The sequence below is a fragment of the Protobothrops mucrosquamatus genome, unplaced genomic scaffold, assembly GCF_001527695.2.
Source record: "Protobothrops mucrosquamatus isolate PMUCROS unplaced genomic scaffold, P.Mucros_1.0 scaffold1252, whole genome shotgun sequence".
NCBI lineage: Eukaryota > Metazoa > Chordata > Lepidosauria > Squamata > Viperidae > Protobothrops > Protobothrops mucrosquamatus.
The window spans coordinates 175,624-232,335 of record NW_015387458.1 but is presented as its reverse complement, the minus strand read 5'-3'; the positions used below and the strand labels follow the sequence as shown (position 1 = coordinate 232,335).

General features: G+C 44.7%; 3 protein-coding genes across 3 annotated transcripts in view; 2 read left to right on the top strand and 1 right to left on the bottom strand.

Moving 5' to 3' along the window:
* Positions 1-5,910: 5,910 nt before the first annotated feature.
* LOC107292043 (myotubularin-related protein 1) lies at positions 5,911-22,814 on the top strand. Its single transcript, XM_015821104.1, has 13 exons — positions 5,911-5,997; positions 7,462-7,556; positions 8,200-8,307; positions 8,708-8,806; positions 9,826-9,909; positions 11,377-11,526; positions 11,682-11,870; positions 12,451-12,636; positions 12,985-13,191; positions 14,289-14,381; positions 15,479-15,592; positions 17,773-17,949; positions 22,643-22,814. Exons 1-13 carry the CDS (start codon positions 5,952-5,954, stop codon positions 22,799-22,801), a joined length of 1,707 nt encoding a protein of 568 aa, XP_015676590.1. The 5' UTR covers positions 5,911-5,951; the 3' UTR covers positions 22,802-22,814.
* Positions 22,815-24,533: 1,719 nt separating this feature from the next.
* On the top strand, positions 24,534-34,865 carry LOC107292045 (myotubularin-related protein 1-like). Its single transcript, XM_015821106.1, has 4 exons — positions 24,534-24,537; positions 26,550-26,656; positions 29,647-29,823; positions 34,704-34,865. Exons 1-4 carry the CDS (start codon positions 24,534-24,536, stop codon positions 34,860-34,862), a joined length of 447 nt encoding a protein of 148 aa, XP_015676592.1. The 3' UTR covers positions 34,863-34,865.
* Positions 34,866-43,868: 9,003 nt separating this feature from the next.
* The window catches only part of CD99L2 (CD99 molecule like 2), a 19,367-nt gene continuing 6,523 nt past the window's right edge, over positions 43,869-56,712 (bottom strand). The window contains 8 exon segments of the mRNA XM_029285073.1: positions 43,869-44,188; positions 45,578-45,643; positions 48,401-48,520; positions 49,427-49,446; positions 52,338-52,358; positions 52,391-52,460; positions 55,188-55,283; positions 56,556-56,636. Coding sequence (XP_029140906.1) covers positions 44,121-44,188; positions 45,578-45,643; positions 48,401-48,520; positions 49,427-49,446; positions 52,338-52,358; positions 52,391-52,460; positions 55,188-55,283; positions 56,556-56,636 — 542 coding nt within the window. The 3' untranslated portion in view covers positions 43,869-44,120.

Here is a 56,712-nt window from a genome sequence, read left to right as displayed (position 1 = left end):
CCGCGGCCCCGGCCTCGCCCGCGGCCTCGCCCGGCGCCGAGCAGCCAGCCGACAGGTGAGGCGGGCCGGGGAGGCCGGGCCTGCGAGCGCCGGGCCGACTCCAGAGCCCATGGCGCGCGGCCGGGCCTGGCGGGGGTCGCCCTCCTCTGCCGGCCGCCCCCCCCGGGCGGGGCAAGATGGGCTTTGTCGTCGTCCGGGGCTGGCATGAGGGGGAGAAGGGGAAGCGGCTCTGGGGGGGGGAAGGAGGTGCAGAGTGCTGGAGTTGGGCCTATGGGCATGATGAGCTTTGTGGTCCCCCGCCGGCAGTCTGGAGTTGGCATTGCCTTGAGGACGGGGGTTATGGCCCAGAGCAGCTGGTGGGGGGGGTGGGGGGTTGCTGTTTGGGGAAGGTTGATGGGGCTTGTAGTCCAGGTTGGTAGGGGGAGCTCTTTGGGGAAGGTTGATGGGGCTTGTAGTCCAGTTGGGCTGGGAGGGGGGGGCTCTCTGGGGTGGGCATGAGGGAGAGTTGGAGAAAAAGGCTATTTTTCAAAATGCTCCTTTTGAATGCGCCAGGTGGTCCTCGGAGTAGGACCACCATGGAACCCAACATTTCCTTTACTAAACCACAGTTAAGTGAGTTTAGTCCCATTTAGTCCCATTTCCTGCCACCGTTGTTAAGTGAATCACTGCAGTGCACTGCAGCCATTGACGTTGCTGGTGGGAAGGTTGCAAAAAGGGATCGCATGACCTCCGGGACATAAATATGCTGCCACGGTTGTAAGTGTGAAAAACGGTCATAACTCACTTCTTTCAGCGCAGTTGTAACTTCCAACGGTCACAAAACTAAATGGTTGTAGGTCAAGGAGTATGTGTCTAGCTATAAAGCCGCTTTTAGAAAGTCAAAATACCTGTTCTTTCTCCTTTTCTAGCCCTACAGGGTCCCACGTTGAGTGGTGCAAGCAACTCATTGCTGCTACAATTTCTAGCCAAATTTCAGGCTCTGTCCTCTCAGACAACGTATCCAGAGAATACCGGGTGAGTTTTTGTCTTAATGCATCTCGTCAATAGTACAAATCGAGGCCAAAATTTATGTCGCTAAGCGAGACATTTGTTAAATTGTCTCCAGTCTGGGTCAAACTCTGCCATTATAGTTCTGAAAAATTATATTTACTTCTCGTATTTTGTTAGGATGGTACAGTCAAGAACAAATAAATACACAATGATGAAATAGTATTGAGACCATAAATGGTCCTACCTTTGGGTCTTGTTAAATTAATTACCTGACTGAAGGGATCAGGGCTTAAAGAGTTGCCTAAATTTATTCAGGAGTCTACCCAGTAGTGGTAGATTATTATTTAATTATGCAGAATAAATCTGAATATTTCAATGCTACTTGTTTCCTGAGAATAACAAGTGTGGAAGGAATGAAAGTATTTGTGCATCCATGTTAAAATCTGCACCTTACCTTTGTTTTTCTTTTAATGACAGTTTTTTTAAAAAAAAAATCAGTGAAATAATTGCACTTTTTAAATACTATTATCCCAATTATGCTGACTAGATATTTCACTTTCTGGTCTTGTTTATGCTTCTGATTCTGTTGATATTTTTGTCAACACCTTCAAAAAAATTAAGGGATGAGATTCCACAATTTTGGGGATAAAAGGGAAGGACAGTTGGTTATTTGAAGATCCTTGATTCGTTCATCTTGTAATTCATCAATCTTGTAATAAGTGGTTGTGTAGATACAGGGTCCTGACTGGGCTTCTGAAAACATCTGAATGAAGGTGGCTTTGCCTAAAATCAGTATTTCAATCTATGATTTGTTGGATAATATCTGTATTTTAACTAACAGGTGTACAGGAAGCCCACCATAAGGGTAAGAATATATGTGGCTATCAGCAAGTTAGACTCTTACCTGTTTGTGTATTTTTTTTTTCCTGTTGTGTTCAGAACTTGATGTGCCTTGGTGTTTGTTCTTCTTGACTTCATTAATGATCGTTTTTCAAGCTGCTGGGCCATCTCGCTATGCAGCATAACAGCTTGTTGGCCATAGAAGTGTTACGTATACATTCCAGGTTTTTTTTGTGAACGATAAAAATCAGACTAGGAGTGTGCATCTCTTTCACTTACATTGGAAAGGCAAGGAAAGGCAACGTACGTTTTATCCTATTAATTCTGACAAAATGGATCCTCCCAGCTGACACTTACATGCTGTAGACTGCAGAGGATAATATTAGCAGCCGTAAGGCATGCAGCGTGCTCAAGTGGTTGGAAAGAAAAGTCTAAGGGAAACCTTAATTTAGTCTGTGTGTCAACAAAGAGGCCAATTCATGCCTCCGTTTACACAAGCTTGATTGCCAAACTCTTCGGAGAGGGAGTCTAACTCAAAGATCTGAGGTGGTTACCACTGCAGTGGCTCCCAGATAGTTAAAACAGATTCCTTTGGTGTCCCTAAGGTGCTTTTCAAAAGGCAACTGGACTTTTGTTTTTCCTTGAAAAGGTTTCACTTCTTACCCAAGAAGCTTCTTCGGTTCTGATGAAGCTAGTTGGACGAGAAGCGAAGCCTTTTCAAGGAAAAACAAACTCCAGTTGCCCTGGGGATAACCATGACCTGGATGACTGAGAATCTCCATAGGGATTCATTCGGTGGCTTGTTGTTTTTTTCTTTCTTTTTTGCTTTGCTTTGCTTTCCCAGAAAGTGCTCCTCTTTCAAATTATCAAATAGACAAGCAAGAAATGCATAAAAAGAAGGAGAAAAAAACTTGGACTACTTACTATCTGCTTCCCTAATTTATAAGGAGACTTTTAACCACACAATAAGTACGATTCATATAGGGAACCTTAAAATAAAGTATCAAGGTGGAAACCATTGCCACAAAAACATTGCTCTAAGTTTTTATTTGTAAAAGGCAAGGTTTTTATTTCAGTTACATATTGCGCAGTGTTCACATTTTTTTTTCCTCGTCTCCCTATTTGATTGTTAAGCCTTCAGCCAACTCTTTCTAGCTTCTTTTTTCTTGCCAGATCTTCTGCTAAATCCCAGGCACTTCGTCTCTGACAGACGAGACTTAAACACAGCAGCTCAATTCTGCTTTTTTAAATATTATTTTAAAAACGCAATCTACCTTAACCTTCTGGAGGTTGGCCGCTGACTGTTTGAAGGTCAAATGAATACTGCTTTCCGAATGAAAGAGACCTAGATGAGACTAGCTATGGAATTTATCCAGGTTTTTTTTTTTTAGTTCCCTAACGAAACGTGGACATTTAGGTGGACAGAATAAGGAGACATTCAAAGCCGGGGAAAGAGAGAGGTCTGGTCAAAAGGACCACCCTTTCTGCAACTCTAGAGCAGGCGTCTCCAACTTTGACAACTTTAGGACTTGTGGACTTCAACTCCCAGAATTCCTCAGCCAGCCATGTTTGGAGTTTGCGACCCCTACTCTAGAGGAAGCCCTTCAAAGCTCTCTGCACTATGTTTGCTTTCAAGGTCTCCAACCTTGATAAATTTAAGACTTGTGGACTTTAATTCCCAGAATAAATTAATTCCCAAATTCTGGAAGTTGAAACCCACCAGTCTTAAAAGCTGCCAAGATTGGAGATCCCTGCTCTGAGACATCAGTTGACCTGGAAGTAAGTTCTCAAAGGTGTTTGAGGAACAGCGATATAGCATCACTCATGGATTGTCACAGCTCTGGGAGGTGTGCAGAACCATTTCAAACTGACATTTTAATTAGGCAATCGGAACCGGTTGCCGCCAAAGCCTGGCACGTTGCCCTGAACATCTGCACAAAATCTCTGTATTAATCAGACGGTTGCACTGCATTCTTAGCAAAATTGCTTCAATGGAACCAAGCGAGGGAAACATCATTGTTTAATCTTCAGATATTTGCATGGTTTCTGTTTCTGCTACCGAGTTGTGCTGTAATCCGTTTTCTTCTGTTGTTTTAAGCATGCGGGCTACTTTTTCCTCTGCATTTTGCCTTTTTTTCCTGTTTGAAAGAGTAAAGATTTCTCGTGTCAAAAGGACAGGACATACTTGGGGTCGAGGCTCTCTCTTAGAAGGACAGAAATGCATGCGTTCCTGTTCATTCCTTTTTTTGTTTGTTGTTTTGTTTTAACCAAAGTAACCAATTTCGTAGGTGCCAATATATATATAGGCTTTACTGCGTTAGATTTAGGAAGGTGTGAGAAAGCTGGCCAAGTGCATTGATGTGAAAGTATCTACTGTCTCTTTTTTGCAAAAAAAACCACAACATTCTGTCCTTTCACCTGTTCTGTGCATGTTTTTCCTTCCTCTCACTTCTCTGCTTGCCACTGCTGCAACCTTGCAATTCAGGAGATTCAGGATGGACGCAATGGTTATCCTTCTGACGCAGAAGTCGATCAGGTTTATATTTATACTCCTATTTCATTCCCTAACTTAACAGACGGTCTTTTCCTGGGGGCGTTGGAAAAGGGCAAACGTTCGGGGGTTTTGTCAACCTGTTGCTCAAGAGCTTGACAACCGAACAGAGAAGTTGAAACACGGAAACACAACGGGGGCTGCAAATTTGAAGAACCTAGCTAATAAATTCCTGCCAAGGATATAATTGCTACACTGGGAGGGGGGGTTAACAAGGGCTAGCTAGCCTGACTCCCCAAGGGACTTTGAACTTTTGAGTACATCTAGTCCTCGACTTATAACTATTTGTTTAGTGACCAAAGTTACAACGCCACCGAACAAAGTGAGTTATGACCGTTTTTCACAGTTATGACCGTTGCAGCATCCCCAGGGTCATGGGATCAGAATTCAGACACTTGGCAGCTGGCTCAGATTTATGACGGTTGCGCAGTGTCCCAGAGTCGCGTGATCCCCTTTTTGCGACCTCCTGACGAGCAAAGTCAATGGGGGAAAGCCAGATTCACTTAACAGCAATGTTATTAACAACTGCAACGACCCACTGAACAACTGTGGCAAAAATGGTCATAAAACGGGGCGAACGTCCCATAACTGTCTCGCTTAGCGATGGACAATTTTGGGCTCAACGATAGTCGTAAGTCGAGGACTCCCTGTAGCCATGAGACAGAGAAGAGAGCCGCAGGTGCTTGAATTTTGCCATAAGGCCCCGGAAACCTTCTTTCCTCCATTATCAATTCCACACAATGCTGGTAAGAGGGTATCCTGGCATCTCAGGATGAAAGAGGGGACCGTCTTCCAGTACACATTTGATCTCTTAAGACTTCTAGCAGGTGAGGAGCCCTTATGAAGCTTGACTTACAACACCGCCTCCGTTTCCCGAAGCCTTTTAGATCCGTAGGAGCTTACAACCTTTGTACACGCTTCTGGGATAATCAGTCTGACTTTTGTGTGTAAATGTTTTGCCACTCAACCCTTGTTGCTTCGTCAACGTGTCATCAAGAGCAAAGCCGTCTGGGCTCGTGAATGCTCCGTACAACCTGGACAGATTTAATCTGCCTTGATGAAGGCCCAGAGAGATCTAAGATCGGCCACCGTGTCACCATCTCCTCACCTACCCCTGCTTGGGAATCCATTCCCCTTCCGAAATCTTACATCCAGAAATCTTACATTCCTTTGCAATGAGGTGTTACCACGTGTGTAACTTCAGCATAACCCCTTCCCCGTCCCGCTCAACGAAAAGCCCGCTTAGCCAGATCGGCCGTAGCTGACCCATCACAGGACCAGAGTAGTGGTGGTGAACTGGTACCCAAGTGGCAGGATCCTGTGATCTCCTGGCTCCTTGTCTGTGCAAACAAGTGTCTCCCCCACCCACCCCCGTCCCCCCGCAGTGTTGACGTGATCTGCTTGGAGAAAGAAAGAAAAAAAAGCTGTAATTTGTGTGGCTTCTGTAACGTCCTAGTCCAAGCAACTTGCAGTGGGTTTTCCACTGAAAGCTGTGCAGATGAGACCTGAAATTTAATTTCTACCTTTGGATCTCTGCCAGGCACTGAGGGATGGGAACAAGCTGGCCCAGATGGAAGAAGCGCCGCTCTTTCCGGGAGAGTCCATCAAAGCCATCGGTAAGTTGGGACCCTTAAAAGATGGCCCCAGCGTCCTAGTTGGCGGCTCAGTGTCACAGGCCGGCATCTCCCTGGTGGTTTGATACCTTCCAGAACGCAGTTCGACTCGGCTGCAAGATTTCATCTTGAATCCTTAATCCCTTCAGCCCAAGCGGGCTTGCCGTCGCTGAACACAAAAGGCGGCTCCGCCTGAAAAGAATTTTAATTACAAATTAACATAGAATTAAGCAAGCCCTGAGATGGATGTCTGGAGTATAATCCCAGAGATACTTAACTGCTCAGCAATTTCATCTCCCATGTTTTGTTGTAGGTTTTCTTTTTTAAAAAAAATAATAATAATATTGCGATAACGTTCCGATACTTTGAAATGAAATGCTGGCCATCGTGTCTTTTCCTGTCTGAAAGTCCACTGAAACATTAAAGGTAAAGCTGAATGTCTGAGGTGATCCTCCATCTTCCAGGTCAGGGTTGTCCCAGAAGTGCTTTTTCCCGAAAGGCAACTGGACTTCCTTTGTTTATTTTTTTCTCTTTTGAAAACGTTTCATTTCTCATGCAAGAAGCTGAACTGAAGAAGCTTCCTTGCATGAGAAGGGAAACGTTTTCAAAAGAAAATCCAGTTGCCTTTTGGAAAAACACCTTTGGGATAAAGGTGAGCTAGTTGTAATGCATTTGCTATTTCCCCAGACTGACTGGCTGGGGAATTCTGGGAGTTGAAGTCCACAGGTCTTCAAGTTTTCCCTGGCTGGATGGTAGAACAACATAATGCTTGCTATAATACTGTACTTGCTCTGTAGTAATACCAGGAAGACTTTTATATATATACATCAATCTTTTCTTTGGATATGAGAACAGGTGATAAAAGCTATTAGAAAGCCACTTATGTGGAAGGAAATAAAAAAATATTTGAGGACCGTACCAGGCTCTTTCATTCCATCCATATTTTGCATGGATCTTGTATACAATTAATGTATATTTTTATAGAAAATTAAAATTTAAGACATTATCTGTGCTTTAATATTTAATTGTTTGAAATGGGAATCTCTGTGCCTTTAGCGCAGTGTTTCTCAACCTTGACCATTTTAAGGCATGTGGACTTCAACTCCCAGAATTCCACAGCCAGCATTGCTGGCTGTGGAATTCTGGGAGTTGAAGTCCACATGCCTTAAAATGGTCAAGGTTGAGAAACACTGCTTTAGCGTTTTCTAAAATTGGCATAGCTTGGTCTTTCTTTTTTTTAACTTTCCTACTGTAAAAATACGAAACTGTAAAAGGAAGGACCATGGAAGATATTTTTTTAAAAAAAAGAAATTCCTTTATTGTACCTTGCTGTGCAAAAGGACTTTATTCCACCCGTTAACGCCATATTCAAATTGGGATTTGAAAGCTGAGGTCATGCCTTGCGTGAAAGAGTTTTCAATAAAGGGATGTAAGCACTGATAAAAGCTCGCCTTTTTTTTTTCTCAGCTAAAGATGTGGTCTATATCTGTCCATTCATCGGAGCCATCAGTGGCACGTTGACAGTGACGGATTACAAAATGTATTTCAAGAACGTTGAGAGGGTGAGTCTTTGTTCCGTTATTGCCCATTTTGCATTTTCTTTCAAGCTTGGCGATTTCAAGAGGCATAAACTTCAACTGCCACGTTAAGATGCCACGTTTGAGAAACATCATTCTAGAGCCTTTTTGCTCTTAACACTTTTTGCCACCCAAAATTTATGAACATATAAACTAAGCATAGAGGCCCGCAGTGAGCTGACATGTCCTGCCACCATTATTTTTTTAGAATTAGAATAGAATAGAGCTGGAAGGGACCTTGGAGGTCTTCTAGTCCAGCCCCCTGCTCAAGCAGAAGAACCTATATAAGTCACTATCTAGTCTCTTTTTAAAAACCTTAAAAACAAGAGCTTAGGAAAGAGTGGACCTTGTGATGGGATAGCACAAGACCTCTCTAATTATTTCAGTCTTGTCTACCCTTTTGCTCTTTCTCTCTTGCTTTTTAATCCTTATAAACTGTGAAAACAATCATTTCTAGATGCGTGAAAAAACCACAAGGGAAGCAAAATAATATTGGTTTTCAATGTTACATGATGAATCCATCCAATGTTACACCATGAATCTAGCTGATAGAATGTTAAATATTTACCCGTAGTGCATTTTTAAAAAAAATAATTTATTTTTATTTCTTTTTCACTCGAAATTTCAGGATCCACATTTTGTGCTTGACGTTCCCCTCGGAGTAATAAGTAGAGTTGAAAAGATTGGAGTCCAGAGCCACGGAGACAACTCTTGCGGTATAGAGATTGTTTGCAAGGTACAGGTTGGATATTGAGGAAGTATTGTTCAGCATGGCTGGCTCAGGAATTCTGGGAGTTGAAGTCCACGAGTCGTAAAAGAGCCAAGGTTGCCTTCCCCTGACCTAGACCATCTCAGACAAGTGATTTCATGTGCTTCTTTTTCCATCTTAGAAGAACAGGCCAGAAAGGATCTCATTTTGTCAGGGAGATGTCTGTTCCTTATTTTGGGATGGTCCGATCAACTTATCAGTTTGTTTGTTGCGATCCATTTGAGGACCAACTTCCCCAGGCTGCTCCATAACTATTGGCCTAGAAATCAAAAGTTTAGGGTGGAATTCTACTGTGCCCACAGCATAAATTAAACATGATTTTCTCCAGCAAGAATAACAAGTCGGACCTAAAGATATCTTTTGACAGGATATGAGAAACCTGCGGCTCGCTTACAAACAGGAAGAGCATAGACTGGAGATCCTTCAGAACCTGGTCACCCGAGCGTTTCCTCTTTCTCACGGGCTGGTAAGCATCAACGAAAAGTTCTTAGCCCTGGCGAAACAGACGAGGAAGAGCGAGGGAATCTAAATATACTGGGGGGTTTTTTTCATAATCACAAAGCTTAAAAATATTACGGATGTCAGTACAGTAGATTAATTTTGCACATAACAGCTGCGGGGAGAATAGAGAGAGAGGTTACGGCAGTTAATGATTTCTGCAAAAAGGAATACAGGTAGTCCTCGACTTAACGACCACAGTGGAACCCAAAATTTCTGCTGCTAAGGGAGACAGATGTTAAGTGAGTCTTGCCCCATTTTACAACCTTTCTTGCCACAATTGTTAAATGAATCACTGCAGTTAAGTGAATAATAATGATGATGATGATGATGTTGGAAGGGACCTTAGAGGTCATCTAGTCCAACCCCCTGCTCAAGCAGGAAACCCTATACCATTTCAGACAAATGGCTGTCCAGTCTCTTCTTAAAAACTTCCAGTGTGGAGCAGTGTGCCATCCGCTTCTGGAGGCAGGTTGTTCCACTGGTTAATTGTTCTAATTGTTAGGAAGTTTCTCCTTAGTTCCTGGTTGCTTCTCTCCTTGATTAGTTTCCATCTATTACTTCTTGTCCTGGCGTCAGGTGCTCTTGAGTACAGCTTGACTCCCTCTTTTGGGGGGCAGCCCCTGAGATATTGGAACTTGTAACACGGTTGTTAAGTGAATCGGCCTCCCCCATGGAGTTTGCTTATCAGAAGGTGGCAAAGGGGCCTTCTGCAACTGTCATAAATATGAGTCAGTTACCAAGCCTCTGAATTTTGATCACGTGACCATAGGGGTGCTGCTATAGTCGTCAATGCGAAAAACAGTCATCAGTTACGAATGGTTGTAAGCCAAGGGTTACTTGCGAAGTTAAAAATGAGTTTGAGTAGTTCAGTTTGCTGGCAGGTAGCACCATTCCTAATTCTCAGAATTAAATCCCTGTAGGGGGATCCAAAAAGGAACTTCAGCGACTCCCTAACCTCTTGTGCGTTTCTTTCCTTGCATCCAGCCATTCTTCGCATTCAGTTACAAAGAGAAATTTCCTACAAATGGTTGGAAGGTTTACGATCCGGTGGCGGAGTATAAAAGACAGGTAAGTCCAGTAGGTTTTTCATGTTTTGAATATCACCCAGCATCGAGCGTTCTGCATAGAGACACATGCACCCCTAACACATTTGCAATAAAAACGATGCCCTCCCCGTTGTATTCTTTGGCTACGTAGATAAAAGTTCTTCATCCCAGGTAGGATGTGGAACTCTTGAACCGAAGTCTAGAAATGACGGGTTGATGAATGAAAGCTCATAAATTGTAGCCGAAGTTTTTGAAGAGACTGGGTGGAAGGTCTATCCTGCTTCAGATGGACTCTTTTTGAACATATTGGTCCTTACTTTCAGATCCTTCTGGCCTCTGGTCCCTTTGTGAAGGTACAACTACAAGTAGCAAGAAGAAGAATCGCAGTAGCTCAGGGTCAAAATGAGGGGTCCTTGGTGCTCTCTTCCAGATGTTTCATGACCAAACTAGGTAACATTGCCACATTAAGTAACTTGGTAATTAGGTGACTAGCATTGATGATGATGCCTGGTTTGGTCATGAAACATCTTCAAGAAGAAAACCAAGCTCAGATGCCTATGGAGATTCTCCATCATCCAGGTCCTGGTTGTCCCAAAGGTGCTTTTTCAAGAGGCAACTGGACTCTCTTGCTTTTTTTTTTTGAAGACCTTTCGCTTCTCATCCAAGGAGCGACTTCAGCTCTGAACTGAAGAAGATTCTTGGATGAGAAGCAAAACCAAGGAAAAATAAGAAAGTCCTGTTGCCTCTTGAAAAAGCACCTTTGGGACGACCAAGCTCCAAGAGCACCAAGACCTTCTCAACTACAAGTATACTTTATCAACTTAGAGTGGTAAAATTTATCTAGTAAGTTCTAGGTACTTCAAGTTAAAAACAGCATGAAAGCTAATCCCGTTTCTTCCTACGAAGTAGAAACCATGTGGATGGGTTGATCAGTGGATCCCTATTTATTTCATTTATTTATTTATTAAATTTATAGGCCTCCCATCTCACCATCAAGCAACTCTGGACTTATGTGAATTGCATAACCTTTTATTACAAGAGGTGCATATACATGTTCTAGTTTGAAGGCTAAGTACATATAGGCGATAAGTACAGGCCCAAGGAACATACTGTCTCTCTGACTATAGGAAAACGATCATAATAAATACCTACATTTGAGTGTCAATTCTCTGCCAAAATACTCAAGATTGTTTGCAGTGTACAATAGAGCCAAATGGATACAATACATTAACATGATGCCTTAAGAAAAGGGAAAATAACAGGTGTAAACATATTTAATATACGCAACAGAAATTTCAAACTTTAAGCTACATGCCCGCTGTGTTCCCAAACATTGTTGCATTTGTGTCATTTTAATCCAGAAAAATAAATAAGCACTGTACTTAATTATTTATCACAATTGGGCTATGATTCATTCCTCGGGGATTCCACAGTCAGTATGTCATATCAGAATTTGACGTATATATACAAATGTTTTGTTTCAATGCAGGGCTTACCCAACGAGAGCTGGAAAATATCCAAAATTAACAGCATGTATGAATTTTGTGACACATATCCTGCCGTTCTTGTTGTGCCAACCAGCGTCAAAGACGAAGATCTCTCCCGCGTGGCTGCCTTTAGAGCGAAAGGCAGAGTTCCAGTAAGTAAGATTCAGACCCAAAACTGAAATGTTGATGTCACCTTCTTAATATATCCCATTTAATGGAATGAATTTCAGCAAGGGCTTTATTTATAAGTTAGTTAGTTAGTTTCTTTCTCTTCTCCCCCACCCTCCACTCTCCGCTCTTAATCTAGGTGTTGTCCTGGATTCACCCGGAGAGCCAGGCAACCCTCACCAGATGCAGCCAGCCTCTCGTTGGGGCGAACGACAAGCAGTGCAAAGAAGACGAGAAGTACTTACAGACCATCATGGATGCCAACGCTCAGTCTCACAAGCTATTCATCTTTGACGCCAGGCAAAACAGCGTTGCAGATGCCAACAAGGTAGGAGTCACACCAGAGGAGGAGGTTAAAGGAGCTTCAACAAGCCAAAAAAAAAAAGCAAGCTGGTTTAAAAGTAAAAGGTCAAATTGTCAAACGCTTTCTATCATATATTTATTTTTATCCCACTGTATTATTTTTCTCAATAACTCAAGGTAGTCAACGTACTTAAATACTCCTCCTATTCGCCCCACAACAACCTGTGAGGTGTTTAGGAGAAGAGAGAGTGTGTCCCTGGCTCAAAATCACCTAGCTGGTTTTCATGCCTAAGGCGGGACTAGAACTCACCGTCTCCTGGTGATTGGCCCAAAGTCACCCAGCCAGCTTTCATGCCTACAGCGGGACTAGAACTCTCCATCTCCTGGTGATTGGCCAAAGTCACCTAGCTGGCTTTCATGCCTAAGGTGGGACTAGAACTCTCGGTCTCCTCGTGATTGGCCCAATGTCACCTAGCTGGCTTTCATGCCTAAAGCGGGACTAGAACTCACCATCTCCTGGTTTCTAGCCTGGCGCCTTAGCCACTAGACCAAACTGCTTCTCAACGTAACGCAGAGGAATGACGGGAACCCATTGTTATTTTCAGACCAAAGGCGGCGGGTACGAAAGCGAAAGTGCCTATCCCAACGTGGAGTTGATCTTCTTGGAAATCCCGAATATCCACGTGATGAGGGAATCGCTGCGCAAACTGAAAGAAATTGTTTACCCCGCCATTGATGAAACCCGGTGGCTGTCCAACGTGGAGAGTACACACTGGCTGGAATACATACGGGTAATTGATGAAAAGTGGGGCCACATTGTGCTTATGCTTCCCTTTAGGCTGCCTCATATCTCCATCGGGAAAGATTTTTATATCTTGTCGAAGTAATTATTTTAGAGCAGAGGGGTCCAACCTCGGCCACTTTAAGACTTGGGGACTTCGATTCCCAGAAGCCCCTAGTCAGAACGGCTGGATGGGGAATTCTGGGAGTTGAAGTCCACAAGTCTTAAAAGTGGCCAAGGTTGGACACCCCAGTTTTTAGAGGGTTGAGCATCACCAAGATGCCTTCTTCTGACAGAACGTCCTGCACCGGAAGATTTTTAACCTGGGTGGGTTTTTCTTCTTCTTTTTTTCTAAAAGATGCTTCTTGCCGGAGCTGTGAGAATAGCTGACAAAATTGAGTCGGGCAAAACCTCGGTGGTGGTCCATTGCAGCGACGGTTGGGACCGTACCGCTCAGTTGACTTCCTTGGCGATGCTCATGCTGGACAGCTATTACCGGACCATCAAAGGCTTTGAGGTCCTCTTGGAGAAGGAATGGATGAGCTTTGGCCATCGCTTCGCCATGGTGAGTGTCACGCAAGCCGGAGAAGAAATCTTGCAAGGATTTATTCTGGGAATTCAAAAGGGTAGCCGTCACTCCAAAGATCCAGTGAAAACGTTTCACTAAAGGCTGATATCCATCCTGATTTTGGTTTAGCACCGTGAAACTTCCTCTTCAGTTGTCTGTGGAGATTCTCCATCATCCAGGTCATGGTTGTCCCTTTTTCAAAAAAAACAACTGGAACTTTCTTGGGTGTTTTTTTTTCCTTGAAAAGGTTTTGCTTCTGATCCAAGAAGCTTCTTCGGTTGAAGTTCTTCAATCTCTTCTGTTCAGTTCTTCAACTGAAGAAGTGAAACATTTTCAAGAAAACTTGCAGGACTGGCCTAGGGGAAAATTTTTAATGGGGGTTTTAAAGTAATTTTTAACTACTAGACCAATTATTAATATTTGTTTTTAATTATGTTTTTAATTTGTAGTTTTTTGTGATTAGTATTTTATCTGGTTGTTAGCCGCCCTGAGTCCGCAAGGAGAAGGGCGGGATATAAATCAAATAAATAAATAAATAAATAAAAGAAAAAAAACAAAGAAAGGCCAGCTGCCTTTTGAAAAAGCAGCTTTGGGTTCCTCTTGGGTTGGATTCTGATGCTTCCCAATTGCAGTTATGAACGCTGCTCCCTTTTTGCAAGTGTTTTCCATCCACTGCTAACATGATACACCAGACCTGAGCATTTTATGGTTCCCAGGCTACATCCAGCCCTTTGACTGTCGCTGTCCAGCCAGCATGGATTGCTTTTATTTTGAAGATGACTGCTATTTTTTTTTTCAATTTACTTGCGTGCATGCACGCATGCCTATGCACCTTCACAGCCCTGTTGGTTCAGCCTTCCACAAAAATTCCAGTTTCTCATGTGGCCCCTTGGGAAAATTAACTGCCCACCTCTGTTCTACATCAACGGAAGTTGACTGTGTCCATCATTTGCAGGCTAGGTTCCTACATCACAGCAACTTAATGTGGTGTTTTTCAGCCTTGGCAACATTCAGATGGGTGGACTTCAACTCCCAGAATTCCCCAGCTTTCTAAGTTCCTTTTTTGTTTGTTTGTTTGTTTCCCTCTGCTACAGCGAGTCGGTCAAGGGGATGACGATCATGCAGATGCTGACAGATCTCCTGTCTTCCTGCAGTTCATAGATTGTGTCTGGCAAATGACAAAGCAGGTGAGAACTTACATATTTATTCATTTATTTTCTACTTTTTTAACATATTTCTGCTGCCATGCTCAGAACAGCTCTTGGAAGTAACACAGAGATGGTTCGAGTTAGACTATTTTTCAAACAGAAAATCTAGAGTGATTTTGTGGTCTTTTGTGCTTATGATGAGCTTATGATAAACTTGTTCCTGAATCTATAAACTCATTTTTCTTCTCAATAGCCGCCATCCTTTGTAGCTCTGTCGTCCAGTAGCCAGTTTACATATCAAAAGCATCTAATTTGATGTGTGCAAACTCTTGAGATGTGCAGATTCAGAACCAATTAATAACAAAGCTTCTTTTTCTTAAGGCTCTGAGGATATCGTTTACTATAGAAGCGATAGTACTTGAGCTCCTGGGTAACTTTGTGGAAAAATTCTAATCTTTGTCCTTCAATTCAGCTCATTCCTAAATAAAAGTAATTCTTGGAATTACTAATCAAACGTTCTTAGTTGTGTTTTTACAGTAAGATGCTCAGACAGGTACCATATGGGAGTTATAAAGGAGGCTTTATTTAAAAAGGGATCTGCCTTTCCAGCATCCTTGTGGCTGCCCTCCCATCTCCACCTCACCTCCGGCGATACCTGTCTTCCTGAGATAGGGAAGGTCCCTAACCTCTTGACCTCTAAGAAGATTTTGAGGCCCTGTTACTTTTCTGCTGGATGTTTGGGCTCAGAGGACAACATTTTGCTTTTATCTGATCGTCCACCTTGTCTAAATTAAGGAACAATCAACACGATGCCACAGAGCAATAGAGTTGCAACTCATCAAGGATGGATGATAGAGAACGTGCCTGAATTGCTCAGCACCTTCAAATCAAAAGAGATATGTTGTTGGTAGGGGGGGGAAGGGTTGGACTAGGTGACCTCCAAGATCCCTTCCAACTCTGTGACTGTTAACCGTAACCAAACGGCGCTAGCCTGGTTGAGCATGTTGTAACACCCCTGACCCCTGTGTCTTTTTAACTCCATGAAAATCTGTTTGCTTAAATGAAAAGTGGATTTGCCTTCTACTAATGGGGGGGGGGGGAGGAGAAAAACAAAATTAAATGTGTTCCCGCTTTAGTTTCCAGCAGCGTTCGAATTCAACGAGCTGTTTTTGATCAGCATTTTGGATCATCTTTATAGCTGTCTCTTTGGCACCTTTTTGTACAACTCGGAACATCAGCGAATAAAAGAGGTAAATAGTCGGTGAACGTGATGGTTTGATAAAAGGCGAAAGAAATTCCAGGTAATTTTTTTCCTTTTGCTGTAGACCAGGGATATCCAAGCTTGGCCCCTTGAAGGCCTGTGGACTACAACTCCCAGAATTCCCCAGCCAGCCAAGCTGGCTGGGGAATTCTGGGAATTGAAGTCCACAGGTCTTCACGTCGCCAGGCTCGGACACTCCTCCCGTAGACTTTGAAAGGATTTAAATGTTCACCTCTCACTTGGCAGCACCAAATGCCACAAACCCAGCATTGAAGTCTTTGATGACAACACAATTTCTGCCCTTAAGAGCAATTAACATGTCTAGCTGAAATTACAAGCTTAAGCGCATAATTTGCGCACTAAAGGGTTTGGGTTTGGGACGTCTACATTTGGGTCAGAAATGTGCCTCCTTTTGCTCTCAGGAAATCCATAAGGAGACTTCAAGTGAGAAATGAACACTTAAATCTTTTCAAGCTCTACAGGAGGAGTATCCAAAGCCCTCCCAAAGCTCCTGCCAGATAGCATTTCTCCTCTCAATTTTTGAGAGGAGGCAGGGGTCTGGCTGAAATACCTCTGCTTTAGATTGTCTTCGAATGAACACAATCAAATTGCGTAGCTGCACCACAAGATGGAGCTGAGTTACACAGCCCCACCAAAACCCGCCCGCCTGCCTGTCAGCCAGCTCCCTCTCATGAATGGATAATCTAATGCAGTTTCCTCTTTTTAAAAAAAAAAAAAAGAAGGAAAGAAAGAAGAAAAAAGAAAATGCAATTTAAGAGGCAACTGTAGTGCAAACAGATGCTTGATAGCACCGGAGGAATATAAAATCGCGAGAAGAATCCGATAACGGATTCCGATTCTGAACCCTTGATTTAATAATGGCTGTAAAGGGAAGATTGGGCTTGATTTAGAATTTTAATAACCCTGTTAAACGTAGCCATTTAATTGCAGCCACAATATTTAGATAGGTATACGGATTATATCTTTTTTTTTTTTCTTCCCTACACTTCATTGATTCTAAATTCTGGTATTTGCTGACATCCAGACAATTTCTTTCTTTTTTTTTTTTTTTTTTTTGCTTTTGATCTTATTTGACAACCACCCTGCCCGCAAACTGACATTCATTCACTGCGACATCGTGGCTACCCCAAGCTCGTCATTTACCAGACATGCCTAAATATTAGTAGATGAATTTCCCAAGAAACGCTAACCTTAAAAAAACACGATTGCTTAGTATTCTCAAATAACCCTTGCCCGTTTTGTACTGACCTGGGAACCACCAGTAACGGCTGAGAATATTCTATGCAGCCTAGGCAGCTAGTCCTCCATTTAACACCACAATCAAGCCCAAACTTTCTGTTGCCGAGCGAGGCAGTTCTTCAGTGAGTTTTGCCCCCGTTTTACGACCTTTCCTGCCACAGTCGTTAAGTGAATCACTGCCCTTGTTAAGTTAGTAACAGCTGTTAAGTGAATCTGGCTTCCCCATTGACTTTGCTCGTCAGAGGGTCGCCAAAGGGCATCGTATGACTCCAGAACCGTGCCACCGTCATAAATATGAACCAGTTGCCAAGCATCCAGATTTTAATCACGTGAGCATGCGGATGCTGCAATGGTCATAAGTGTGAGAAATGGTCATAAATCCCTTTTTTCAGTGCCATTGTAACTTCGAACAATCACTAACTGAATGGTTATAAGGACTATCTATACACAAGATATCTGATCAACTAATGATCAGTAGTAAATTGGCGCTGGACAAGGGCCAACAAAGGGGGTGGGGCTGGACTTGAATCTCTTGTGACAACGCAAGGATTCTGAACTGAGGATGCATTTAACTCTGCCCTCCTATAAGCTGGATCGTGGGAAGGGGAAATTATGGGAAGATTTAAGAAGGTAAGATTTAGGACAGCCACTCCCTAGAATCCCCTGGGATGTTTCTCTTAAAAGAGTATTATAGGTTTATCCTGGCAAGATTCCGTCTGTCAAATATTTGCAAATAACAAACTAAACTTCGACTGGATGGTTTTACGACGTTCTTGGGCTAGGCCTGACAACCTCTCTGGTGCCTGCTTCTCTTCCAGGAGAAGGGAGCTCGCCATCCCTCTTTGAGTTATAATGCAGCATAATTTTTTTGCAAGCCTACCTCTTCATCACCGTGTTTGTTTTCCTCAGGAGATAAATACCAAGACTGTCTCTTTGTGGTCCCACATCAATAGCCAGGTGGAGGAATTCAGTAACCCTTTCTACGTCAACTACAAGAACCACGTTCTCTATCCAGTAGCCAGCTTAAGTCATTTGGAATTGTGGGTCAACTACTACGTACGTTGGAACCCCCGAACGAGACCCCAGGTAAGCTTTCCACGCGTGTCACTGCAGTTTGCGTGCCTTTTGCAAATTAACTCCGAGGAAACCAAGGATAGAAGCATGTAATCCTGAACGAAATCCTAGAAATCTTAAAAGAGTTTTAACTACATCGTACAAGTCATCAAAGGTGTGATTGACAGGAGATTGGATCTGCTGGATTTTCTTTCTCTTCCTTTCATGTGGAGACAAGCTCAAGACAGAGTCACTGTGTCATTGTTACTAAAAACTACAGAGAGAAGTCATAACTCTTGGTTAAAAAATGTGAGGATCCACTGCACGTTCTTAATATGGCCAGATACTTTTAAGAGAATTCCCTTTCCCCTTATGAACCTTTTTCAGGAGCCAGATTCCAAGATTTGGATCGTGAGCACTTTGCATTCCGTCTCTTACCTTTTAGATTTTGCGTTGCCGCACCAGAAAGACATTTTAGGTGCAGAAAACTCATAATCGCTAATTGCCTCCTAGGACCTATTTAGAAAGTTCATCTGGTTGCCAGCTCGGATTATGTGTTTGTGCTGACTCTAGTTTTCTTTGCTAAAATAGTAGCTAATGAACAGCGTCTCAGCCCTTCTCCAGAATCCCTTAACATATCCTGTGAATAAATCGTTCTCAGCTTCTCAGGGTGGATGCAGCTTTGGAAATCAGCTTGCTAAATATATATATATATATATATTTTTAAAAAAGTAAAATTGCAGGAAACGTATGCTGTGCTTAGATGGGAGATGTTCTGATCAGCAGTTACAAGTCGGCTGCCAGCTAATGAATATGCCACTCTGGTGTGGAATTTTGGCAAAAAAAGCAACCGACTGCAGATTGTTTTGAAGGAACCACAATTTGGGAAGGAAGTGTTTTATCAAGACTGCTGGGAATAGCGCCTTGTGTGGAAAAAGCTCTTGGTTAGGGAAGGCCAGACACAAACGTACACGTAGATTTTGAATAATAATAGATAAATCAGCAAACTGTTCTAAGCTTCTCCCCCTCCAGATATAAAAAGCTTGGTGCTGAAGTATAAATAGATAGTGTAGTCCACATTTCATTATCAATTATTCAGGCAGATATTAAAGCCATCTGTGATCGTTCCCTGAAATAAACATGGATGGATCTCACGCTGGGCCTCGGCCAGCCAAATTTAGGTGATCTGCTTGTTCCTTCCAAAGCAAACCATGAAAGAATGTGGTCTTAACCACAAATCAACCTGAGGGGTAGGCACCTGGGGGTGTCCCATATTTCAAAACATCCATCCTAGGAACTGAGGCTCCATTCTCAGTTTTCTCCCTGAATACTTTGAGGTTACACTGAGATGTTGTTTCTGGAGGGCCACCTGGAAACGTGGCCCCCACCAAGCCAGCTGCCCAAGATTGGCAGCTCCCACATCTTGTAGTGACGGTTGTTGTAGAGGGGCGAAGTGTGTGCTGAATGCATCTGAACATTCCCTTGCGGGAACCTTCTGCGTGAAAAGGGCGTGCACAGTCTTGAAGAAGAACCCAAGGGAACAGACCCTGCTCCCTTCTAGCCCTGATGATGCTACCTAGTTGGGTCATGAAATGTCTGCAGAGAGCAGTGAGGACCCCAAAAGACCCTCAAGTTGATAAGCTTCCCACTGAAAGGGTCTTCCCACTTGACATCAGTCAGTGTTGCAAACCCCATAAGCCATTCCTCGCTGGAATGACCCTCTGAAAGTAGAAGCTGGTTTGAGGGTGGAAGCTTTCCAGTCCTCCATAAGCTAACTTGGGAACAAGCTCTCTTGAGAGAAAACATGCAGTGGATTATCTGGGATGGCTAAAGCTCTGTTAAGCAGAAAGGCACGCCTGGCTGAGGAATTCTGGGAGCTGAAGTCCACAAGTCATAAAAGGGCCAGGTTTGAAGACCCCTGATGTAGATCATGGTGGGGCCAGCCCACCTCATTGATACCAGTCCCATAAATGCCGCCTTTAAGGCAGAGGTGGGGGAACGATGGCCCCTTGATGATTTGGGGAATTCAACTCCCAACATAGCTGGCTGAGGAATTCTGGGAGTTGAAGTCCACAAGTCGTAAAAGGGCCAAGTTTGAAGACCCCTGATGTAGATCATGGTGGGGCCAGCCCACCTCATTGATACCAGTCCCATAAATGCCGCCTTTAAGGCAGAGGTGGGGGAACGATGGCCCCTTGATGACTTGGGGAGTTCAACTCCCAATATAGCTGGCTGAGGAATTCTGGGAGCTGAAGTCCCCAAGTCATCAGAGGGCCAAGTTTGAAGACCCCCCGTTCTTGAGTCAGAGAAGCACATTGCTATTTGATCCTGCCCCGTGGCAGTACAGAATCCTGCATGCTTTCCAACACCTGTGCCAAAGTCAATTCCCCCCCCCCAAGAAGGCAAAAAGGGAATAGCCACAGTCAATTCCCTCCCCCCAAGGCAAAAACACCCATTGTCTTTCTGCCTCCAAGAGGTGGGTGATTGCTGGGTGCACAGTTCTGTTCCGTTCTAACGCCATTCCATGTGGGTGGGACCATCTCGTAGCATCAAAGAGCGGGGTTAAAATAGTCATTTCATTCGACAGATGCTTTTCTTCCTAGGGGAGGAGGGGAAAAAAAAAAAAAGATTTAAGGCCCTACAGAAGTGACACATTCATTGCAGAACAATTTCCCTTTGAATGGGTGTCCTTGAGCTAGCAAAGGGACGCAGGAAGCCTGTATAGAGTTTGGTTCCATACGGTTTAGAACAAGCCATGCCTGAAGTGCGTGGCGGTTATACCGCCTTTTGCGCTTCTCCTTGTGGGTGTGCGTGTTGTTCTTTCTCCCCCCCCCCCCCCGGTACCACACAATGCTGGAAAAGAGGAGGGGGGAAGAGATGCCATCTCTTTTCTCCAGATGGGTGGAGAGAAAAAATCCCCATTAAATGGTGGCAATTTGAAGCTTGCGTTAGTTGCGAGGCAGAAGCTGCGTTAGCAAAACGTAGTCCCTTTGCGTGGTTTTATATCCTGCCCACTGGGCAGCCGCGTAACCCGCCTGTTTGTGATCTACAGGTTAGATTCTTATAATTAGCTGGGCTGGGGGAGTACTAGAAACCTTCTTAATTAAGCACCTAATAAATCCCGAAATGAAATCCGCTGCGCTTACCAGCCAGATTCAGAACAAATCCTTACTCTCTCTCTCTCCGGTAGATGGGAAGCATCTTTAAAACCCTCGTAATTCGCAGATTTTATTCATACGTGTCTAACCATGGCTGATTCCCAGCAACAGCAGCATTTCCACAACGGGCTAAATTTGAGTGGCTTTTAAGCTTGGGATGTGTGCTTGTGTGTGACTTGGTGTGTTTCACCAAGCTAATTCCTTCAATTAATTTATGCCGCAGTATATTGTACAATTCGCCAGAAAGACTGGTAAATTCAGCCACTGGGTTAAATGTAGTGTGTGAATGCAGCTGCTCAGCCCTCTGTCTCGTCAATGGCAATAACTACACACACACACACACACACACACACACACCCCTAGCTTTCCAATACATGCATGAATGTTCAGTGGCTATGATTCCACACAAGAGCAGAATTATGACACAGAAAGCGAACAGCTGTCTCCCAGTGTTCAAACTCCCGTGAACGAGCTTAAAAATAACTAGCTCAGCCCTCTGTGATCAGGTGCCCTTCAGAGGTCTTCACAATTGCCCACCAGACATCCATGCAGCAGGTAGCAAGGGCTTATCCATCCCAGAAGGCCAAACCTTTTGTCACCTGGAATTAGTCATATATCAGGCTTTCTGCAAGGTAATTTCTACCTTTGCAGCTGGGGAGTTAACCTTCCTTCCCTCCCTCCCTCGTGATATTTTTTTTTTCCTCTTCCAAATCAGCAAGGCATTTCTGTGTTTCTTCTAACACTTTTAAAACAGCGTTTGTCGACCTTCCTGGCTTTAAGATACGTGGACTTCAACTCTCAGAATACCCCAGCCAGCTTTGCAGTGCCTGGACTTGGGTGACTCCCGGCAACGAGAAGCCCACAAATTCGCTCTCTTCGAGCGTTGGGCCACTGTGGAAAGATACATATATAGATATAAGAGAAGAGCAACAAAGATGATCAGGGGACTGGAGGCTAAAACATATAAGGAACGGTTGCTGGAATTGGGTATGTCTAGTTTAACGAAGAGAAGGACGAGGGGGGACATGATAGCAGCCTTCCAATATCTCAGGGGCTGCCCCAAAGAAGAATTGGGGGTCAAGCTATTCTCCAAAGTGCCTGAAGGCAGGACAAGAAGCAACGGATGGAAACTAATCAAGGAGAGAAGCAACCTAGAACTAAGGAGAAACTTCCTGACAGTTAGAACAATTAACCAGCGGAACAACCTGCCTCCAGAAGCGGTGAATGCTCCAACACTGGAAGTTTTTAAGAAGAGACTGGACAGCCATTTGTCTGAAATGGGATAGGGTTTCCTGCCTGAGCAGGAGGTTGGACTAGATGACCTCCAAGGCCCCTTCCAACTTTATCATTATTATATTATATTATAAATATATAGATATATAGATGTGTTACGAATGTCTATGGGTAGATATATACTTCCTTTTGAGAGCAGGCAACAGAAGTTCATTTTTAATGTGGGCCAGTGTGCCCACAGTAAAAAAAAAAATAAATGACAAGACGATCTTCTCTTAAACCTCGGGCTCTGGGCTCTTCCAAGGCCAACCCAAACCTGTCTTCCATTCCCACAGATGCCGATTCACCAGAACTTGAAAGAACTCCTGGCCATCCGAACGGAGCTGCAAAAGAGGGTGGAGGAGCTGCAGCGGGAAGCCGCCAAGCGCTCCATTTCGTCTTCCTCCGAGCGAGGCTCCTCTCCCGCCGTCACACCGGTCCACACTTCCGTCTGACCCGACCCCCCCCCCGCTCCCAGCCGAGGCCACGAGGTTTACTACAGACATGTTACCTGCTGCCAGAAACTCGCCCTCCCTCCCCCTGGTGTGATTTGGGAGTGTGGAGGGCAGAGGGGGGGGTGTTCTCTCCCCCCCCCACTTTCCTCGGTGTCTGTTACAGTAAAGCCAAAAGTATTTCTTTCCTTGCCGTGTCGCGCTGAAGAGTGGTGTTGGTTACTCCTTCCTTTCTTATCTGTCCTTTTTTTTAAAAAAAAAATGTTGAGCGTGGAAGGGACGGCCAAACTCTTTACTTCTTGTAGCTTGCAGCAAAAACCAGGAAACCTGTCGACTGGGCAAGCGACAGCGGAGGCCACATTACAACGTCGCCTCCCACGGGAAAAAAAAAATCGTACGAAGTTGGCTTCGTGTCCGGGACGCGAAACCTGTCCGCTTTCCTCGGTACTTAATACGTGGCGGGTTGGGTTTTTCAGAAAAGGGGAAAGCAAGCCACAGCCAGCGCTGTATTTTGGGGCACAGCTCTGATGCACTTTGAAATGGATGATTTTTTTTTTATTATTATTATTCCTATAGCAGTTGTATATTTTGAATAAAGATGTTTTAAAAGCAACGAGCGGGATTGGTCGCTCGGGAGACAAACCCTTCCCGGTTGCACAAGGAACCGTTGAATTGCTGGATTATTGGACACGATTTTTCACACCTACTTCCTGCTCCCTTTCCAAGCGGAGACCACGGAATTGACTCGGTGATGGGCAGTCCTCGACTTACAGCGGTTCATTTAGTGACCGTTCAAAGCGACGACGGCGCTGGGGAAAAAAGGGACTCGGGACCGTTTTTCACACTTAGGACTTTTTGCAGCAACTCCCTGGCCACGGTGTGTTGACATTCGGAGGCTTGACAACCGACTCACAATTATGACGGTTGCCGTGTCCCCAGAGTCACGTGATCCCCCTTTGGCGACCGTCTGAGTAGCAAAGTCGAGGGGGAAACCGGAGTCACTTCACAACCGGGTTACTAACTTAAGAACTGCTAACAAATCTGGAGGGGAAAATGTGTAAAATTCGGGTAAATTCACTTAACGAATTTCTCACTTAGCAATACAAATTCTGGGCTGAGCTGTGCTTGTTTTTCATTTATTTTCCAGAGGGGTTTTTTTTTTTTTTTTTTTTTCTTTNCTCTCTCTCTCTCTCTCTCCCTCCCTCCCTCCCTGGACCGCAAAGGGGTCTTTGCAAATCCAAGCCACCTGTAACGTAGAAGGCAATCTTTACAAGTGGTTTAGAAAAGAGAGCAACTTGTAACAAAGGAACTAAATAAAAAGTCCTTGCGCGTGTTGGCATTTTTCTGGGTGCTCTGAGACACTCAAAGCTACAGTCCCAAATGTGCTTTTTCAGGAGGCAACTGAACTTTCTTGTTTTTCTTGGAAGATGTTTCGCTTCTCCTCCCAGAAGCTTCTTCTGCTCTGAAGCAGCAGCAGCTGAAGAAGCTTCTTGGATGAGAAGCGAAAAGTCTTCAAAGGAAAAACAAGGAAGTCCAGTTGCCCCTTGAAAAAGCACCTTTGGGACAACCATGACCTGGAGGACGGAGAATCTCCATAGACGTCAAAGCTATCATGTTTTTCTGCCTTTTCTCTTGAGCAACTCGAGTTCTTTCCTAAAAAAGCATGGCTACCCTTAGTGACAGACGGTGGGTGTCTTGTCACAATCTTGGAGCCGGACAAGGTAAGTCACGAACGATGGGTTGGTTAGTCAAGATTGCCCATCCTACATGTTGCACAACTGTTGAGTTCTGTCTCAAAGTAGCCTGGACAAAACCATCACTGGGGGGGGGGAGGTGTTGATAGTGGTAATGCCCTAACTCTGCATGTCATTGACCAGGAAAGCTGGTTGGAACTGCTATAAAACATGGCCACCTAAGTTCCCAAAACTATACATATTTTTGGCAGTGCACTTGGTGAAAAATCTTAGTTTCTGTCGCTCGGAACAGGCAAAACTTTCAAAGGGAACTCCCTCCCCCCACTTCCCTTCCTCAAATGGGGAAGTTCTCCTCACCCACTTTGCAAATTTACACAATGAAATCCCCCCCTCATTTAACTGGCACAGAATCCTCATCTTTACCCTTAAGGGATTTTGACTTTCTCTGACCCCTCTTTCATACCAGTATTTGGGGGGGGGGGGAAGAGGACAATAAATCCACCTCCCAGTAGTGAAGCTTGAAGGGGGGGGTGGCTGATGGTTGCCAATTTCTCATCCTTACTCTCAGTATTCAGGACCACGCGTGCACGCAGCATCCGCCTGGAGATTCCCCCCACCCCACTCACCTGCTTTACTCAAAAGGGGAAGCTGCAAACGTAACTTCTGAATCAAAGATGCATCAAAATTCTTAAACCAGGTGCGTCCTTCACCACTTCCCTTCTAGAGAGGGTTGCTCTGCTATACTGGTCAGGACAGCTTACAAAACTGGTGCTTTCCCCCCCCCCCAGAAGTTTCCCCTTGCCTCTTATTACGATGGCGTCCCCTTGACACGGAAGTTGTGCAATAAAAGGGGAATACAGGCAGCCCTCGACTTATAGCCGTAATCGGGCCCAAAATTTCTGTCGTTAAGCGAGGCAGTTAAGTGGGTTTTGCCCCCTTTTACGACCTTCCTTGCCCCAGTTGTTAAGCAAACCGCTGCAGTTGTTCAAGTCACACGGTGGTTAAGTGAATCTGGCACCCCCCCATTGATTTTGCCTGTCGGAAGGTTGCCAAAAGGGGAATCACGTGACCCCAGGACACACCGTCACAAATATGAACCAGTTGCCCAGCGTCCAAATTTTGATCACGTGACCGTGGGGAGGCTGCAACGTCCGTAAGGCTGAAAAGCAGTTCATAAGTCACTTTTCAGTGCTGCTGACTAAATGAACTGTTATTAAGTTATAAGTCCCCTGGACTGCAAGGTGATCCAACCGGTCAGTCCTAGAGGAGATCAACCCTGACTGCTCTTTAGAAGGCCAGATCCTGAAGTTGAAACTCAAGTGCTTTGGCCACCTAATGAGAAGGAAGGACTCACTGGAGAACTGTGATGCTGGGAAAGATGGAGGGCAAGAGAAGAAGGGGACGACAGAGAATGAGGTGGCTGGATGGAGTCACTGAAGCAGGAGGCGTGAGCTTGAATGGACTCCAGAAGATGGTAGAGGACAGGAAGGCCTGGAGGAACGTTGTCCATGGGGTCGCGATGGCTCGGACATGACTTCACAACTAACAAGAAGAAGTTGGGAACTACTTGTGTCCCTTAAAGAGTGCAAGATTGTTTTTTTTTTCTTTACATGAGAAAACAGGCTGTGCGTTGTGCAAACCACACACAGAGAAGTGACACAAGGACACCGTTTTGTTTACAAGTCTTTTTTTTCCCATTTATTTATTTACTTTTTCCAGTTTTGTACTTCAGCATTCAAGTTCGGATAGCCATCCCCCCGTAATTCTTATATGCACTTTAGCAAAATGAGTCTGCCTTTTTTTTCTTTTTTTCTCTCTACATTTTTGACAACATAACTCGCAATTTTCAACTGGGAACAGATCCTTTCTGTATTAGCCAACGGTATGTATGTATTGCTTAAATAAAAGCTTTCGCTTCTTTGGATACGCCGTCTCCATTTTTAATCGGTCGTCTGATCTATTTTTCCTTCCCACTTTTCTCCCCACCCCCTTTTGTTTTACCTCCCTTTTCTGCTCTTCGGTTCTACCCTTCGGATGAACGCTATTTCCTACCGCAGCAGCAGAGGCCAACGAGCAAACCAGATACTGCCAGTTGTACGAGAAGGAGACAACTGACACCGGTCCACATTTGCCAAAAGAAAATGCCAACAAGAAGGAGAGAAAGGTAAAAAATCTAGGCCGGTTCTTTACAAAGTAGAAGTGGCTAAGTTCCTCCTAGCTTTCTCCTAACAGGAAACCTTTTTTCTTCTTCTTCTCTAATTAGATGTTTCGTTTTGACTACCAACACGCGTTGCATATAAATTTGGGGCACAATATGTGGTCTCTACATATATATATATACATCTTTGGCCTGGTGGAAGACTTTTATAAACGCCTGTTATTTGTCCTGCTCTGAACATCTGGCTACGCTTACATGATGTGGCCTTTCAGCTCACAGATCTGTTTTAATTACCAATATAAAAAAGCAGAGTAGAAAAACGGAAATGGACCCACTCCCCCTTCCCAGAGGTGTGGTACAACACGGCTGGCACTGCTACAGAGAGGTTTAGCCAGGAAAAAGCCAAACATACTGTTGGTTGAATATACAGACAACGGGCAGAATTCCCCAGCGGGGAAGAGGTCATAGTTGGGTAAAAGAGCACATGCTTTGCATGCAAAAGACCCCTGATGTGGATCCCTGGCATCTCTCGGACTTCCCGAGAATGGCCCTAGCAAGTCAACACAACCGCCTCGATGCACAGAATCTTAGGCTTAATTGTACCATCTACACATGGGGTTTTTCTCTCTTCTAACCTTTGGGTATTTCAAGGGCAATAGACTTGGTACAGAACGGGACAACTCGCCACAGCCAACTCAACGCGAGACAACTCAACCAATACAAAAAGTTAAAATTAATTTCGATGGAACCGTGACCCATCATCAAAAAATAAAAGTCAATCCAGAAATACAAGAGTGAACAATATTTACGGAGGTTCTCGGCCCTCCAGGTCACGGTAATTCCAGAGATGTTTTTGTTTTTTCAAAAAGCAATTGAAGAAGCTTCTTGGATGAGAAGTGAAATGTCTTCAAAGAAAAACAACAGTTGCCTCTTGACTTGGATGATTGAGAATCTCCATAGACGTCTTCAAGGGAGAAAAAGTCCAGTTGCCTTTTGAAAAAGCACCTTTGGGACAAGAGTTACAATAATTTCAAGGAAAACAGGGTCACCAATCATCCAAGTAACTGAATGGAAGGATTAATACAGCATTGAATTGACCCGCGGTGATTTGGCTGCAGCAAGTTGTCCTAGACCCAAGTTGGTAGACATCCTGCTCCACAGTAGGATTTTTGAAGGTCTGAAGGGCAACAGGGTTGGGTCTTCCTCAGACAGCCCTTGCTACTCCTTCATCCTCTGCCTTGGTGGCCTGGAGACAGGAACCCCGTGGAGACTTTGCCTGGGCCATCGTTGCTTAGGGAAAGAACTAAACCAGGGCACAAGAACTTAAGTCTTGACTTTTGGGGAAGACTGCGCTGTTGATCATGGTCTGGGGAGGCAGTAACAGTCACTGTTGCTCTTTGCACCTGATGTTAGTTAGGTAGTTCCTTCCATTGGACTATCTAAAATTTACATTAAGGCATAACCATTTACCAAATTCATACAAAAAGACTTTGGGGAAGGGAAGTACTTCACAGGTTCATCAACTGCCACATCTTGAAAACCTGGTAGCTTTTGTTCCTTAACGTAACACTTGGGACAATTGTTTTTTGTTTTGTTTTGTTTTTGTTCATAGATTCTGCAATACATAACATTTTTCAAACATCTATGTGGGGTAGCGGAATTCCTCCGGGACACAGTATTTCAAGATGGAGATCAGTGGCAGGACAGCAATAGAAAGACAACGAAACAGACAATTTTTACACCTACAGTAACGTTTCCCCATAATTGGCCAAAAGAAAGAAAGAAACTTCCACCTAGGTGAGAAAATGATTTCTAGTCCAAGTACAGCCACCATTTCCCCACTATTTTATCTAAAGATGCATCACTATAACCCTAGTCTAATGTTTGATGTACTTGACTTTTTCTTTAAAAAGAGAGACGGTAGTTGGAAAGAGGCTGTGATGTAGATTCATCTGTGTGGTTGAGTTCCCCCTGGACTTTTCTGCTCTACAAAATTTGGAAAACAGAGATGCAAGACCAGACCTCACTCTCTAGTACCTAGAAGCCATCTCAAATATGGTGAACCTTCAAAATTATTCCCCTACATAGTTCTTGGTCAAACAGTGAGTCCTTCATAGGAGAATCCCTCCGTAGCAGAATCCCATCAATGAAAAGTCATCTCAAGTGGCTTCCTTAAATAAGCTGCAGTCCTCCTTTGATTTCTTCTGTTGACCACACCCCCCCAAGTCCTAATTTAACACGAGAGGAGATGGGGTGGGATAAGAGAATTTAGTACGTCCAAAATATACACATTTCTTTAAAGGTCTTATGCTTGTGGAGTGCAAATTATGAAGCTAAACCAAACCATCTGGACTAGCATTTATAACCACCTCTATTGATGCTCCACTGAAATCCATGGGATTCACCTCCATCATGGATAAACATGGGGGTCTCAGGATAATATTTCAAGAGATTTCCTTAAACCCCTATAAATACAGCTGGTAGTGCTCCTGACATTAAGAGATTCACCCAGAAATTTCTGCAACGCACAGCAGCATCCACAGAGGGTCCAACGTGCCTCAATCAAATGAAGTCTATGGATCTGGTGGGCTCACAGAATGTGGTCAAAAAACATCAATACGGCAGCTATGATTCTGTCCATTCTTTTTTAAGTACTGTGACTACCATCTGGGCTTTTTTGACCACACCATGTAAACCTCTTCTAGCTCTGATGATTCCCNCAAATAATCAAAATATAATTATACATCTTCCCCAAATCCAAATATCTAAAAATTAAACTTAGCCATTTCTACAGAAATAAAAAATGAAAATTAGCAACTAGTCTTATTACTATTAATCATATCTTGAACCCATTAAATACAATCTTTAACTTCCTTTAAAACAGTATAAATCCTTTAAAATAGTACAATTATATATCATCATCCCTCTTTGAGTTATAATGCAGTATAATTTTTTTTGCAAGCCTACCTCTTCATCACCTTGTTTGTTTTCCTCAGGAGATAAATACCAAGACTGTCTCTTTGTGGTCCCACATCAATAGCCAGGTGGAGGAATTCAGTAACCCTTTCTACGTCAACTACAAGAACCACGTTCTCTATCCAGTAGCCAGCTTAAGTCATTTGGAATTGTGGGTCAACTACTACGTACGTTGGAACCCCCGAACGAGACCCCAGGTAAGCTTTCCACGCGTGTCCCTGCAGTTTGCGTGCCTTTTGCAAATTAACACCGAGGAAACCAAGGATAGAAGCATGTAATCCTGAACGAACTAGAAATCTTAAAAAGAGTTTTAACTACATCGTACAAGTCATCAAAAGGTGTGATTGACAGGAGATTGGATCTGCTAAACTTTCTCTTCCTTTCATGTGGAGACAGCTCAGGATCTAGTCACTGTGTCATTGTTACTAAAAACTAAGAAGTCATAACTCTTGGTTAAAAATGTGAGGATCCACTGCACGTTCTTAATATGGCCAGATACTTTAAGACAGTGATGGCGAACCTTTTAGAGACCGAGTGCCCAAACTGCAACCCCAAACCCACTTATGCATCGTCGGGTGCCGGGTGGGTGTGGCCCATTGGGTGGGTGTGGCCCATTGGGTGGGCGTGGCTGCGGTGGTAACGGCAGACTGGGTGGGACTAAAAAGTTCAATCAATCAATTCCAACTTTGCAAGATTTTTTTTTTCCTGCGAGAAGTTGAAATTGATTGATTGATTGAACTTTTTTTTTTTTTTTGCACATGGCGGCGGAGGCCTAAAGCGAAAAGGTTTTATAAAACCCAGCTGAAGGCCTAGGACTGGGGCGACGGTGCGCGTGCCCACAGAGAGGGCTCTGATTGCCGCCTCTGGCACCCGTGCCATAGGTTCGCCACCACTGCTTTAAGAGAATTCCCTTTCCCCTTATGACCCTTTTTCAGGAGCCAGATTCCAAGATTTGGATCGTAAGCACTTTGCATTCCGTCTCCTACCTTTAGATTTTGCGTTGCCGCACCAGAAAGACATTTTAGGTGCAGAAAACTCATAATCGCTAATTGCCTCCTAGGACCTATTTAGAAAGTTCATCTGGTTGCCAGCTCGGATTATGTGTTTGTGCTGACTCTAGTTTTCTTTGCTAAAATAGTAGCTAATGAACAGCGTCTCAGCCCTTCTCCAGAATCCCTTAACATATCCTGTGAATAAATCGTTCTCAGCTTCTCAGGGTGGATGCAGCTTTGGAAATCAGCTTGCTAAAAATATATATATATATATATTTTTTAAAAAGTAAAATCGCAGGAAACGTATGCTGTGCTTAGATGGGAGATGTTCTGATCAGCAGTTACAAGTCGGCTGCCAGCTAATGAATATGCCACTCTGGTGTGGAATTTTGGCAAAAAAAGCAACCGACTGCAGATTGTTTTGAAGGAACCACAATTTGGGAAGGAAGTGTTTTATCAAGACTGCTGGGAATAGCGCCTTGTGTGGAAAAAGCTCTTGGTTAGGGAAGGCCAGACACAAACGTACACGTAGATTTTAAATAATAATAGATAAATCAGCAAACTGTTCTAAGCTTCTCCCCCTCCAGATATAAAAAGCTTGGTGCTGAAGTATAAATAGATAGTGTGGTCCACATTTCATTATCAATTATTCAGGCAGATATTAAAGCCATCTGTGATCGTTCCCTGAAATAAACATGGATAGATCTCACGCTGGGCCTCGGCCAGCCAAATTTAGGTGATCTGCTTGTTCCTTCCAAAGCAAACCATGAAAGAATGCGGTCTTAACCACAAATCAACCTGAGGGGTAGGCACCTGGGGGTGTCCCATATTTCAAAACATCCATCCTAGGAACTGAGGCTCCATTCTCAGTTTTCTCCCTGAATACTTTGAGGTTACACTGAGATGTTGTTTCTGGAGGGCCACCTGGAAACGTGGCCCCCACCAAGCCAGCTGCCCAAGATTGGCAGCTCCCACATCTTGTAGTGACGGTTGTTGTAGAGGGGCGAAGTGTGTGCTGATGCATCTGAACATTCCCTTGCGGGAACCTTCTGCGTGAAAAGGGCGTGCACAGTCTTGAAGAAGAACTCAAGGGAACAGACCCTGCTCCCTTCTAGCCCTGATGATGCTACCTAGTTGGGTCATGAAATGTCTGCAGAGAGCAGTGAGGACCCCAAAAGACCCTCAAGTTGATAAGCTTCCCACTGAAAGGGTCTTCCCACTTGACATCAGTCAGTGTTGCAAACCCCATAAGCCATTCCTCGCTGGAATGACCCTCTGAAAGTAGAAGCTGGTTTGAGGGTGGAAGCTTTCCAGTCCTCCATAAGCTAACTTGGGAACAAGCTCTCTTGAGAGAAAACATGCAGTGGATTATCTGGGATGGCTAAAGCTCTGTTAAGCAGAAAGGCACGCCTGGCTGAGGAATTCTGGGAGCTGAAGTCCACAAGTCATAAAAGGGCCACGTTTGAAGACCCCTGATGTAGATCATGGTGGGGCCAGCCCACCTCATTGATACCAGTCCCATAAATGCCGCCTTTAAGGCAGAGGTGGGGGAACGATGGCCCCTTGATGACTTGGGGAGTTCAACTCCCAATATAGCTGGCTGAGGAATTCTGGGAGCTGAAGTCCCCAAGTCATCAAAGGGCCAAGTTTGAAGACCCCCCGCTCTTGAGTCAGAGAAGCACATTGGTATTTGATCCTGCCCCGTGGCAGTACAGAATCCTGCATGCTTTCCAACACCTGTGCCAAAGTCAATTCCCCCCCCCCAAGAAGGCAAAAAGGGAATAGCCACAGTCAATTCCCTCCCCCCAAGGCAAAAACACCCATTGTCTTTCTGCCTCCAAGAGGTGGGTGATTGCTGGGTGCACAGTTCTGTTCCGTTCTAACGCCATTCCGTGTGGGTGGGACCGTCTCGTAGCATCAAAGAGCGGGGTTAAAATAGTCATTTCATTCGACAGATGCTTTTCTTCCTAGGGGAGGAGGGGGGAAAAAAAAAAGATTTAAGGCCCTCCAGAAGTGACACATTCATTGCAGAACAATTTCCCTTTGAATGGGTGTCCTTGAGCTAGCGAAGGGACGCAGGAAGCCTGTATAGAGTTTGGTTCCATACGGTTTAGAACAAGCCATGCCTGAAGTGCGTGGCGGTTATACCGCCTTTTGCGCTTCTCCTTGTGGGTGTGCGTGTTGTTCTTTCTCCCCCCCCCCCCCCGGTACCACACAATGCTGGAAAAGAGGAGGGGGGAAGAGATGCCATCTCTTTTCTCCAGATGGGTGGAGAGAAAAAATCCCCATTAAATGGTGGCAATTTGAAGCTTGCGTCAGTTGCGAGGCAGAAGCTGCGTTAGCAAAACGTAGTCCCTTTGCGTGGTTTTATATCCTGCCCACCGGGCAGCCGCGTAACCCGCCTGTTTGTGATCTACAGGTTAGATTCTTATAATTAGCTGGGCTGGGGGAGTACTAGAAACCTTCTTAATTAAGCACCTAATAAATCCCGAAATGAAATCCGCTGCGCTTACCAGCCAGATTCAAAACAAATCCTTACTCTCTCTCTCTCTCCGGTAGATGGGAAGCATCTTTAAAACCCGCGTAATTCGCAGATTTTATTCATACGTGTCTAACCAAGGCTGATTCCCAGCAACAGCAGCATTTCCACAACGGGCTAAATTTGAGTGGCTTTTAAGCTTGGGATGTGTGCTTGTGTGTGACTTTGTGTGTTTCACCAAGCTAATTCCTTCAATTAATTTATGCCGCAGTATATTGTACAATTCGCCAGAAAGACTGGTAAATTCAGCCACTGGGTTAAATGTAGTGTGTGAATGCAGCTGCTCAGCCCTCTGTCTCGTCAATGGCAATAACTACACACACACACACACACACACACCCCTAGCTTTCCAATACATGCATGAATGTTCAGTGGCTATGATTCCACACAAGAGCAGAATTATGACACAGAAAGCGAACAGCTGTCTCCCAGTGTTCAAACTCCCGTGAACGAGCTTAAAAATAACTAGCTCAGCCCTCTGTGATCAGGTGCCCTTCAGAGGTCTTCACAATTGCCCACCAGACATCCATGCAGCAGGTAGGAAGGGCTTATCCATCCCTTTGTCACCTGGAATTAGTCATATATCAGGCTTTCTGCAAGGTAATTTCTACCTTTGCAGCTGGGGAGTTAACCTTCCTTCCCTCCCTCCCTCCCTCCCCTGTGATTTTTTTTTCCCTCTTCCAAATCAGCAAGGCATTTCTGTGTTTCTTCTAACACTTTTAAAACAGCGTTTGTCGACCTTCCTGGCTTTAAGATACGTGGACTTCAACTCCCAGAATACCCCAGCCAGCTTTGCAGTGCCTGGACTTGGGTGACTCCCGTCAACGAGAAGGCCACAAATTCGCTCTCTTCGAGCGTTGGGCCACTGTGGAAAGATACATATATAGATATAAGAGAAGAGCAACAAAGATGATCAGGGGACTGGAGGCTAAAACATATAAGGAACGGTTGCTGGAATTGGGTATGTCTAGTTTAACGAAGAGAAGGACGAGGGGGGACATGATAGCAGCCTTCCAATATCTCAGGGGCTGCCCCAAAGAAGAATTGGGGGTCAAGCTATTCTCCAAAGTGCCTGAAGGCAGGACAAGAAGCAACAGATGGAAACTAATCAAGGAGAGAAGCAACCTAGAACTAAGGAGAAACTTCCTGACATTTAGAACAATTAACCAGTGGAACAACCTGCCTCCAGAAGCGGTGAATGCCCCAACCCTGGAAGTTTTTAAGAAGAGACTGGACAGCCATTTGTCTGAAATGGTATAGGGTTTCCTGCCTGAGCAGGGGGTTGGATTAGATGATCTCCAAGGTCCCTTCCAACTTTATCATTATTATATTATATTATAAATATATAGATATATAGATGTGTTACGAATGTCTATGGGTAGATATATACTTCCTTTTGAGAGCAGGCAACAGAAGTTCATTTTTAATGTGGGCCAGTGTGCCCACAGTAAAAAAAAAAAAAAATGACAATCAAGACGATCTTCTCTTAAACCTCGGGCTCTGGGCTCTTCCAAGGCCAACCCAAACCTGTCTTCCATTCCCACAGATGCCGATTCACCAGAACTTGAAAGAACTCCTGGCCATCCGAACGGAGCTGCAAAAGAGGGTGGAGGAGCTGCAGCGGGAAGCCGCCAAGCGCTCCATTTCGTCTTCCTCCGAGCGAGGCTCCTCTCCCGCCGTCACACCGGTCCACACTTCCGTCTGACCCGACCCCCCCCCGCTCCCAGCCGAGGCCACGAGGTTTACTACAGACATGTTACCTGCTGCCAGAAACTCGCCCTCCCTCCCCCTGGTGTGACTTGGGGGTGTGGAGGGCAGAGGGGGGGTGTTCTCTCCCCCCCACTTTCCTCGGTGTCTGTTACAGTAAAGCCAAAAGTATTTCTTTCCTTGCCGTGTCGCGCTGAAGAGTGGTGTTGGTTACTCCTTCCTTTCTTATCTGTCCTTTTTTTTTAAAAAAAAAATGTTGAGCGTGGAAGGGACGGCCAAACTCTTTACTTCTTGTAGCTTGCAGCAAAAACCAGGAAACCTGTCGACTGGGCAAGCGACGGCGGAGGGCGCATTACAACGTCGCCTCCCACGGGAAAAAAAAATCGTACGAAGTTGGCTTTGTGTCCGGGAAGCGAAACCTGTCCGCTTTCCTCGGTACTTAATACGTGGCGGGTTGGGTTTTTCAGAAAAGGGGAAAGCAAGCCACAGCCAGTGCTGTATTTTGGGGCACAGCTCTGATGCACTTTGAAATGGATGATTTTTTTTTATTATTATTATTCCTATAGCAGTTGTATATTTTGAATAAAGATGTTTTAAAAGCAACGAGCGGGATTCGTCGCTCGGGAGACAAACCCTTCCCGGTTGCACAAGGAACCGTTGAATTGCTGGATTATTGGACACGATTTTTCACACCTACTTCCTGCTCCCTTTCCAAGCGGAGACCACGGAATTGACTCGGTGATGGGCAGTCCTCGACTTACAGCGGTTCATTTAGTGACCGTTCAAAGCGACGACGGTGCTGGGGAAAAAAGGGACTCGGGACCGTTTTTCACACTTAGGACTTTTTGCAGCAACTCCCTGGCCACGGTGTGTTGACATTCGGAGGCTTGACAACCGACTCACATTTATGACGGTTGCCGTGTCCCCAGAGTCACGTGATCCCCCTTTGGCGACCGTCTGAGTAGCAAAGTCGAGGGGGAAACCAGAGTCACTTCACAACCGGGTTACTAACTTAAGAACTGCTAACAAACGTGTAGGGGAAAATGTGTAAAATTCGGGCAAAACTCACTTAACGAATTTCTCACTTAGCAATACAAATTCGAGGCTGAGCTGTGTTTTTTTTTCATTTATTTTCCAGAGGGTTGGTTTTTTTTTTTAGTTTTCAGTGGCCTTTACCCCTTTCTTAGGCATCTAAATAGGTGAATTGCAGGTGGACAGACTTTGTTAAAAAAAAAAAAAACACCAGTGTCTGCCCTTCATTCCCTCTCTCTCTCTCTCTCTCTCTCTCTCTCTCTCTCTCTCTCTCTCTCTCTCTCTCCCTTTCTCCCTCTCTCTCTCTCTCCCTTTCTCCCTCTCTCTCTCTCTCCCTCCCTCTCTCCCTGGACCACAAAGGGGTCTTTGCAAAGCCAAGCCACCTGTAACATAGAAGGCAATCTTTACAAGTGGTTTAGAAAAGAGAGCAACTTGTAACAAAGGAACTAAATAAAAAGTCCTTGCGCGTGTTGGCATTTTTCTGGGTGCTCTGAGACACTCAAAGCTACAGTCCCAAATGTGCTTTTTCAGGAGGCAACTGAACTTTCTCGTTTTTCTTGGAAGATGTTTCGCTTCTCCTCTCAGAAGCTTCTTCTGCTCTGAAGCAGCAGCAGCTGAAGAAGCTTCTTGGATGACAAGCGAAACGTCTTCAAAGGAAAAACAAGGAAGTCCAGTTGCCCCTTGAAAAAGCACCTTTGGGACAACCAGGACCTGGAGGACAGAGAATCTCCATAGACGTCAAAGCTATCATGTTTTTCTGCCTTTTCTCTTGAGCAACTCGAGTTCTTTCCTAAAACAGCATGGCTACCCTTAGTGACAGACGGTGGGTGTCTTGTCACAATCTTAGAGCCGGACAAGGTAAGTCACGAACGATGGGTTGGTTAGTCAAGATTGCCCATCTTACATGTTGCACAGCTGTTGAGTTCTGTCTCAAAGTAGCCTGGACAAAACCATCACTGGGGGGGGGAGGTGTTGACAGTGGTAATGCCCTAACTCTGCATGTCATGGACCAGGAAAGCTGGTTGGAACTGCTATAAAACATGGCCACCTAAGTTCCCAAAACTATACATATTTTTGGCAGTGCACTTGGTGAAAAATCTTAGTTTCTGTCGCTCAGAACAGGCAAAACTTTCAAAGGGAACTCCCTGCCCCCACTTCCCTTCCTCAAATGGGGAAGTTCTCACCCACTTTGCAAATTTACACAATGAAATCCCCCCTCATTTAACTGGCACAGAATCCTCATCTTTACCCTTAAGGGATCTTGACTTTCTCTGACCCCTCTTTCATACCAGTATTTGGGGGGGGGGGAAGAGGACAATAAACCCACCTCCCAGTAGTGAAGCTTGAAGGGGGGGGGAGGCTGATGGTTGCCAATTTCTCATCCTTACTCTCAGTATTCAGGACCACGTGTGCACGCAGCATCTGCCTGGATATTCCCCCCACCCCACTCACCTGCTTTACTCAAAAGGGGAAGCTGCAAACGTAACTTCTGAATCAAAGATGCATCAAAATTCTTAAACCAGGTGCGTCCTTCACCACTTCCCTTCTAGAGAGGGTTGCTCTGCAATACTGGTCAGGACAGCTTACAAAACTGGTGCTTCCACACACCCCCAAGAAGTTTCCCCTTGCCTCTTATTACGATGGCGTCCCCTTGACACGGAGGTTGTGCAATAAAAAGGGAATACAGGCAGCCCTCGACTTACAGCCGTAATCGGGCCCAAAATTTCTGTCGTTAAGCGAGGCAGTTAAGTGGGTTTTGCCCCCTTTTACGACCTTCCTTGCCCCAGTTGTTGAGCAAACCGCTGCAGTTGTTCAAGTTGGTCACCCGGTGGTTAAGTGAATCTGGCACCCCCATTGATTTTGTCTGTCGGAATGTTCCAAAGGGGGAATCACTTGGCCCCAGGACACACCGTCACAAATATGAACCAGTTGCCCAGCGTCCAAATTTTGATCACGTGACCGTGGGGAGGCTGCAACGTCCATAAGGCTGAAAAGCAGTTCATAAGTCACTTTTCAGTGCTGCTGACTAAATGAACTGTTATTAAGTTATAAGTCCCCTGGACTGCAAGGTGATCCAACCGGTCAGTCCTAGAGGAGATCAACCCTGACTGCTCTTTAGAAGGCCAGATCCTGAAGTTGAAACTCAAGTGCTTTGGCCACCTAATGAGAAGGAAGGACTCACTGGAGAACTGTGATGCTGGGAAAGATGGAGGGCAAGAGAAGAAGGGGACGACAGAGAATGAGGTGGCTGGATGGAGTCACTGAAGCAGTAGGCGTGAGCTTGAATGGACTCCAGAAGATGGTAGAGAACAGGAAGGCCTGGAGGAATGTTGTCCATGGGGTCGCGATGGCTCGGACATGACTTCACAACTAACAAGAAGAAGTTGGGAACTACTTGTGTCCCTTAAAGAGTGCAAGATTGTTTTTTTTTTCTTTACATGAGAAAACAGGCTGCGCGTTGTGCAAACCACACACAGAGAAGTGACACAAGGACACCGTTTTGTTTACAAGTCTTTTTTTTCCCATTTATTTATTTACTTTTTCCAGTTTTGTACTTCAGCATTCAAGTTCGGATAGCCATCCCCCCGTAATTCTTATATGCACTTTAGCAAAATGAGTCTGCCTTTTTTTTCTTTTTTTCTCTCTACATTTTTGACAACATAACTCGCAATTTTCAACTGGGAACAGATCCTTTCTGTATTAGCCAACGGTATGTATGTATTGCTTAAATAAAAGCTTTCGCTTCTTTGGATACGCCGTCTCCATTTTTAATCGGTCGTCTGATCTATTTTTCCTTCCCACTTTTCTCCCCACCCCCTTTTGTTTTAGCTCCCTTTTCTGCTCTTCGGTTCTACCCTTCGGATGAACGCTATTTCCTACCGCAGCAGCAGAGGCCAACGAGCAAACCAGATACTGCCAGTTGTACGAGAAGGAGACAACTGACACCGGTCCACATTTGCCAAAAGAAAATGCCAACAAGAAGGAGAGAAAGGTAAAAATCTAGGCCGGTTCTTTACAAAGTAGAAGTGGCTAAGTTCCTCCTAGCTTTCTCCTAACAGGAAACCTTTTTTCTTCTTCTTCTCTAATTAGATGTTTCGTTTTGACTACCAACACGCGTTGCATATAAATTTGGGGCACAATATGTGGTCTCTACATATATATATATACATCTTTGGCCTGGTGGAAGACTTTTATAAACGCCTGTTATTTGTCCTGCTCTGAACATCTGGCTACGCTTACATGATGTGGCCTTTCAGCTCACAGATCTGTTTTAATTACCAATATAAAAAAGCAGAGTAGAAAAAACGGAAACGGACCCACTCCCCCTTCCCAGAGGTGTGGTACAACACGGCTGGCACTGCTACAGAGAGGTTTAGCCAGGAAAAAGCCAAACATACTGTTGGTTGAATATACAGACAACGGGCAGAATTCCCCAGCGGGGAAGAGGTCATAGTTGGGTAAAAAAGCACATGCTTTGCATGCAAAAGACCCCTGATGTGGATCCCTGGCATCTTCTCGACTTCCCGAGAATGGCCCTAGCAAGTCAACACAACCGCCTCGATACACAGAATCTTAGGCTTAATTGTACCATCTACACATGGGGTTTTTCTCTCTTCTAACCTTTGGGTATTTCAAGGGCAATAGAGTTGGTACAGAACGGGACAACTCGCCACAGCCAACTCAACGCGAGACAACTCAACCAATACAAAAAGTTAAAATTAACTTCGACGGAACCGTGACCCATCATCAAAAAATAAAAGTCAATCCAGAAATACAAGAGTGAACAATATTTACGGAGGTTCTCGGCCCTCCAGGTCACGGTAATCCCAGAGATGTTTTTGTTTTTTCAAAAAGCAATTGAAGAAGCTTCTTGGATGAGAAATGAAACGTCTTCAAAGAAAAACAACAAAGTCCAGTTGCCTCTTGACTTGGATGATTGAGAATCTCCATAGACGTCTTCAAGGGAGAGCAAAAAGTCCAGTTGCCTTTTGAAAAAGCACCTTTGGGACAAGAGTTACAATAATTTCAAGGAAAACAGGGTCACCAATCATCCAAGTAACTGAATGGAAGGATTAATACAGCATTGAATTGACCCGCGGTGATTTGGCTGCAGCAAGTTGTCCTAGACCCAAGTTGGTAGACATCCTGCTCCACAGTAGGATTTTTGAAGGTCTGAAGGGCAACAGGGTTGGGTCTTCCTCAGACAACCCTTGCTACTCCTTCATCCTCTGCCTTGGTGGCCTGGAGACAGGAACCCCGTGGAGACTTTGCCTGGGCCATCGTTGCTTAGGGAAAGAACTAAACCAGGGCACAAGAACTTAAGTCTTGATTTTTGGGGAAGACTGCGCTGTTGATCATGGTCTGGGGAGGCAGTAACAGTCACTGTTGCTCTTTGCACCTGATGTTAGTTAGGTAGTTCCTTCCATTGGACTATCTAAAATTTACATTAAGGCATAACCATTTACCAAATTCATACAAAAAGACTTTGGGGAAGGGAAGTACTTCACAGGTTCATCAACTGCCACATCTTGAAAACCTGGTAGATTTTGTTCCTTAACGTAACACTCGGGACAATTGTTTTTTGTTTTGTTTTGTTTTTTGTTCATAGAATCTGCAATACATAACATTTTTCAAACATCTATGTGGGGTAGCGGAATTCCTCCGGGACACAGTATTTCAAGATGGAGATCAGTGGCAGGACAGCAATAGAAAGACAACGAAACAGACAATTTTTACACCTACAGTAACGTTTCCCCATAATTGGCCAAAAGAAAGAAAGAAAGAAAGAAACTTCCACCTAGGTGAGAAAATGATTTCTAGTCCAAGTACAGCCACCATTTCCCCACTATTTTATCTAAAGATGCATCACTATAACCCTAGTCTAATGTTTGATGTACTTGACTTTTTCTTTAAAAAGAGAGACGGTAGTTGGAAAGAGGCTGTGTTGTAGATTCATCTGTGTGGTTGAGTTCCCCCTGGACTTTTCTGCTCTACAAAATTTGGAAAACAGAGATGCAAGACCAGACCTCACTCTCTAGTACCTAGAAGCCATCTCAAATATGGTGAACCTTCAAAATTATTCCCCTACATAGTTCTTGGTCAAACACTGAGTCCTTCATAGGAGAATCCCTCCGTAGCAGAATCCCATCAATGAAAAGTCATCTCAGTGGCTTCCTTAAATAAGCTGCAGTCCTCCTTTGATTTCTTCTGTTGACCCCCCCCCAAGTCCTAATTTAACACGAGAGGAGATGGGGTGGGATAAGAGAATTTAGTACGTCCAAAATATACACATTTTTTTAAAGGTCTTATGCTTGTGGAGTGCAAATTATGAAGCTAAACCAAACCATCTGGACTAGCATTTATAACCACCTCTATTGACGCTCCACTGAAATCCATGGGATTCACCTCCATCATGGATAAACATGGGGGTCTCAGGATAATATTTCAAGAGATTTCCTTAAACCCCTATAAATACAGCTGGTAGTGCTCCTGACATTAAGAGATTCACCCAGAAATTTCCGCAACGCACAGCAGCATCCACAGAGGGTCCAACGTGCCTCAATCAAATGAAGTCTATGGATCTGGTGGGCTCACAGAATGTGGTCAAAAAACATCAATACGGCAGCTATGATTCTGTCCATTCTTTTTTAAGTACTGTGACTACCATCTGGGCTTTTTTGACCACACCATGTAAACCTCTTCTAGCTCTGATGATTCCCACACTGAAACCTACCAGAAAAGTCCCCTACAAACATCACAAAGGATTAGTTTGAAAATGAAATCTGAATTAGGTATTTCACCCGCATTTCCCTCCCCCCAACACCGTGTAATACATACCATGGACCGATTACATGCACTAAAGAGAGAAAAAAATACTATAACCTTGCATGTGAAAATGTACACCTTGCTACAATGGTGAAATGCACGGCTAACAGGACTTAGGTTGAGAATGACCAACATGGGCCAACATTTAAGCTCATTTCTTGCTCAGCTCCGCAGTTGCTGCTCCTCTGGGCTAGCACCGATAGTGGTTATAATCAAAATTCTCCCAAAATAAGGCTAGAAAGTCCCCTTGCTTCACTTCCTCTGATGCCCCTGCCAAATATAAAAATAAACTGGGGATCCAGCTAAATTTAAGACATATCAGGGATCAAGGTTTGTTTTGGGAAAAGAGTGAAAACAGGCATCCATGTGGCCTTTATCTGTGAATACCCGTTTCCCCCAGAATCATCTTTGTACAACGGTGTAGAGCAGAGGTGTCCAACCTTGGCCAGTTTAGGACTTGTGGACTTCAAATCCCAGAATTACTGAGCCAGCCATGCTGGCTACTGAATTTTGGGAGTTGGGAGTCCACAAGTGTTAAAGTGGCCAAGGTTGGAAACCCTTGGTGTAGAGCTAGAGTGGTCTTCCCCTTCCCCTTCATGAGTCAAACAAAAGGAGAACATGAACAGTAGTAAGGATCTTACCACCGTTCTTAGGTCTCCCCTCGTGGTTTATTATTGAGGCAAGGAAACTAAGCCCAACTAGTGACTGCGTAGGCACAGTGGGAAAATCAACTAAGCTGGTTTGATATGAACAGGATGGAGGGCTGATGGGAACTGCTATCTCATCCTACCCCCGTGGATGGTTTCATCTTCCCAGAAATGGCAAAGCAATCTTGTTCCTTACTTTCCTCGGGAATATCCCAGGAATCAGGCCAACAGGAGAATTCACACCCAGGAGAACCCATCTTGGCTTGCAACTCAGCTCCAAGTGGTCTTGTTCTCAGGGTTTTCCTAGGAGAACAACCTTGAGGCTTTCTGATGTACCAAGAGGTGCAAACAGAAGAGTGTCCTCCATGTATAGGAGGAGGTTGTAAAAGTCAGGTTCCATCTAGGTTAGAAACTCAAAACGCCCAACATCTTCTCTTCTCCTGGAAAAGGACCTTCAAACACTGGGCTACTGAATAAACATGGCTGCCCACAATCCAGCTGAGCTCAGATTTGAGACCTTGGGGAACACCAGGCCCGAAGTATGAATCAGTGGGATGTGATGACCTGGCCCATAAAATACCAGCAGAGAGATGCTACCCGCTGGAGAACGTTTGTACCACCAGACCTTGAAAACCTGAAGGCGCAACATTTCAAAATAACCATCGCTTACATTTCCTGAACCCAAACCACCTCCCTTTTCTGGATTTTAGCCCACTATTTCTGTACTTATCTGGATGTCTCCCTTCAGATTGAACTAGAGTATAGGGCTGGTGTGCAAGTGAACCATCACACTCCTCGGTACACCCTTCCCCCCACCCCTTGAGCCTGTTCTCTTAAAATTCAAGCTTTGGAGCCTTCTGCAAAAAGTTGGAGAAAACCACTACGAAGCTGGCAGCCCATGCATTCTGTCCAAATGGACCGAACAGGGGTCAGCACAGCACAGCAGCCTAACAAGTGAGGTCCAGGTTCCACTTTAGCCTCTTGCTGTATATTTACACAGGTCCCTGGTCCTACTCAAAGCAAAACAACAACTGAAGATGGTTCATAGCTGAAATGAAGCCCAGTTCTGTGGGGCTACGGTCTCTTCTTGGCCCGACCTATTAAAACTTCGCATGGGTCTTGTTCTCTCTTGAAGGCTTATCTCCTTCCTCAAAAGAGCTCACCAGGACCTCGGTGGAAGCGCTACGTGTAACCAAGAGCTGAACTTTGGCTAAAACTTTCCACCTGGTCTATTTTGGGCTGGTCATCTACAGGCACTTCAACTGTTCTCACCCCTGTTCTTTGCTATCTTTCTCTCCCCAACCCCGTCCCATCAAAATGTCATTCATGAACATCTCTACGTCTACCATGAAACACCACTTGGAAGAACCTTTGCATTTCATATTCAACCTGACCAAAGCTCGGACATGACCCATGGCAAATGTAAACCTACGATTCTTCACAAAACGATATATTTTAAAAAAATAAAATAAAAATCAAAACCCGAAAAAACATTATTATTATTTTTTTCAACCAGTCTACAAGCCTAACCACAATAAAGAAGCCTGCCCTAGTCAGGGGAATGCACATTTAAATAGCTTTGGAATCCAAATTAAACGTTTTGTAAAAGCTAAATTACAAATTAGGTGAGAGGAGTGTGTGCGTGTTTGTGTGTGTGTGTGTGTGTGTGTGTTCGTGCGCGCGCTCGTGTGCGACATGTTTTGTTTTGTTCTGTCAACAATTGGTTCTTTTTAAGCCAAAGAGCTGAGATTTCAGACTTTTGCGTTTTCTTGAGGCGGTGGAGCTTCTGCTGTCTGTGGTTCTAGGACAGAATATTTCACTAGGGAAGAAAAAAAGAGAGAAAATTTAGCCTGCTCTTCTAGGAAAATACAAAACACGCAAACTTGACGCAACTATATCATTTCAATTAGGCTTTGCAGTTGTAGGAGCCCACCTTATATGCTCTCCAGTTGGTTCTGGAGGATGCTGTTGATCGGTGTTGCTCAACCTTAGCAACTTTTAAGATGCATTAACTTTTATCTCCCAGAATTCCCCAACCAGCATAAATACAGCTGTAGACATACCAGTTTGTGCTATTACTATCTTAATGAGCTAGGAAGTATTTATGGAATTGCCTGGCTGGATGGCTCATACAATAGAAGCATCATTTCTTGTAGTAGGTAATTGTGAAATTCCAGAATGGGCAGATAATCTAGTTCTCTCCAGATTTTTCAGCCAACAGTGCCACAATTGCTTGCCCTGCTGTTGTGTGTGAAGTCCAAAACATCTGGAGAGTTTCAGGGGACCTGCATTTGTACTAGAATTGCTTTCCGTGTTATATTAACTTGCTTCCAGAGGGATTCAAGAGCCAAGCTTGCCAACAGATGGAAATTCCATTCACGGGAGATCCAAACTCAAGTGAAACATGAATTTCCTGACATGAGAGCTATTAAACACTGGACTAGCCTGTCTCCTAGAGTTGTGGAGGCTCCATCACTGGAGGTTTTCAAGCAAAGTTTCAACCATCATTTGGGAGTCTGAGGATTCAAGCCCCGGACAAGGGGCTGCACCAGAAGACTTCTAAGGTCTCTTCCAACACTAGGCGTCTACGACATGCACATCATTAGAAAAGAAATATTTTGATATTCCTGAATTGAGTGCTCCTAGGTCACCAAAGGAGTCTCATATTCTTCCTTCATTCATAAGAACAGTCACAGGACCATTTGAGTTATTTACACAGCTACACAACAGCTTCTAACGTGGTACATTTCTCTTATTTTCCATCATGGACATACCCAGCATTTGGATACACCTCGGGACTCTTTTTTGTGTGTGACATAATCTCTACTGGAGACCACATACTTCTCAGATGTTTAGATTCCATTATAAACAGAGAGCTGGCCCCTTCCACGGTTGTGGATTTTACAGGCTGTAGCAAGGACAGACAATGTGATGGGAGGCTTGAGGGGGGAAGAGGCAGGACACCTTGGGAAATCCAGAAGAAGGCTTAAAGACCTACTAAGAGCTTACTTCCAGCAAAACCTTCTGAAGAAGCTTAAGACATCTAAGCGGAAGCCCGAGTTATACTTGGAAACAAAAAGGACAGTTGCAACTTGTGGTCTACACAAACATGCTGCAGCTCTCCTCCTGGGCTGTCACACCAAAGTTGGGACACAGCGTGTCACCCTTGTGACACGGTGTGCACCCTTAAGGACACGCACTGACTCACCTTGTGGCTCTTCGGTCACCACCGCTTCCATGTTTTCTCCCTTCACATATTCTGCATTCAGGCCCTCTAAAAATAGCAAAGAGCAGAAGAGACTTGACACCCAACATTAAAACTGGCACAGTTGTTGTGAGACGACTGAAGCTTACGCAGAAAACCAGAAGACACGTCTAGTAAGTGCTGTCCTGAGAGAGACAGCCAGGATAGCAACGAAACAACCCTGTGGTAGGCTTCCTGCCCCTAATTTACACCGTAAGATTAAATCTCTACTTGCAAACTCATTACACTCCTTTCAGATGGCTGCAGCACCCAACAGAGGAAGAAAGAAATGGAATACTTTTTGCTCCATTTGACTAAAGGGCAAACCAAATAAGAGGTTTGGATTTTAAACGGCATTTTTTTATGCTCCAGTTCTCCTTCTCTGACATTGTTTGTTTTTTAAACCTCCAACTTGAATTCCAAAACAGGTGAGGAATTCATGATGTTGATGTGTTATCACGCTCAGCACGTCCTACAGCAAAGGCCCCCAACCTTTTGGGCACCAGGGACCGGTTCCGTGGAGAGAGGTTTTTCCGCGGACCGGAGGGTGTGTGGTTTTGTGTGCTGCCTGCATCCCACGGATGGGGCTTTGCTTGTTTGTGCGGACCGGTTGCTGGCATGCTGTGGCCCAGTACCGGTCCACGGATGGGGTTGGGGATCCCTGGCCTACAGGACTTGACAGCCTCTTCCCAACCTCACCTCAACAATTTCTCCTTCTTTCTTCCTTTAAAATATTTGCATTCATTCCTGCTTTTTTCCCCCTTTCAAACAGATCCAGCAAGTTAGATCAGGCTTGGAAGAAACCGGGAGCTGGAAATGAGTAAAATCGCCTCCTTTGCTTATTTCTGCCATTAAACCGGGCCAAAACAGGGCATCAGAAATGCCACATATGAGCCTCACTGAGAGGTTGTTTTACCCCATTTCCATAAAAAGTCCCTTCAGGAGCTGCCGTGCATTGCTGTGCATCCAAAGTCTGACATTATCCCAGCAGGCCACGTCTGATGGCTGAAATTAATCCTCCGTTATAATTAACTTTAATTTCCTGTTGCCTTTTCGTGGCATCTGAGTGCCGCCTTTATCCAACGCTTTTCTAGACCTAAGGATGTTCCTTCTGGAGATTGTGTATTTCTATGTGCACATTACAGAGAACACCATTCACATGTACAAACATATACCCCCCCTACGTATAATGTCCTTTTCCGTCATTTTTTATTAGATAGATAGATAGATAGATAGATAGATAGATAGATAGATAGATAGATAGATAGATATAGATAGAGATATATAGATATATAGATATATTCTTCCGATTCTGTGACTTTTGGTCCATAAAATAAGCCTTTTGGTTTTGCAAGAAATAATAACGCTCGTTTTTTTTTCTCCCAACATAATGACTGACAACCAACAGAGAACTTGGAAAAAAAAACCCCGCAGGGGTTAGATAAATGAATGGATACATGAATCCATCACATTTCTCTGGACTTATTCTGCTCGTTCAACTGACTCCTGTCACTCCCGTTTGTGATACTTTGCTAAAAAAAAAGGGTCAGAAAAGGGGCAACGTTCCTCTTCCTGACGCCATCCAAAGCTATCTGCAAAAGGTTGGATCCTTCCCCAAATACCGGTTCTCTCACTTTTATATCCTGGTAAATTGCAATGTTTTTTCCCCCAAGGGAAAAGAGTCAACTCAGACGAACGAATTTTTCTCAGCCTTGACTGGACTATGCATCCGGCCACTGAATGGAAGGAACCAGGCCAGCATTCCTGAATAACGAGAAAGGCAATGGAAGGAGGGCCTATTGTGGGCCCTTCAGGAATTCAATCACCTGCAAACTCAGTTCAAGTTGCTTTCTTTGATGCTCGCCGGGCATCAAACCTCACTGCAGCCCTAGAAAGCAGAACCTTCATTTCAAGGTCCCCAAAGTGCTTTTTCAAGAGGCAACTGGACTTTCTTGTTTTTTTAAAAAAAAAGATGTTTCCCTTATCATCCAAGAAGCTTCTTCAGCTCTGGGTGGTGGGGAATGGAAGGATTTATACTCCTTGCAGACAGCTGGTCATTTGCATTCTTTTAGAGAGTCGTTGAGGCCACTTGGAGATTTATCTGTGTCCTCAAGGTCACCAGAGTGGTGCAAATGGGTGTGGGGCCTTCCTGGAACTGCTGAAAGAACTGTGTTGTAGTCCTTCATTTCAAGGGATCCATGCATGCTATGGAACTGAATTGGAAGCTAATTGGTTGGGAAGCCTATCATCCTGGAGAGTTCTTGGGGGGGGGGAGGATATCCGTTGATAATAACATTTTATGTAAAGAAGCCTTAACATGCCTGTAGCTACTACCCAGCTTCACAGCCCCTACAGGAAACTGAAGCTGTGGGGCCTCTTCGCAGCCCACCCATAAGAGAAAGCTCCTAGGTTGAAGCAATTTTCTCTGTCTTAAAATCACTCACCCCCAATTCCAGGCATGAGACCAGCCCGCTTTTGCAGCTAGCTCCCTTTCCACATCAGCAATATTGACCGCTGATAGATGGATCTCTGGACTCATTTCTAAACGCCACAGTTGGTCTTCTGCAGCTTAAGAGAAACCCCTTTCTCCAGCATACAAGGGTCAGAATTTAACAACGGCCAGTGAGAGGAGCCAAGTCAACAAGATCCCATTGCAGGCTTTGTTGGAGAAGAGATTGAGAACCCTCCCCACACACTCTGGGTAAAGCGACTGGATTTTGAGGGATCTTTTCACCAGGAGTCAGATCTCCTGCATGGAGGGGGGGGAGAGAAATTAGAGACACTTACGTTGTATGCTAAAGCAGAATTTCTTTTGCTGGTAGGAGATATAGCTGCTGACAGCACCGATTAAGGCCATGGCAAGGCCACTGACAATGCCAGCGATTGTCCCGGTTTCCACCAGGGCACCTGTAGAAATGGAGGACAAGTTGAACGTTATGGATGATGCTCCGCATCCTAGATGTTTACTAAAAATCCCCGCTAAGTTCTTTTCTCCGTTCCTGCCACACCTCTGTTCTACCATGTCATTATTTTGGCATTATGAATGGACCCACTTCTGAAGCCTTCCCCCACCTGACAGCCCATGGACTCATTTGCTGTAACTCTCAGGATCTCCAGCCTGTAAGACCAATGGCTACGGATAATAGGAGATCGTTCAGATGTTTCTAGAGAGACCAAGTGGGATGATCCAAGCTGGGATTGTTCTATAATCTATTCTTTGCGCAAGCATCCCAGAGATTGCTTCATACCCATCAAACCATGACTTGGCCAACGAGGACAAACTTAGCTCTTCAAAGCTTCTTCTTTTTTGTTCAACTCAAGGCAAATCATTGTTTACAGTCGAAAGGGTGATGGTATTTCTGCATTTGCCCTGCTCCGTTTCTAAGAAAACCACCAAATGCCCACGTGAGAATGTCTGGTTCTCCAGGAGCCCCTCAAAAAATGGACCAGGTCAGTTGGGGTCATGCAACTCTTAGGCGTTGGGTTAGAAGCCGTGGAAGAATTGCAGAAGGAGCTAAGAAGCAAATCCATGGTTATCTTTAGTTTAAAAAACAAGGGTGGAAAAACAGGGGTTCCTGAGCTTCGAGGTGACCCCTAGCCGAATCCCCACGCTCTCATAACAGGTCAGGCCAGTCTCTGCTAAAAGCTATCTAGCACTTCTCTGCAGCTTGGTGCCCGGGAAAGACAGAGAAGGGGCTTTAAAAGGGACATTTGAAAAGGCCAGAGGTCAAGGGAAATCTTCACCCTGTTTCAAGTTTTGCTCCATCCATTGTTTGAAAAGAAGCCGAGAGTGCCATGAGCATCCTTACTCACCGTTATTGTAATCATTGTCACTGTCTCCTATACAGAAGAATAAACAACAAGCAATCAGTAAACCCATAACTAATGAAGAACACGCAACATTTAGGAAGTTTATGCCCTAAAAGTCTGAAACAAGTTATGGATCTTCTCCCCTTTATAGTATAGATACAGGTGGCCCTTGACTTATAACCACAAATGGACTGGACTGGAGGCCAAAATATATGAAGACCGGTTGCAGGAATTGGGGATGTCTAGTTTAATGAAGAGAAGGACAAGGGGGGACATGATAGCAGTATTCCAGTATCTCAGGGGCTGCCACAAAGAAGAGGGAGTCAAGCTATTCTCCAAAGGACCTGAAGGCAGGACAAGAAGCAACGGATGGAAACTGATCAAGGAGAGAAGCAACCTGGAACTAAGGAGAAACTTCCTGACAGTTAGAACAATTAACCAGTGGAACAACTTGCCTCCAGAATGCTACAACACTGGACGTTTTTAAGAAGAGATTGGACTACAATTTGTCTGAAATTGTATAGAATTTCCTGCCTGAGCAAGGGTTGGACTAGATGACCTACAAGGTACCTTCCACCTCTGTTATTCTATTCTATTCTATTCTATTCTATTTTCTATTTTTATTTCTATTTTTATTTCTATTCTTTCACATTGCTAAGCAAGGTTGTTGTTAAATGAGGTAGGCACTATTTTACAATCTTTGGGGGGGGGGTTGCCACAGCTGTTCAGCAAATCCCTGCAGTTCTTAAGTGAATCCCCGAAGTTCGTTAAGCGAATAGCAGAATCGGGAGATCTTTGTTATAAAACCCCGCAGATTTCCAGCGGCGATGACACGCCTGCCCTACATTTCCCTCCGTCCAAATCGTCTCCTTGAAATACAACTGATTTACACCTTGGAGTTGAAAGCAAGGACGATTGGCAGGGAGAGGCCCCTGCCACTTCCCTTCTCCCCCCCCTCCCCAGTTCCTCAAAAGCCAATTTCAAGCCGCCCAGGGGGTGCCGAGCTAAACAAATAGATAAATAATCAATTAATCAATCCTGGGGCCATTTTAATTATCTCCTAATATGTTGACGAAGGAAGTTGGGTGCCGAGCCAAGGCTGTGCAAATCCCAGCCCCGGCGCGCGAGCGCGTGCAGACACTCGGCTGGCCCTCGTATTAATTAAGCAGCTGCTGCGTCAGTAGCAATAAATGAGATTGATTATAAATTTAGCACCGTGCGCAGTCAAGAAAGTGGGTGCGGTTTGCGGAGAAATGAAAGCTTTGTCTGCACATTTCTGCCCGCTGCAGCATAAGCAGTAATTTCCTCCCCCTCCTCCATTCTCTAATTGGAGAAGGAAAACACTCGAGTGGCTTGGAAGAACGAGTCCTTTGTGGTGGTGCTCGGCGCGGCCATCGGAATGCCTGCGATCTGGAGCATCTAAAGCCCCGAGGAAGCCGGTGCCTCATTTTACACGTGGGCCTTAGTTTCCCGCCCTTCACCACATCGGATCCGACCGCATTCAACGGCAAATTAGCAGAACAAACAGTTGGAAGGGACCTTGGAGGTCTTCTAGTCCAGCCCCCTGCTCAAGCAGGAGACCCTATGCCATTTCAGACAAGTGGCTGTCCAATCTCTTCTTAAAAACCTCCAGTGTTGGAGCACCCACAATTTCTGGAGGCAGGTTATTCCGCTGATTAATTGCTCTCACTGTCAGAAAATTTCTCCTTAGTTCTAAGTTGCTTCTCTCCTTGATTAGTTTCCATCCGTTGCTTCTTGTCCTGCCTTCAGGGGCTTTGGAAAATAGGTTGACCCCCTTCTTCTTGGGTGCAGCCCCTCAAATATTGGAACACTGCTATCATGTCACCCCAATCCTTCTTTTCTCTTGGCTAGACATACCCAATTCCTGCAACCGTTCTTCATATGTCCCCTAACCATCTTTGTTGCTCTTCTCTGCACTCTTTCCTGTGTAGAAAGGACTCCGGTGAATCCAAGCAAGATCCCGAAAGCTGGAGAGGACCCAATGCCTCTCTGGTGTCCCACCAGACACCTTCCAGACAACATCTCCAGGGTACCAATGATTTGGGTGCAGTTCTGTGTTTAAGGTGCTTTGCACCACCGTTCCTTCTGTGCCCACCATAGCGGGGGCTGTTTGCAAAACGGGACACCCCAGCGCCCGACTCCTCCTCCAGCCAACTGGCTCCAAATGAAAGGATCACCCTTAGGTTTCCTTTTCAGAACAGCAATCAATCCGCAGTTGCCAATCTGTAGCTGAGGGCCTGTGGATCTTATCCAAATCTTTGCATGCGTCGTCTTTACTAGATCACAGACATGGATCTTCTGGGCTTGGAAATTCTTTACAGGAGGTTTTGCAGCATCCACACTGTCATGTGATAAGGGAGTTGGACTAGAACAGTGGTGGCAAACCTATGGCACGGGTGCCAGAGGCGGCACTCAGAGCCCTCTCTGTGGGCACGCGAACCATCACCCCAGTCCTAGGCCTTCAGCTGAGTTTTATAAAACCTTTTTGCTTTAGGCCTCTGCTGCCATGTGCAAAAAAAAAAAGGTTCAATCAGTCAATTTCAACTTCTTGCGGGAAAAAAAAAGATCTTGCAAAGTTGGGATTGATTGAACTTTTTAGTCCCACCCAGTCTGCCGTTACCACCACAGCCACGCCCACCCATGGGCCACACCCACCCAATGGGCCACACCCACCCGGCACCCGACGATACGTAAGTGGGTTTTGGGTTGCAGTTTGGGCACTCGGTCTCTAAAAGGTTCGCCATCACTGGACTAGAAGATCTCCAAGTCCCTTCTTATTCGGATCAAAATCTGGGGGCTTGGCAACCAGACATTCTGATCCCGATTGTGCGTCTAAATTGAGGATTGCCTATAGAGCTAAACTTACAGCTTTCAAGATGTGGCCGAGAGCAACCCCCTCCCCAAAATTCCTCACCTTTCACTACAGCCAACCCAGCACAGAGAAACCCACCTTTCTTCTTATCAGGCTGATAACCTCCTTCATCCACGATACCAATCAGGTCGGCATCCGAAATCCCTGAGAAGTCCAAGTAAAATCCACTTATTTAAAATTCCACATTGGTCTTTTTTTTTTTTTTTAACCACTCTTTAACCAAATTTACCCTACTTTAAAAAAAAAAAAGCCACAAGTAAAAGGACTGCATCCAAGAAGAAAAGAAAAACGATTTTTAGATTGAAGCGTACGGGTTAGTAAAGGAGTTGTTGGCTGGAACCAAAGTTATAAAAGTGATTTTTTTTTTTTTGCAATGTTAGTTATTCTCTAATCTAAATCCAGAAATGCAGAAGAATAGATTTTTTGTTTTTAAAAAAAGTGAAATGTTTTAACCCCAGAATGTTTACTGCTTTATTTTCAGGCTTTCCATCTCCACCTTCATGCCCTTTGCAGGATCTGGCGCAATGTATCTCATATAATTGAAGACGCTTCTCCGTATCATTCATGACAAGGACACTAACGGGAAGGATAGCACCACACGGAGGAATTGGAAGGCACCTTAATTTGACTTTGGCTTTTATCTGGTCTGGAGAACCATGATCTACATTATTGGGAAGATCTGGTCTCGATCCACGAGAAAGCATTTGCTCGTTCGTTGCTATCTGGACACATCTGAATGGGGCACCTTCTACAGATGTTCCAGAGATTCTGTGGCACGCCAGCAATTCCCTCTCAAGACCAAGTGAGGCCCACAAACATCCATGGAGATTTTGAACCCTACTTTGGACCCCCAGCTCCAAATGAAGGTAAGCCCAAAAATGGGATGACTGATGGCATTTGTAAACTTGTCCAGAAATGGAAACCTCTGGAGACGTTTAAAAGCATTTCTATGGGAATCCTAGTACATCGTTTATGAGCCAGTTTTTTTTTTTAATGAATGCCTTCAAAATCCTTGGATTAAATTAAGGGTCACAAGGGTTACCTTAAGGTCTACATTCAGAGGTCTTTGGTTTGCTTGGGCACAGAGGTGATTTATCCCTTCCAATGATAAGAAGGGACATCAATTCCCAGAGTTTTTACATAAAAATATGAAGCCCTACAAGTAATAGGCAACGTGGCAGACAGATGGCTTCTGGGCCAGTTTACTTCCTGCTGTATGTTATTTTTCTGTCTGCAGAGGGATTTTGCTTTTGTACTAAGATGAATTCAAAAGCCGAAGCTCCTGCAGGCAAGACTGAAGAGAGAGATCCCATCTTCCCTGACCATCAGTCCTGCTGGCAAGCAGAGACGGATAGCCTGTGTAGGATTTTTAGCAGGTTAGAGTGGACAGAGAATTCACACCATGCATTGGTAATAGCCAGTTGGAAGAGCAACTGCTGGAACCATCTCATGCAAGAAATAACAGCTCCAGTTCATTTTATTAATTTCATTTTAGGGACTTTATTCTTATTTTCTCCTGGGCTTAGAAGAGAAGGGCGAGCAAAAGGAGCCAGGTGGGACAGAGGAGACCAAGGAGATGCCCCTTACCAGAATTTCCACCTCTTCTGTCTCCACCTTTTGAACCTGGAACAGGATTCTTTATTCATTAACTGATCATGGAAAATAGCAAGGGGTTGATTTAGGCTTGGGAACCAAAGCACACGACAAAGGAAAGCGAGAATTCAACCTGGAGCAATAAAACAACCTGCCAATATATTTTTTTTTCTAGCATTCCGGGGGCTGGAAGCTGTTCTCTTTTCAATCGTTCCTGCAAGGATTTACAGGTGGACTTTAAGACTGGTTGCTAAGCTAGGACGGACCACCCAGAACTACGTCTAATCCGGTTCTGATGGCCACCATCCCCATCCCCATCCCTGCAGTCACATGACCACAATGTTGGGCCCTTTGCAGCATCATTGTATGGCATTTTTGCCCCAAATCAGCATTTTATTTCTGGTTTTCAACCCAATCAGCCTTCTACCGAACAATTGGTTGGCTTGATAACCTCTGCATTTGCTTAAATGAGCTCAGCAAGATTGTAAAATGGGATCAGTCACAGGGGTGTGCTGCTTTAGGACCGTCGTGACTAATGGCCGTAATGGGCAGGATCCATTGCAGTCATAAGTTGAGAACTAGCTGTATCTAATTAGGAAAAGCAAAGCTCAAAGAGGGGAAGGCGGATGAGTGAATACTACAAACTCCTTCAGCTTCTAATGTCTGAGCAGGGAGGGCTTTCCTTCTACCGCAAAATCTACACCTTCCAGAGCTGTGTTCCTCAACCCTGGCCACTTGAAGACATGTGGTCTTCAACTCCCAGAATGCCATGCTGGCTGGGGAATTCTGGGAAGTCTATATCTCTTTAAACAAGGTTGAGAAAGACAGCTTTGGAGCCATCGTGTTCCCCTTCCATCCGGGATCTGATTCCATCAACAGCATCCCATCACGTCCATCGCCTCTTGAACATCCAACCACCTCCTCCATCAGCTTGATGGGAATCAACGTTCCCTGGAAAGGTTGGTGCAGCTGATAGCCACCATGATATAACTGATGCTCTGTATATAACAGAGGTAGTGGCCGTCACCTTCCTGACTATTTCAACTCTCCTCTCTTCTCTGCAGACTTTCCCACCACTGTCCTCAGTCTCTTCTCAACGCCTACAAGAGCTGCTACCGTCCTACTTTAACGAAAATGCACAGTCTCAGCCCAGCAGGTGAGCAGATCTTCAAGGCTTTGGGAGCTGTTCTCCCCCCAACTGCAGCGGACGCGCGGAGAAAGAAGGGAGGGTGCCAAAGTCTATCTTGACCAACAAAAAAAGCAGAATTATCAACGTACCTCCACCGGGATTTCCTTTAGGTGGTCCACCCCCAGGGTGTCTGTCATTTTGGTCATCTAAAGCATCGGATAAGTCGAAATCCATTGGGTCTTTCGCTACAAAACGAGCAGATCGGTTGCTTAGGGCTATAGGGTTTCTAGCATCCCCATTCTTTTCCACTGAGCAAGACCTGACCTCTTAGAAGAAGTAAGAAAAGGCTTGAAGACATCTACCTAGGATTCCCACAGGTTTCTACGCTATTTCCCAGGCATAGTTTTGCCCATCGGTTCAGGTTGAGTTCGATTTGATGCATGTGATGGTCACGCCCTTCGATACAAGACCAGCCATTCCCAACCCGCTCATCTCCAGGTGTCTTGAGTTACAATCTACCACCAAGATTTCAGCCAGGGGACAATACCAGGCCTTGCAGCCAACTCCTCTACATTTTGAGGGTCAGAGTTGGTGAAGGCTTTTATAGAAACCAGACTGCATGTCAGGAAAACACATAAATCAAAGAAAGAAGTCTGAATCCCCAAATTCAGCCTGGGAACCCCAAATCCTCTAAGGCTAGTTACCTAATAGATTGTCTTCTCCTATCATCTGTCTGTCTGTGTCTGTCTATCTACCTACCTTCCTTCCTACCTACCTACCTACCTTCCTATCTATCTATCTATCTATCTATCTATCTATCTATCTATCTATCTATCTATCTATCTATCTATCTATCTATCTATCTACCTACCTCTATCTATCTACCTACCTACCTACCTCTATCTATCTATCTATCTATCCACCTACCTACCTTATCTATCTTACTATCCTATCTACCTATCCTATCTACTTTACCTATCTACCTATCTACCTACCTACATTATCTATCTATCCACCTACCTACCTTCCTATCTTACCTATCCTATCTACCTTACCTATCTACCTACATTATCTATCTATCTATCTATCTATCTATCTATCTATCTATCTATCTATCTATCTATCTATCTATCTATCTATCTATCTATCCACCTACTACCTACCTTCCTATCTATCTTACCTATCCTATCTACCTTACCTACCTACCTACCTACCTACCTACCTACCATCCATCCATCCATCCATCCATCCATCCATCCATCTGTTCCCAGAGCCCACTCTTATCTTCTACATATTGTCCTGCCACGCGGGAGAAGGCAGAGAGAACAGCTATAGTAAGGAGAAAACCTTTTAAGTGAAGAACCTGAAGAACCCTCCCAGGCCCCGCTCCGTTCTCTTTCAATACCAGATCAAGCTTCTGCTCTTCATCCCCACTTTCAGTTCTTTGAATCCCCAAGGTCTTGTCTTCCAGATTTCTAATGGTGCCTCTGAGGTTTAATAGTGGTAAAAAAAATTACCTGAAGTCTTTTTGGGGGGTGGCTTCGTAGCCTTGGGCTGCTTGGTGGTGGTGGTGTGGGGGATGTTCCAGCGACCATCGTCTGCAGATGGGAGAACACAGACCCCTCAGCCCAGCGACTCACTCACTCCAGCCCTCCCCAGTCCGTTGCCCCACAA

Bases quoted from the DNA above. Each gene is read 5' to 3' on its own strand.
- LOC107292043 (XM_015821104.1), top strand. From the start codon at position 5,952: ATGGAAGAAGCGCCGCTCTTTCCGGGAGAGTCCATCAAAGCCATCG. The intron at 11,527-11,681 runs GTAAGTAAGATT...CTCTTAATCTAG, and splicing joins GAGCGAAAGGCAGAGTTCCA to GTGTTGTCCTGGATTCACCC. The intron at 17,950-22,642 runs GTAAGCTTTCCA...CCATTCCCACAG, and splicing joins ACCCCCGAACGAGACCCCAG to ATGCCGATTCACCAGAACTT.
- LOC107292045 (XM_015821106.1), top strand. The intron at 26,657-29,646 runs GTAAAAAATCTA...TGTTTTCCTCAG, and splicing joins CCAACAAGAAGGAGAGAAAG to GAGATAAATACCAAGACTGT. The intron at 29,824-34,703 runs GTAAGCTTTCCA...CCATTCCCACAG, and splicing joins ACCCCCGAACGAGACCCCAG to ATGCCGATTCACCAGAACTT.